This window comes from Chionomys nivalis, chromosome 11, assembly GCF_950005125.1.
Source record: "Chionomys nivalis chromosome 11, mChiNiv1.1, whole genome shotgun sequence".
Classification (NCBI taxonomy): Eukaryota; Metazoa; Chordata; class Mammalia; order Rodentia; family Cricetidae; genus Chionomys; species Chionomys nivalis.
In genome coordinates, this window is record NC_080096.1 from 70,876,011 (window position 1) to 70,948,099 (window position 72,089).

Here is a 72,089-nt window from a genome sequence, read left to right on the forward strand (position 1 = left end):
ACAATGCCATGTGATTGGGAACTGTTAGCTGGTGAATAACAATGTGTTTAAAAATGCCTGTTCAGCTGTAGTAGTGTAATGACTTAAAAGCCAGCTGGATAAGATGGAGGTATATATTAGTGGTTGTCACTGTGTCCTTGATTTGAGTTGCTGTCCAATAAAGGCCACTGAGTAAGATGTATCTCAATATCCATGACTTTCTGTGGTTCCATTTCACATTGACTTAGGCGTTTCTTACATGTTCTGGTTTATGGAACAGCACCAACTACGATATATGTTGAAATTTAAAAGGCACTTGTGCATAGGGAGGTAACTGTCTTGGAATACTGCCACCATGTGAAACAGCCAGTGTCATTACTCCAAAGGCATGGGACAATCACCACCCAACACCTCACTCCACCTTACAGAAGCTTGGTAAATAACTAGAGACAACAAACACTAAAACCACCTTGCTGAACCCTGCCCTAAAGGGTAACAAAGCATCAACGCACAAATAAATGGCTACTGTTTACAATGACTCTGTATTGGCTATGCTACTAGGAAATGGAAAAAAAAAATCATCTCACTAGTCTAGAGTAGTGGATAGAAGATATTTACATGACATTTGTAATAAATGAATTTCTTGATGACTTTTTAATGAAAAGACTGGGGGAGGAAAGAACAGGTCAAAGAAGACAGGAAATACTGGGAGCTAATCATGAATAAAATTGTCTGAACAGTCTTTAAGAAAACACTTAAAGTTAAGTAGTGCAAAATCAACTCCTTTGTCTTGAAAACATATCATCTACTGTCTAATTGCATGAGGCTGAGTTACAAAGGTTCAGTTAAATCAGCAGAGGTGTAGGCATTACCAAGTATGTCAGTTTTTATATTACATGAAAAAATCAATCATTAGAAAAAAATGGGAAGTTCATAAAATCGGTGATCATGATAAAGCCCATTGCAGTAATTATAAAGCCCAGTAATATATTAGACTTCTGATCATACTTGTCTAGAACCTACAACTAGATAGATCACGGGCTTAGGGGAAAACCCACTACTATTATTCCGCTAAAGGACATAGCAATACAGTGATTCCCAATGATATATTGCTGTACTGATAGAACAGTGCCTTGCTCAACCCTCGGAGCAGCTTCTTCTTACAGTAGATGTTGATAACACAGGGACCCACAGCTGAAAAATGGACAGAGTGATTCTCTCCAACAGTCAGTTCTAAAGGAGATGCCATTACCAAATCTCTTTTTTCAAGGTTTCTGAGGATCTATGTACATGAGGCAGCAAAAAAATTGTAACAGCCAGGGGTAGTGGATGACTTCAAGGCAATATGTGTTCGAGAAACAATAAGACTGATAGACAAATAGGCTAAAAAGCTGTGGCAACGTACACAATGCCTGTACATGTTCACACCAGACAAAATCGCAGCACTGTAAAGGGGAGGTGGATGAAATCTTCTACCCCTAATCAAGAAACCATATGCAATTGGGCGCAGATGGAAAATCAGTTTGCTCTAATGGAGTGTGACTGGGTGTATCAACCACACTCCAGGGCAGGTCACATGCCCATAATACTTAGCCAGCCTCAAACAAACTCCATGCCCCCTGGCCTGCTCCAGGCAGGCATTTTTAGTTTGTTGTATTTTAGTTTTTTGTTTGTCTTACTATTTTTTTGCTCATTTGTTTTGATGTTCTGTTTGGTTGTTTTGGTTGTTTTTTTTTTTTTTTTTTTTTTTTTTTTTTTTGAGAAGGCACGAGAGAGGAGAGAGAGAGAGAGAGCACATAAGGTTGGCTGCGGGAGATAAGACAGGGAGAATAGGGGAGATGTTAGGGCAGGGGAAAACATTATCAAAAATACATATTTTTTTTCAATAAAAAATTAAAAAGAAGGTGGGCGTGGTGGTACATGCCTTTAATCCCAGCACGCAGGAGACAGCGAAAGACAGATCTTTATGAGTTCGAGGCCACCTGTTTTACAAAACAAGTTTCAGAACACCCAGGACTGTTAACAGAGAAACCCTAGGGAAAAAAAAAAAAAAGCATGCTATCTCTAAGTGATTTTTGGTATTAGTTTTTTTGTTTGTTTGTTTGTTTTTGTTTTTTTTTTAAAGTCGAGGAGTCACTGAGTGACAATACTTGTTTCAATTTAGGCATATGGGAGATCAATGTTACAATGCCAACTTACAGAAAATTAGAGAAAAGTCTTCTGATATTTTTTCTTTGATTTTTAAAAAGTAAAGTTATATATAGGCAAGGTTATCACGTGTCTGGAATTAAGAGAATACAGTGCCATTAAGTTTAGCCAGTTTGAAATCTTATCCCTACCTGCCTTTTCCCTCTTTGTGAGTTAGCACTCCATATGCAATCAGGCACCATCCATATCTAGGGTGCAGAAAATGAGAGTTTTAGTAAGAGGCCTTATGAGCTGGACAGAGTGCCCTTAGTTCCTGCTGTCTCCCAAAGTCGAACAGAAGGACCGTCCAGCTGCTGCAGATGAAAGCCTGGGAGCCAAGCTGCGTTTTTGCTCTACCGTAGGGTGGAGCAGACCGGCTGGGAGGTGCCAAGTGGCACTCGGTGGCTCAGGGCACCAGTCGGGCGGTTGCAGCTGGAGGCAAGCGCCTTTCTCTGCCTGCGCCCCGCCTCATCCGGACATCCCCGCCCGCGGCAGGTGGGCAGGTGGCAGAACCGGCCGGACTTGCTCCACTGGCCGAGCCCTGGAGCTCAGAGCCTGGCGGTGGCCAGCGGCGCCATGGAGGGGTACGCGGACCCCGAGGAGCTGGCGCGGCTGCGCTCGGTCTTTGCCGCCTATGACACGAAGGGCTCCGGGCGCCTGGAGCGAGCGGAGTTCGGCGCGCTGTGTGCGGAGCTGCACGTGGCTGAGGCCGAAGCGGAGGCGGTGTTCCTGGGGCTCGACACCGACTGCGATGGTGCCATCACCTTCCCGGAGTTCGCGCGCGGCTTCCGCGGAGCGTTCGGGCGGGACAGTGCAGAGGCCCAGGCAGCCTGGGACGCGGCAGAGCCGGAGATCCCGGGCCCGGCGTGGCGGGACTTCCACGCGCGCCTCGGAGACGAGGCCCAACTCATTCCCAGGTGCGTGGTCCGACGAGCTCTGGAGTGGGCGCTGTTCAACCGGGATAGCCAATCTGTGAGCTGCTTTTTCGCTTCAACAACTGGCAGTGACTTTTCCGAAAAGGAAAAGAGATCTGCAGTTACTGGTAGGGAAGGACTATGCGGAGTAAGATTAGCACACTTCCTGTAAGGACTGTAGCGACTGACACCTGTAGCCTCTCTCCGGAGAAGCCAAGGCTAGCACACTCCTCGTGGCTCACCGTGGTCTGACGCGGTCACTCACTGCTGCTTCCTCTGAGCACCTAGCCTAGGCACTTTGCTAGCTTGCCATCCTATATAATAGTTGTGCATTTGTTGTTTGCTACTTGATAGACGTACTCATTTGTGTGCACTACGTCGCTGGCTTTATTTTAAAGCTATCGTGGGAAGTAAGTTTGTCCGTTTCTGATTGAACAAGAAAGAATCCTAGAAATTAAAAAAAATAAGGCCTCAAGAGCTTGGCACAGTTAATTAAAGACAGAAAACTGGTCCGAGGTCTTCTATGCTGAAAAAAATGTTTTTATTCAGTAAGTAAAATGGCACAGTCACACCATATATCCTCCGACTTTACAGATAGCTAAAGAATAACTTATTGTCAAGTTATTAATTTTATTATCAATGGAGGGAGGGGTACAGGGCCATTTTACGATTAGACCTCCATTCTCCTCTCGCTGCCTTTCTGCTTTTCACAGAAAGATTTTCTGCTTTGTTTTTATAGTTCAGTTGCAATTTCACTGATCACTGGTTGCTGTTATTAAGACCCGAAAGGCTTCATTTTAGGTGGCGGTTTCTCTATCTAAGACAGGTATCAGAGAAAGCAAACAGTCCTGGGAGGCGTCAGGCTGCTTTAAATTGCCACACATCACATGCTTTGTCATCCTAGATTCTCCCTCCAGTTTTGAGTGACTCACTGAGACATTATGTTGAGAAACTGGGTGTGAGGGCTAATCCCTCGGATCCACGTGGGGGAAAAATAAACCCCACAGTGTGTCAGCCAGGCAAGGAGAAAAATTTAATCCCTGTTGCTGTAGGCTACAGCTTTGCTTTGAGCCGTATTTCCAACTCATCTAGTGTTTTTTAAATTAACGACTTAAGAATGAAGTAAAGAGAGATACTGTATATGAGTATGATAATGCTCCCCTTTTCCTTAATAATTTCAGCAGCAGGTGTTTGACACTTAACCTCTCAATGATTATATTGACTTTTCTAGAATCAGTTGACAAGCTGGAACTTAACATAACTAGTGGATGATTGCCACTTATCTTTCCAAAGGCTGCCAAACGTTATTAAACGTATCAGTGTCACCTGATAGACGTCTGTGCTAAGCCCTTCTTCTGGAAGGTTAACAAGTACAATGTTTGCCTTTCTGTGTCGTTCAAGTGAAAAAGAACCAAGCTGTGTTGAGTCACCTGATTGTTGCCATGGCAGCAATAAACTGTTTTGGTAAGTTCTTGAAGTGCAGGCACTCTACTTCCTCATACAGTTATTCACTTTTTTTTTTTTAAAAAAATTTCTTCCATGTGTACTTGATTAAAAAACACAAGACAACCCCCACAACTTTTTGTTATTGATATTCTGCTGCACTAATACTGGCAAATTTATCTTACAAACGTTTTTGAAAACCTTACCAATGCCAAATACTATCTTAGGCACTGTTCCAAACCCCTGGGGAAAAAGGAAAGGAAGGTCAACAAGCTTATATAGGGTGCTAGTACCATTTCTTAGCGATTTCTTTCAATAATATTTAAAGACTGTGGGCTATTTGCAGGAAATCACAAATTGTTGACTGCTGTAAATGAGACCGTTCTTTGTTGTCTTTAGGATTTTTTTTTAAAGGATTCATTTTCTTTTTAATTATTTGTATCTGTGGGTATGTGCATATGCATGCAGATCCCCTCAGAGACTTCAGGTGTGTTAGATACAGTTGTGAGCTACCTGATGTGGTTGCTGGGAACCAAACTCCCTTCCTTTGGAAGAGCAGCCAGTGCTCTTAACTGTTGAGCCATCTCTCCAGCCCCGAGGTCTTAGATTTTCTAACCTTTAAGAAAAATGGTATTTGTTCATTTTACTATGTGATATATTGGGGTCAATTTGATAGAAAATAGTTTTCTTCTGCAGGAATAATTAACATTCCCAGAGGAAGGAAGATGTGGCTTTCAAGCTTGTTCCCAAATTGATTGGTCCTCTATCTTATTTGATGGTCTAGGGCCCCATGCCTGTCTTAAAAAGAAAATGTACTAGATACAAGAATGTCCTTCCTGTAGAGGTAAACATAGTAGTGCTGACTACTTTTACATTTTAGCAGATATTTAGTGATTTTACATTTTCAAATGTTTTACATTTAAGCAAAATATTAAGTTTTTATAGATTTAAACTTCATAATCCACAATAATTTTGAAATTAGAGAAGAAATTAAACAGTACCATAAAGAAATGTAAATGTCCATTGTGATAAATATTAATACATGCATGAAATTGTTTTCCCTTAGGAAATTGAGAGTCCGTTTCCCTTACATACTGGAAGTTTGTGACCTGAAGCCATGCATCTGGCGAATATAAAGATAGAATATGGTCTCATAGCAGTGAAACCAGAATAGGAAGCGAAGTGTAGCAAGCACTAATGAAATAGAATTTGGTAAGGAAAGTGGTGATGGGTCAAGGGAAATTCTAGAGATAGGTAGAGAAGTGGCTGGAATGTGATGTCTGGGTATAGAGCAGACTTACGATGTAGCCTAGAAAATTCCTAGAGTCTGGGTCACTATACAGGTGAAAGGAGTTTTGTTGGCTGAGTTTTTTAGCTCTTACGTTTGTAAAGACCAGTCATCCCAGACTGGTTTTCACCATTCTTTGAGTAGATTCCACCACTGCCTTTAAAAGTTTTGGTAATATTGGTCAACACTGAATGAAATAGACACCTCAGGAAGATTCTGGGTTCCTGTCTCCCAGAGAAAGGAATTGACCAGAGATAGGTAGATAGTAGCAGACACGGAAACAGTTCATTAGACAAACATACACTTCCAAAGGAGGAAGTAAGTCAGAGCAGAAAAAAAGTTTAAAAGCTCAGTGATCATTATGTAAAGAATTGAACCTTTTGTCTTAGATTTTTCGGGCTTTGGGGATCATTAGCACAGGTTAGACTTTCTTGTTCATGCTGTGTTACATGTCCTTTTTCTTTAAGTTGACTGATTCTTTGACAAATTCATACATTTATATAATACTCTCTAGTCCCACAGTTCTCTCTGATCTCTCTTGTCCTACCACCATCATCATCTTTCCATTCTAACGAGTCTCCATACCACTTTTAGGTATTTATTTTTGCTTTGTGATCCACTCAGTTTAACCAGGGTTGCTTGTGAGAATACATGTGAAGCTATGGCCTTTGTTAGAGTTTTGGTTGGCTATGATAAAAACTAAAATTAACTTGGGGAGGAAAGAGTTCATTTCGTCATATACTTCTTAGGTTACAGCCCATAACTGAGGCAAGTCAGGGAAGGAGCTGGAGGCAGGAACCTGGAGGCAGAAACTGAAGCAGAAGCCATGGAAGGGTGTTGCTTATTGGCTCATTCTACTGGCTTGTTCAGCCTTTTTTTTTTTGTATATATCTCAGACCCTAGGGTATCACCCTCCACAGTGGGCTGGATCTTCCCACATCAATCAGCAGTTAAGAAAATGCCCCGCACACCTGCCTATAAGTCAGACTATGGAAGCATTTTCTTCTATGATTCCTTCTCCTTGGTTAGCTCTAGATTGTGTCAAGTTGACAAATACAAAAATCAACTTACCAACCAACCAAATAAACAAATAACAACTACCCCAAACCAAACCAAAGCAAAAAAATCACCTACAAGGACAGCTCTCCACCTGCGCATGAATAACTCACCAGAGACGATATCACTGAGTACAATAACGTCTTGTCTCCCCTTGCTCATCTCCCTCCCCATAATGCTCAAATGCCATTGGCTACCGTGGTCAGAGTGAAAACCTATAAGCTCCGGTGAGTCCCTGTGCATGTATACTTACTGTCTCAGTATTGTGTTTGAACTATGCAGACAGTCACAGCTGCTGTGAATTTGAGTGCCACAACCATGTCATGTCCACAAAACACTACTTACTCTATGGCCCATTTTTCTATGGTTAAACTCTTATATTCTTTTGTCTTCTTTTAAGTGAACTGAACTTGGCAAGGGAAAATGTTGGTATCTTGTTTAATATTGAGTTCTCAATGCTCAATTTTCTCAGCATCTTGACCAAGCATGAATTTACAATAACAACTAGTTACCACACAGAACAGTTTCTTTAATCAAGGCTGAGGACAACACCATCCTATAAATAAAGATTTGAGAGGTAGTTTGACAATATGTCCATTTAGCAAAATGTATTTGTAACTTTGGTGGCTTTATTAAGATGTCCATGGTTATCTTGGCATCTGAGTACTTGTCCCTCACTTGGTGAAGATAGATAGTTCAGGGGTTAAGGAAGTATGGCTTGGTTGGAGAAGGTGTGTCATTGGAGGCAAGTTTTGAGAGTTTGAAGATCATCCCATGTTGAGTTTACTGTGGAGACTTCCTGCTTGGGTTTTAAGATGTGAGATTTTAGCAGGTTGTTACAGCTGACTTACCCACATCCTCTGCTCTGACATCATGAACTCTAACCCCATGAAACCACATGCACAAATAAACTCTTCCATCTATTAAATGCCTTGGTCATGGTGTTCTATTACAGCAATAGAAAAAGTAACAGGAATGAGTCAGGACTTTATTTAGGAAAGGAGGAGGGCAATTCTTAGGAAGAGAGGGAGGAAGATAATTGTATTTGTTACTTTTCCATTACAAAGATAAAGTAACATGACTAAGACAACTTACAGAAGAAAGTGTAACCTGGACCAGCAGGTTATTCTTCAGGGACAAGTTGCTAAGGCAGAGGGCTGGGAATGAGAGAATAAAGAAGATGGGGAAGTTGTGACCGAAGATCTTGCATAAGTTGATCACTTATACCAGTCTAGTTTATTAAGAAATAAAGAAAAGAAAACCAGCCAATAAATCACAATCCCAGAGTAACTAGAAAACAAGTAGGACCCTAAGAGAGATATATATGTATCTAATCTATATGGGAAGTAGTAAAAGACAAGCTTTCCTGAGTAAATTGGAAGCATGTGGACCATGGGAAAGAGTGAAAGAGGAGGGGGAAGGCAGGGAGGAAAGGAGAGAAAATTGTATAGCTCAATAAAATCAATAAAATATAAAGAAAAAAAGAAATACAGCATCTTCTATACAGTTTAAAGGGGAAAATGGAACAGACTCACATAAGCTAATCAAGCAACACTTCACAAACGGAACATAGAATCTCAAGTGCGTCACCAAATCAGAAGCACAATGTTTTTGTAACTGATAACTTTATCCTCATCCAGGGGAAAATTGAGGTTCCCAGGAACCAATACCTTTACTGCTTTGCGGCCCTGGCCCCAGCCCTGTTGTAGACCTTTCCAAGTCTGCACCTAGGCAAGGGAGAAGAACTAGTGTTCTTTTTGTCCTTATCAAGGCCTCTGAGAAAATCTTGGATCAGTCTGACTCCCAACAGAAGGGAATATTTTGATCTAGAGGGATAAGAGTCTATCATGGCTGCAAAACATGACAGCAAGCAACAGACACAGTAGCTAGAGAAAAAACTGAGATCTCATGTCTTGAACCAACCAGAAAAAGGACAACTTGGGATGGTGGGTAGACTTGAAACTGCAAAGCTGGTCCTCGGTGACATACTTTCTCCAACAAGATCACATCTCTTAAACCTTCTCAAACTGTACTTCCGATTGTGGATCAATCATTCAAATAGATGATCCTTATCATTCAAACCACTACACAGAACAACAGAAGTAGGTTCACCCCTAGTGTCTATAAGCTCTCCAGCCATAGGCCTTTGACCATGTACACAGCTGTTATATATGAACATGGACATGGGGCCTTTCCAAAGTGTGGCTAATATATTCAGTGAGAATACTAATTTTCTTCTGCCAATGTGTAATCAGTGGTTGATAGCTTCTTTGTTAGGAATTGGATCCTGTGCCCACTTACTACTTTCAGTATTGGGAACCCTGTCTAGATTGACCCTTGTGCAGGTCCTGTGCATGCTGCCACAGTCGCTGAGTTCATATGTGCATTTGTCCTGTTTTGTCCAGATGACACTGTTTGCTTGGCTCATACTTCTAACTCTTCCTATCTTTCTGCCTCCTATTCTTTATAGATCCTTATATTTCTTTATATCTCTCCTTGAAGGGAGAGATTTGATGAAACTGTTTCATTTAGGACTGCATGTTTCAAAGTTGCTCACTCTGTATATGGACTTGTGGTTCTGTGTGTTAATGCTCATTGACTATAAGAAGAAACTTCTCTGGTGTGGGTTGAGTAAGGCATTGGTTTAAGTGTCTAGCAGTGTGCCATTAGGAGTCATCTTATTGCTATGTTCTGTAATGGAGTAATTGAAGTAGTAGGCTTTCCACTAGGCTCCAGTTATTTATCAAAGTCTCAGATTCTTGGCCATTTTAGCTGTGTCAGATATGGGTTTCCTTTTATGGAGTGGATTTTAAGTCTAATTTAAAAAGTGGTTGTGCCACTATTGTACCAGTAAGTCTTACAGGCAGGTTACTGCTGTAGGTCACAGGACTTGTAGCTGGGTAATACTGACAATTAGCATCTTTTTCAGTATGATGTGGTAGGTTGTTGTACCATAAATGCTAGTCAGTAGAGTGATGCTTCTAGTTAGGCTCCAGTTTGAGTTCATGTCTCTGTACATATTTATAGTTATTGTCTTATAATAATTGTTCTGGAAGAAATAATTATCTAGAAATTGCTTTTCTCAGAGAATATTTCAGTGATGTTGCTAATTTCTGGAGGAGACATGTCTTGTTTATTCATGTTTGACTTTTTTGTGATGGGTGGGTCTTAACTTAGAATTTGGTTACTGATAGTGTTCTCTGGTCTGGATGTCTAGTCTTACTTTTGTTGAGGGCTTGTTTAGCTTCTTGTTTGCTGTTACTCCATATTATTAATTTGTGGTCCAACAAAACTGTGTTTGTTGTTCATCCTCCTGGCCACTGTGTATTGGTGTGGGAATGGGGTGTCCGAAGTAGTCTCAGAATGTTTAGGGACAGGTACAAAATCTTTGCAGCCTGTGGGTTTAGAACATTTCTCTAAATATCTTCAAAAATTTGTGTGAGGCTTATCAGATTTTGTGGGTGATTCTGAATTTCATGATCCAGCTCAATGAAATGCTGATTCAGGTCAGGTGGTTGCTAGGAGAACCTGCCTTAGACTTTCTGATTCTCAGGAAATGAGAGACTTCAACCAGATTCCAAGATGAAGAGCTCTCCTTTTCGTTCCCATGTCTCAATATTATCCCCTGTTTTTCTGTTCTACAGCAGCCTAAGGCTGTGTCTGTATACTTATGTAACCAGAATACTCAAACAGTGACTATTTAAAAGAAGAGTACACAATAAAAAATCATGTTAGTTATTTAAATTCAAAACGCTGTATTCTAAAAACCTGTAGGTGTTTGAATAATAATGAAAATATAAGATTTTGCTGCCTATTTTCTTTTTTTTCTTTCTTTAAGGTGAAGATAGATTGAAGGAAGGAGGTGTTGAGTTTGGGCTGCTTAGTCATGGCAAGCAGAAAACTATCGCTCAAGAGTTGTCATCCAGTATGGCCTTCACCCATATACTACTACATATGTGGCCCGCTTTCTGTGGATGCCACTCCAGGCATAAAACCTTTATGTCTGGACTCTCTCTCTCTCTCTCTCTCTCTCTCTCTCTCTCTCTCTCTCTCTCTCTGTGTGTGTGTGTGTGTGTGTGTGTGTTTGTGGTGCCCACTTCAGGAAAGAGTTGACTGATGTCACAGGAGCATGCATTCATGCACTACATCAGAGTGGTCTTGAAAATTTTTTACAGACTCATCTGAGGCTTGAAGTTAGGCTTACAGACAGAGCATTCGATTGATTCTTAGTGAAAATGTGAGGGTTTTATCTTAATGTAAAAGGACAATGCATCACCTTTCTCTTGCAAGGGTAAAGTGAGGTGACTTTAGGTTAAAGGTTGCAAACCTGTTACTCAGGTTGATATAGTGGCTAAAATTAAAATAGGAGCCTTAGAAGTGACAGTCTATTGAATCATGTTCAACAAAAACTGAGGTTTGACTTCTGTTCATGTACTTAATGTAACCATGCCCCGAGAAGCTAGTGAATTTGTTTCTGTATACTTGCCACAGATAACATGAAGTGATGTATACTACTTTAATATTGGTGTCTTTAGGGAGAAGCAGAACCTATGTATGAATAAACATACACTTGTCTACATATCCTGTTTTGGCTTAGTGAGGAGCCTGGCTGATTTTAAAGAATTTACTTCTTAGGGAGACAGGTCCAAACTGGTTGAGTCTAGGTAGAAATCTGAAGATCCAGAAGGAGACTCTGGGAACAATGAAGATCAACAGTGTTATTTTATCTGGAGGTCAGTGTTATGTGTTCAAAGCTTTGGCTGCCTGGTTGAGGTCCACCTCCCCGCCACTGGGAAAGAATCTGGCTTGCTAAAGCCTCCTTCTCATGTGGTGCAGAATTAATCTTTACTTGCAGTCACTGTGTCAAGATACTGAAAATGAGGATAGCTAATATATCTTAAATTATATGATTTTATTAGAATATTATTTTCTAATCTGACTAATTGCTTTTCTTATGATAGGTAGTTTTATAAAATGGTTCTATTCAAAAATGTTTCTTAGAAGAATGTTATTCCTGACATATATAAAGATATCCAAGGTACTGCAGCTGTATGTAGTCCCAGGTGCTCAAGACTGAGGCATTTTAGGCATGTGGACTCTGGACGTCCTTCCCCATGTTTGTGTCTCATTCTCTGTTGAGGAGGAGCGTCTTCTTCAGTGTGATCCTGTTCTGCTGTGCTGTTTTAATAGTATTTCTGGCTATATTGATAGCTACATATTTAAGTTTATTATTTTTACTATGGTTATTAAATTAAAATTTGAAGACATTAACAGTCGATGGCTTTCTCTAGATAGGATAGCTTTTGGCTAAGAGAGCATTCTTGTTGAAGTCTAATTAAAGAAGGATTGAGCATGCTTTTAGCTCTTTTTCTCTTTTGGGCTGAAAACCAATGGTGACATGTACATGCATGGGGATGTAATTGGAAGTTTTCCTCCCTCCTGCCACTTCCCATGTGACCACTCAGAGGCTAATAATACTTATAAATGCTTGGTTGACGGGTCAGTCTCATTAGCTAGCTTTATTTCTATAAATCTGTGTATCACCACATGGCTTGTGATTTATTGGTGGTGCTCCTTCATCTTGTTCCTTGGGTATCTCACTTGATTCCACCCTGCTTTAGGATTTCTTGCCTGGCTCTGTCCTGCCTTGCCATAGGTGAAAGCAGCTTTATTTATCAAACAGTGAGAGAAATACATATTCACAGTGTATAGAAACACATCCAAAATCATTTTCCCCTTTCTGTTTAATCAAAAAGGAAGGTCTTAACTTTAACTTCATAAAATTATATACAACAAAACTGTTATGAAGTAAGAATCAGTTACAATATTTAATTTGTATTTGACAAAATTAAACAAAATACTCTATCACTTATCCTATCTTTGTGAGTCTAAAGTTTCATATATAAGTTATCTTTTTTCATAACTAAGGAAAACTCTAATTATAACTGTCTCACTTTCAACTCCATCAAAAACTCCAGAAGGATATAATATTAGGTGAGTAAACAGGAAATGCATTGCAAGCAACTTCTAAAACTCTAGAAATGGCAGAGACATCTGGCTGCCTGAACAGTCACCCAAAGTTCTTCTGTAACATTGGGGCATCCATCTTCAGCCTACAGGCGCATAGTATCTGGCAGACTTTTTAGTGAAGCAGGAAATTCGAAGGATTGTCCAATCTATATTCACAAAGATTGTGAATCGCTTTCCTCTGTGTTCTGCAGAATGTCTGGGAATCTATTCTGTGAAATAGGAACCTGAAGGACCATTCTGCTTGTTTTGGCAAAGTTTAGAAGTCATTTTTCTGTAGGTCCTGCATGTCCAGTTTATACAGCATACTGTCAAGAAGTCCAGGCAAGATCAATTTCTTGCCCAAATGGGCTAACCCTTGCCACATTGAAGGCAAACTCTATATGGAGTTTTTTCAATGCCCATTATCTTCTTTGAAAAAAGTATAAGTTCTTAAAACATTTTAAATGCCATATTCTGAAGGTCTTTGAAGTGCTTGAATATTACCTACCTAACTAAAATATATCTTTATATGCTGAGAAAATGTAGCTAATATGATGTAAGTTTGATTATTATAGATGACTATTGATCTGTATTTTTCACTATGCAGCACATTTTAAATGAGCTATATAAACAAAAATACCTTAAACAAGAGTAGAAATATACATACAGTATAACAAAATTGACTTTAAATTTGTATCACTAAACTAAAATCCATACCAATGTAAAATATTTTGGATTAGCAGTTGTTTTTTTAATAAAAGTAGATTCAATAATCTGCTCCTTTTTATCATAATAGTCTACCCCACCATCATTTCTTTATCACGGGGACTCATGTTTGCCAGTGCAACAATCTTTGCTTTCCTTTAAAGTCCATTTTTGGTAAATATTTTTTATTCATTTTAACTTCTGTTAGACAAGACTGGTTTAAGAAAATGTCCTTATTTGTTGTTCTTACACTTATCATACTTAGATTCTTCTGAATTGTTGCCTCATTAGGTTCATTCCATTCTTTTATGGAATATCACTGAATATAAATTAAATCAAGAAAATCAAGGGGGATTTACTTGAATGCTACACTCAGTTCCACTTAGGTCATTAGCTGATGTTTTCTGAGGCTGGAATGCCACTAACTATTCAAACATCTCTTCTCTTAGGTAATGAAATAGATGATAACTCTAGACCATAGATTTCTTTGGACTGGAGGCTGAGTGTCAAACAAACAAACAAATATGCAAGTATTATTTGAGGGTTGGAACTTGGGGCCTCATTGCTGACTTGAGAATTAAAAAAAGGATGAAAGTTGAGTTTGGCCTATGGTTATAAGAGTGTTCTTATGGAGCTTCTGGATTTGTGAACACATCAAAGTGTAGGCAGCATGAGTGGCATAGACAAGACATGAAGATTCTGTGGCCCCTTTATACACTTCCTGTTTTGCTATTCTTTATAATAAGTTCTTAAAAGAAGGTAAATATTTTCCTGAGTCCCATGAGGCATTTTAACACACCATCAAGCCTGAGGGTGGGTCATGGGAACTGCTGATTTGTAGTTGATTAGTTAGAGATAGGCATCACTTGGTCTGGTGACTGGTGTCTGAAGTGGGGCAACATTGTAGATTAGAGCCCTTTGTCTGGGAGCTTGTGCAACTTTTAGTAGTTATTAATTGAATATAAAAAATGAACATTTAAATAGTGTTTGGAAAACAGAAAATTGTTTGGTATGAGAAAACTCCAAACTTTTAGTGTTTGAAGAACTAGGAGAAGAAAATTTGTTAATGTATTCATAAATGTGAGTTTGCCTGAAGTTTTGACAGACCACAAAATAATAAGTATTTCTACTCTTCTCAGTTGAAAGATGAACACACGTCTTGTTAGGGATTGGAGAAACACAGAATTTGGTAATTAATTTACTTTTATGTAAAGTTCTTTACTATTCAGGTTTTAGCTAGTAAAATGAAAAATCCTTCATTATAAGTCCCTTTCCTTGCTCTTGCACTGGCTTTCCCGATTGTCATCTTCTGACATGGAGAACACAACAGGCTCTTTGCCTTCTCTGTTATCTTTATTCCAGATCAATCCATAGATTTAAAAATCCTTCTTGTTTTACTTTTAAACTGATACCATTTAATTTTAATATTTTTGCAGAAAAGAACAAGTTAGTACCCTATACCAGAATATCAATCTTGTGGAGCCAAGACTAATTCAGCCATATGAACATGTGATAAGAAACTTTCTTCGTGAGATCAAACTCCAGAGCACAGAAATGGAAAATTTGGCTATTGCAGTCAAGAGGTATCAATCTGCTTCCTTTCTGAGGACACATAGGGTCCTTGTACTTGTTCTCTGACTGGGGATGAGGGCATAGCAACTGAATAGCACAAGCATGCTATGATACAAGTGGACTTCCTGAACTTTTGTAGTCCAGAACCTTCTAGAATATTCCACACAGGGTAAGTTATGTAAGGTAGTAATTGCAGGGTCAAAAAGCAATCTGTTGGTTGGTCCTTGCCATCCTATGTTGTCAACTGCTCAAAACTGATGATTCCATTCAGAAAAATCCAGAACATGTCTTCTCCTTAGCCGTTTTACCAAAGTAGGAAACTTTTAGAGAGGCAGGCCGACTCTGAAGCTAAGCCAGAGAAAGAACTTGATAGCAGACTTTCTATTCATTCCAAGTCTCAGTCCTGTGTCTTCAAAACATTGATGAAGATGCGCTCTTTGGAGTCATGAGTTCCAGTACATGACATCTTAGAACAAAATACCTTTTTTAACAGATACTTTTATCTCTAGAACTGTAGGAGACTGATTAGAAACAGTTGCTGAAATCAATCCTTCTGCCTTTAACTTTAGCCTATATGATCTGAAGTTTATGTAATAGAATTTAAAATTATGGCTAACGATCTGTTATCTGTTTTCTAGGTTTGTCAGTCAGTTGTGACAATAAGAAGTGCACACATTTGCTGAAGTCACATTTGCTGTCTTTAGCTATTGTTTGTCTCAGCCTAATATTTATTCTATTTCAGTTGTTTAATGTCATTTATACCCAAATAGTCATGATGACAACCTTAGTTTGTCATATAGGAGGATTGGGATATCATGCAGAGTATTAACCTCTTCTGTATAATGTGAAGCCTAAAGTTGATGAGCTTTGAGTTTCTCTTTGCATTTTTCAATCCAAGAATACAATGTTTTCTTTTGAATTTCAGAGCCCAAGACAAGGCAGCTATTCAGCTGAGTGAGTTGGAAGAGGAAATGGATCAGAGGATTCATGCAGTGGAAAATGAGACCCGGAAAGACGTGAGTTTTTGAATTGACCATTCATTCATTTGGCAGATCTTCAGGGAGCACCTTCATTGTGGAGCTCTGTTTGGTGTCAAAACTTGGGGACAGTAGACTTTACTACTTAGTATTCTATATCAAAATATCAAAATTTTAGAGTCGGGGCACATAAATGATTTTTGTAACCAGAAGTGTTTTATAATCAAAAGTTAAAGAGATAGAGAGATTGTAATCAAGTAAGCTGAGGACATAGCTCTCCAGTACTGGTATGTATAGCATAAGACTCATGTGAGTGGGAGAGTTGGCAGCATGCATAGGAGGTCAGAAGCCTCTTGGAAATGCATGATGTGGATTGGAGGACTGGAGTCAGGCTTGGTGAGAAGATGGCTGAATATCTACCTGTATATTATTCTCACTACCCAACTTTAAATCTCTATTGCAGTTAATTTAAAATCCTGTATCCTAGCTGTGGTGTTTTGTGACGAAATTTTATTATCATTGGCATTCTTAAGTTAAAATTGTATATCTTTAGTCGTTTCCTCAGGGGAGTCTTGTTTTTCAATATAAAATATATTTGAGCTGTTGATATTTGCTGAAAGCAGAAAATATATGCATTTTCTTTGAGTGGGTAATATTAGGATATAAAATTCTATTTTGGTGACGAGAGGCAATAAAAGTGCTGGCATCAAGCTCATATAAGTCTGTGTCCTGACTTGGCTCTTACCTCCTGTGACTCTTTGCCCTGCCACCTGCCAGCCTCAAGGAGGATTAATCATGATGACGTATGTAAAGTACTGAGAAGTGTTGCCTTTGGTAGGTACTCCCATGGCTGTTACTATCTTTTTCTGTGCCTTCTTTGTTTCCTTTCAGATAATTTATCTTACTTGTCTTTATCACACACATAGTTCCATTTGGGCATCTATGTTATCTTATCTCTTTAAAAATATTTTTATTAATTCTTAGAGAATTTCATACAATTGCTTTTGATTATATGTACTACTCCTCAGCTCCTCCCAGATCTACTGGCCACCCATCCAGCTACATGATATTACCCTGTTTTCTTTGAATCCTGTGTTTGTCCAGTTTATGCTACCCAAATTCTTGCTGGGCCAATTGTTATTGTAGCCCACAGGTTTCACATCTGGGTGAAGTGATGATTACTTTTTGGCTCTGGTAGTATTCATAGAACCTTCCATACTGTGAAAGAGAACTGATAGAGCTGAAGTTTCTGGGTCAGGACTTATTTGATTTGTCTGTGTTTCATAGCTCAAATATGCACTGTCTTTAGCAGCAAGGTCTTACCATCAAATTTTGGGGTGTAACCAAGAGCAGTGGTAATAGTATGTAATGTTCGTGGGGTCTATTGGACTCCACTGGCCAGAAACTCAAAAGAGGCAATCCACTCTTGACACTGGGGTTTTTATTTACTAGTTGTACTGGCTTATAGGAGTATTGTCATTTTGTTACCTTTTATAGGGTGACTCCATTTAAACTTTTAAAAGATGAAATATACGTATGGAAGATTCTACAGTAGCAGGCTTGTTTGCCCTGTCTCTTAATAACAAGCGTGATAACCCTATGGATGTCATATTTAACTGATAGCCGATTCAGGGTACATGGCCCAAGATTGGTCCAAATGATTTTTTCCTTTTTATGACACAATCCTCTTGTGTTTAGAAACAACAAATCCATTTTTAATTTTTCTTTGAAACCTTCTACCACTTTCTAATATGTTCTTCCATTCATTGATCAGGTAGTTCTTATATGCACATGCTACACTATAACCAACTCTCATTGCTTCCATTGCTGACCAGATCCATTGTGGGCTGACCACTTTGTATTAGATAAACAATTAAAGGTCTCAAAGTCTCATTCCTGAGGACTCTAATTCTCTTCTTCATCATTTCATTATTCCTTAGTAGTTTTTTTTCCCTCCCTTTCATCTTGACATACTGGTATTGTCCTTGTTGCAGTATTGTTTAGGTCATGATGATGTTAAGATGATAAGTGGATGTAGCTTGCCTGTCTTTCTAAGATATGCACTTTCTCAGCAGATTTACTAGTCTTCTGGTTTTACAATATTTTTTCTCCCTTTTTCGTGATGATCCCTGAGCTGTACATTCATGAGTTGTGTTTTTTTTTTACTAGTATCCATTGTGACTAGGCACCCACAATCAATTGTTCTCTGTATTTTGATCAGTTGTGGCTTTTGTTACTGTTCGTCAGCTTCCAAGAGATGCTTCTTTGATGTGTGTGTATAGGTTTGGGATGTGGGGGGAAGCAGTAGCTACACTTACTTTTTTCCATTTTCTCATCTGAGTCACTTGTAGACTGCTATTCCAATCTCTAGTGTCAACTCCTGCTCTCTTGGTACATTTTTACTTTCCTAGTTTTTGTGATTATTTCAGGTTAAATACTCACACCTGAAGATTTGGATCTCAGAACCACAGATGAGGGATCATTCACATTTCTCAGTTTGTGTCTGGGCTACCTCTCTCAAGTTAATCTTCTCTACTTCCATCCACTTACGTGCACATTTCATGATTTCACTTTTTATTATAGTTGACTAGTATTCCATCATGTATATGAAGCATGTATTCACTATCCATTCCTCAACTGAAGGACATTTAGGTTGTTTCCTTTTCCTACCTATTGTGAATAGAGCATCAGTGCACATGTATGTATCTGTAGGGTCAAGTCCTTTGGACATATGCCACGGAAGGGTATTGGTTTTGTGGTTGAACTATTTTAGCTTTTTGTTAATGTTCTATACTGATTTCCATAGAGGCTACTTCAGTTTGCAATCCCATCAACAATGAAGGAGGGCTCCCTTGTCCTTACAACCTCTCCAATATTTGCTGGTTGTTGTGTTTATCTTAGTCATTATATCTGGGGTCTAATAAAATCTTGAAAGTTGTTCTAAACCACATTTTCCTGAATTTTAAGGATATTGAACATTTTAAAAATACTTTCTTAGGTATTATCATATATAATGTTTTTTTATTTTTTGAAGGTGTCTTCTTTTGCCTCTTTGTTTTTTGAGTCTATACCCATATCCTGGTTGTCTGAAGTAACCAACGGGCCTTCATTGTTTACTGACCTGATTTTTAGTTGCATTCTAGACAAGTGAACCACTTGACGTTGACTTCTTTAGAACATGCATATTGGTTCAGTAGTCCTTTACTCTTAACTTTGGTATTCATTTCGCCTTTGCTTTGTGGAGCTAATTCCAGTGCAAAGATGTTTAAAATTTTTTATTTAGTTTTATTTTGTGTGTGTAAATGTCTTGCTTGCATGTATTTCTGTGCACTATGTGCATGCCTTGTACTCATGGTGGTCAGAGGAGAGCATGAAATCCCCTGGAACTGGAAGTACAAATGGTTGTAAGCTCTTGTGTGGATAGTAGGAACCAAACTCAGGTCCTCTGCACAAACAGCCAGTGCTCTTAACTGCTAAGCCATCTCTCCAGCCCCAATACCTGGATTATCTATGTTGACTATATAACAGTTAGCAGGAGAGTTCCAAATTAATGCTAGCAACCAAATATCTACTGAATTTGAATTGACTATATTCTAATGCTCAGCAGTAGACAAGAATGTGTATGGAAATGACTATTTGTTATAATTAACAAGGATTTATTGAGTATGCCAGGGCTTATTTTAAAGGAATATCTTCAGCTAAATGGTTTTAGAGAATAGACTCATACTTAGTGACATTAACAGAGAAGGAGATGGTTGTGTAATACTTTGTGGAAGAGGTTATGCCTTGATTAGCAACAGTACAGCTCCTGGTAAGACAATCACCAACACCCTTCAAGGATTAACCTCTCTTGCCAATGAATTAATAACACCAACAAAAATAATTAAAACAATATAAAAAGAGGACCAATAAAAGTAAAAGAGAAAAAAAGAGGAACTTGAAAGAAATAAATTGTTTAGTACATTTTATGTATGGGGTACACTTAGAGTTAAACAGAGTTTTGATTAGTGGGAAGACATGAGTCCTCTTACCCCTAACTGTCCAGTTGCATTTGTTCATAGCAAAACTCTAAGAGTTGTGAAGTTACACATAGTCTTATAACTGACTGAGTCTAAGATCATAAAAGGACAGTTTCAAGCTCCAAATTCTTCATCAGGAAAGGCTTTGTGCCTTAAACTAATTAAGATGGTGAATTTGGTAAGAAGGCAAGTCATGGCCTATGTGAGAAGAGGACATGAATTTCTCATCATCTGGGGACTTTAAAAAATCACTATACTGATTTGGTGAGCCAAATCAGCACAGCAGCTATTTTTGTCTTTTCTCTATGTTATTTCTCTCTCTTCAGAATTGTATATTATTGAAAACTGCTTTGTTGTCATTAGGGTCTTGAATTTGTTATTTTATTCCCAACAAGTTGTAATCTAGCCTGATCTGTTGGCCAAAGACCATAAACTTGTCTTGCAACTTCAAGGGGAAGGAGTGCAAGGTCAGCTTTGTCTTGCAAGAACACTCTGAGTGGGAAAATGTGAATGACAAGGTTACATTTCTTCTGTTCATGCAGGTGCTTACCTGTCAGTTCTTTGTCATAAGGGGCAGACAGCAAGGGGACTCAGAGTGCTTTTGAGAGCAGAGAAAGGCAGCTAATGGATCTGTAGTATAAAAGTCCTGTTCCAAAGGGGGCGGTTGTTGTTGCCTTTTATAGATCCCTTATATCTTACTCAACTTTTTCATAGTCTGTGTTTTCCAGCATGTAGCCGGAAGTTTAGAAAGTTTCCAGTCTTTTACAATCACCTTCTTTCATAATTTAATCTGAAACTCTTCGCCAAGCCCATTCCTTCTTCTACCTCAGAAGAGATATCTTTCAGCAGTTCCTGCGCCCTCTGGTGTGCCTTTTTGTCACTGTCTTCTACAGAGAATTTAATGGGAACACATCAGAGTGTGCAACATACAGTCATGTGCTGAGTAATGGTGTCTCCAGTTCATGTATTACAATGGTCCAATCATTACTACCTGGGAATATTGTAGCCACCTTACCTGGTGCAAGTGCATTTCATCATGTTGACTCAAGGACAAAATCACCTAATAACATTTCTCAGAGTGTACCTCCCAGCCTATCACAGTGGCTCTACACTCTGCATAGACATTTATAATGATGATTAGAATTCAGGTAAAATGAAAATGATAGGACAACTGTTTACTGGCTGTGTCTTCCTGAGTCCTGAGCCATCATAGGATGTATGTGCTCACTAAATCCCATAGTTGTGTTGTATCTTCTGACAGAAATGGTTGACTGATTCACTTCTGTGTTGTGGTATTATCGCAGTTTTATAGTCTTGGGGACTGCACTTCGGGATGATGTAAAACTCTTGACATTCCGCAGTTCTTCAATTTCTGTATGTTTCAAATCCAACACTCTTGCACCCCTAAAGTGCCCTGGTGTTCTTCTCCCATCTAGTCTCACCCTTACAATTTCAGAGCATTTTCGTCAGCTTAGCTCAATATGAAATGCTTCATATCTATTGATGATTTGAAGAGTGTTTAAGAGACAGAAATTACCTAAATGATATCTTTCATTTCTCCCATAGGAAAAACGCAAAGCAGAGGAAGCTCTCAGTGATCTCAGACGTCAGTATGAAACAGAAGTAGGAGACCTACAGGTGACCATTAAAAAGTTAAAAAAGGTATGATATGGCATAGAGACATCTAGAAACATCTTTCACTGTGTCTAAGAAATTGAAAATGAAAAACATTTAGAGTTGAAGCAGAAGAAATAGTGACTTTGCTGAGTCAGTTCAACTCCTTAAGAGACTCTTATTTTTAAAGGCCCCCTAGTTCTTCTAGTTATTGGGCCATTTGACTTATAACATGTAATAATAAAATGTCTTATCCTTGAACAGTTCATCAAACACATTTCTTTCATTTTCATTTACCAAGTGCTTTGAGTGAATTCCCTGTATCAAGAGGAGAGTGTTTTCCTAATTGAAACAGTATCTGTCTATGTCAGATGTCCCTGTGTTCTTGTTCTTAGCTTACTTCAAGGTGCATAGCAGATACTTAGTAAATATTAAGTGAAATAAAAATTGTTTTCTTAAGTAGAAAGTTCCTGGTCTAGCAATACCTGATCATTGTAAAGTAAGAAAAAACTATGGAAACATGAGCAAAAGTGTCTTTGAGTACTGGTATTCCCTTTCTTGGTTCTAATGAACAGGTTCTTTGTACTCTGAGATTTGCTTGTATATGTTAATAATAATGATTCTGGAGTGCAGCAGTGGAACAGGGTAGTTTTGTAACCTTCTGCGGTGCAGATACTTGTAGTATTATGGACATCATGCTATCAAATTCACATATTCATGTACAGAAATAAACACTGATCTGTCTTTATAAGATGGTTCTAAGTCAGAATTAAGCTCACATCTTACATGGTTGTTTGCATAGTAGTCGAAATAACTTAAGTAAACAGATGTGAAAATTAAATATTTTAGTAGTATTGGAGGGCCATTAAGGGAAAGTCATTTCCTCCTGGTCAAGCGCATACAATCTACTTAATTTGTGTAGAAACCTAACATTCGAGGCTACCCAAAACAGAAGAGTTAAACCAATTGGGCCAGGTAGTCTCCTGTTTTAAGGGATCACATTTAAGAAAAGTAGATTCATCCAAAGCCATGATAAAGAGATGGGAAGAATAATTAGCCATTTAGTAAGATTCTGGAGTTATCCTTCCCAGAAACTCTGCATTCTATGCAGTTACTTACTCAGTGATATCCATGGCACTTCCTTTTTTCTGTCAGCATTTTTTAATTACTCAGAAAAATGTAACTTTTTTTTTTCATTTCTGTTCTAGGCATGCTTTTCCCAATGTAGTCTCAATTCCTCCCCAGCACTTTTTCCCCATGTGACACTTTTCTGCATTGTGGCTGACCTCCATTGCTGAATATGCCAGTCTAAACTTAAAAGGCACACCTTCTTTTTCCAGCATCTTCCTCCCATGGACAGCTGCAACAATTAAATATTACCTGGCTAAGGTTTTCCTTTTAAATTTTAGTAAATTTGTCCTTTTGTTTTCTTTTGAGTCTCTCATTAAATTTATTTGTTACTGAGACTAAGACTCTCAAGAAGAGAGCTCAACTTCCCTAGTAACATGTGGCACCCCAGGTGAGACTGCCCATAACATAAACATCACTAGCAGTTCAGTAAAGTTATGTTACAGTTAAGCTTGTCATTGTCACCCACAATCATCTCAATCTCTGAAGTGACTGAGAATCATCTAGGAGTCTTCTATAATGCCAAAAATCATTATTATCTTATATGTATTTTAAAATAATAACTAGACTATCATCCTATGAATAGATTCCAGAAAGATGAGTCAGTTTATCCACTGAGTCTTTTAGTCATTGTTTTTATTTATTTCTGTAAGTTCCCAGGTCTTTACATTGCAAAGATGGATGCCAAAAATATGACCTGATATAACATATGATGAGGTTTTAACAGTGAGACATCGTAAGTGAGAATGATGAGGCCTTAGTCCTCATTGAAATTATATCAATTTTTCCTTATAGCATGTAGATGTATTTTCTTAATATTTTCAATCCTTGATTTCTCATTTAAAACATGGTTTTTGCCATGTTTAACCATAGTAATTGGTATTTTATTGGCTTTATTTTACTAAGATCTTTCATATAATTTGAAAATGCTAAATATGAACTCATTTTTAATGACCATATCAAATGAGGACTAACTTTCAGGGAGGGTGAATGACCTACTCAAAATTCTAGAGCTGGTAACCAATGGAGTCTTTCTTTCTTGCCTGTTCTAGACTTCTTGCCCATCTGATATGTTTGCTGTATAAAACAGTAAAAATATTTACAGGTGAGAATATTAAAGACTAAAAATTTTAAAATATACTTTAAAGATTATTGTGATGCCATTATTTTTGACAACAGATTCTGAAAGTCTTAGGTATTTTTCCTTCATAATTTTCTTCTGTGAAGTCATAATGCATCTCCTATTTTTAAGACTTATCATGATAACCAATTTTAAATTCAAGTTATATTACATAAGCATAATAACAAAAAAAAACAACACAAAAGTGGCATATTGAAGAACACACAGATCAGTGGACTAAAGTACCTAAACATAGATCCACAAAGCTTACAACCACCTGACTCTCATAAAAGGTGCTATTATTGGAGAATCAACAACCTTTCTTAGCAAGTGGTGCTAAGTAAACTGGATATCCACCTGTAGAAGGCTGGAAACATATCTGCCTTCTTCCCTGTAGGAGAATCACCTCAAAAGGGGATATGAAAAAAAAGCAATCGAGCAGAAGCCAGTGCCTGGAAGAGCAGACAATCTTCACCAGACAAGAAACATAGTTAATACACATCTGTCAGTCACAGTCACATGAACTCCTGTCTCATGGCTTCTGGCAAGATGGAGAATGCTCATAGTTAAAGCACATGGGCATGACGAAGTCTGGGAAACATTTTGGCTAGTGCAGAATCCCTCTGTTTAAGGAGAGCTGCAAACAAACCCTCACAGGCCTGGGATGGTACTTCTTTGTGGTCAAGCCATTTTGTTTTTATTTGCAGTACTAGAGTTTGAACATAAGGTCTTGCACATGCTAAGAAAATATTGTACTTTGATCTTTTTTTGACATTTCCTTTTGAGATATAGTCTTGATCTATTTCTCAGGTTGGCCTTTAATTTATTGTGTAACCCTAGACTTACAATTTTCCTGTCTCTTCCTTCTAGATTCAATTGTATACCACCACAACTGACTCATGGGAAAGTTATTTTGTTTTAGATATTTTTAACCTCTGATATAAGTTTATTAGCCAACAAGCAGACCTCATGGATGCACATGTATAGTTCATTCTCTTTCTGTGCATGTTTATCTTCACATCAGGTTTATGTGCTTAGATATTAGTGATTTCAATCATTTTTGTAAACATTTCTTCAGTTCACTATTAATAAAACACAAGAGTGTGACATTAACATTCCTCTTATTTTTATTTCTAGCTAATTATGGTAGTGAACATCTTTGTTTCTAGCAATCATCTGTATTTCTAGAAAATGAGAGTTAGGATTGTCAAGAATTCAAAGCTAGCCTCAGCAACTAATCAAAATTGAGGTCATCCTGTGTAATGTGAGACTATCTCAAAACACAATAATTCATACACTTTGAAGGTAAGACTATTACAAAGTGAAACAGAAAGCCTTAAGCAAACAGGATGAAAGAGAATGCCCACATTCTTTAGGTGAATAAGGAAAGCAAGGATTGGGTGTTTTCCTGTGGAGTTCTTTCAAAACTAAAATGTAAAATGATTTTTACATTTTAAAGTGTTTTAAAGAAAACATTTTACATTTAAAAGTGTTTTTAAAAAATGCATTTAATAATAAAAGTTCCTCTGCAATGGTATGCATTATTTAAAACAAATATTTAAATGTTATAGATGTTGTATCATTTATTGATCTGTAATCATAAGATGGTAAAGATTGAAGACTGCTATAATTCCCACATTCATATTCAGGAATATCTCTAATCTTCACCAAAATTCTTCTAAATGACTTTTCAAAAATACCTAAGTTTTGTTTTCTCTTTCAGCTTGAAGAACAATCGAGACACATTAGTCAAAAGCAAGATGTGACAGCATTAAAGAAACAAATTTATGATTTAACAATGGTAAGAATCGTTCTTTACTGAATTAAATTTATTTCCTGTTAGATACTGTCTTAGTTACTTTTCTGAAAGAAAGATAAAGAACCACGACCAAAAGCTACTTCAAGAGAAAAGTGTATTCTATCTTATAGGTGTCAAGTAGCAGTGGAGAAGCCAATGGAAGAAGAAAAGCAAAAGCCAAACAAGAACACTGCTTACTGGTTCATGCCCATGGCTTACTTTCTTACATAACTTAGGACCACCTGCCCAGGGATGTCACCATACACAGGTCCCATCCACATCAACCATTAATCAAGAAAGTGCCCAACAGGTTTCCCCATAGTCTGGTCTTATGGAGGCGTTCTCTCAGTTCAGATTTCCTCTTACCTAATGACTCTAACTTGTATCAAGTTGACAAAAAATGAACCAACACAGACAACATGCACATATTCATGGTATTTGAGAAACTGATACTATAATTACAGAAAATCTTTGAAATATATTTGAGTAACTATATTATGAAGAGGAGCAATCAAATACCTCTTATGACTAGTTTTGTTTTTTTTTTTTTGTTTTAAAAAAAGTTTGTGTATTTAATATAATGTACACATGGTGCTGAGTGCTATCTTACCGTGATTAGCCCCATACTTTTAGAAGCATCCCTGCTTTTGTATGTGTGATTTCTCCTGCCTTCAGTTTGTCTTTATGTCTTTTAGATATGTTCTCATTTCTATTTGCTTTTTCTGTTGCAAAAATCAGTAACATTTACCTCTGCTTTGCTTTTATTTTAGATTACTTTCAAATATTAAAAGCATTTTACTTGCTCTGTCTCTTGAGCTGGGATTTCATAACTTTCCATCTAGTCAGTTATCTTTATCCCACTTAGGAAAGAATTTTCCTATCCTCACAGTCTCAGCTTATCTTGATATTGCTGCATCATAGTTGCCTTTATGTTTGGATTGACTTTCATGAAGAGTTGCTTGCTTTCTTGGATTTTCTGATTCTCTTCTTAGTTTCTTGTTTTAAAAGATGTTAGTTAGGATTATTATTGCTGTAATGAAATACCATGACAAAAAGTGACATGGGAATGGTTTATTTCACAACTGTTCTATACAATGGCTTATCAAAAGCATTGAGGGTAGGAACTCAAGCAGGCCAGACACCTGGAGGCAGAATATGATGCAGAGGTCAAAGGGGAGTACTGCTTACTGGATTGCTTCCTCTGTGTTTCTCAGCTTGACTTTTTTCTTTTCTCTTTCTTTATTTTTCCATATATATCCATATATATTTCATATATATGAAGAGCCAAGAGTAAGTCCACCCACAATGGGCTCTGCCGTTTCATACCAATTAAGAAAATGTCTGACAGGCTTACCTAGAGCCAAATCCATTAACTCTGGCTTGTGTCAAGTTGTAAAACTAGGCAGTACAAAAATATTCAACCATCTTTGTGATGTCATGACTGCTGTAAAATTCTTTATTTTTCCTGAAAATATTAATTTTGGAGATCATTAAATGACACATTTTATTGGATTGTTTTAATCTTTTTGTACACACAGAAATATATATAGCTGATTTTTGCTTCATTATAACTAATATTTTTCTGAATGAATGAACCTTGAATGTCATTAGACTCAGTGCTTCTTATTTCTGGGGAAAATGAAGCAGTACATAACATAACTCTCACACTCTTATCTTTGCCTGTTCCTCAATCCTTCTTGTTCAAAGAATCAAATATTGATTCAACTATTGTCTATTATTTAAGTTTAAAAAATTTAAATTCTTAACATCATTCCTACCTTTATATGTGTCATTTGTTACCAAACTATGATAGACAAGAGTTTGTCATTATGCCTTTGTAATGTTATTGGAGACAGACAGACAGATGGACAGACAGACACAGACATGTATAAACACACTTCCTTGAAAGTTTGTCTATATGACACAGAGATTCAGCTGTTTCCACCTCCTCAGTGTTGGGATTAAAGACAATTGTTACCATCACCTGTGTGTTTTAATTTATTTCCCTACACTCCTTCTTTAAACTACATATTTATTTTCACTTTATGTATATGGGTGTTTTGTTTGGATGTACCAGGCTCTGTACCGTATATATGCCTGTTATCCAAACAGAGCAAAAGAGGGCATCGGATCCCCTGGAACTGGAGTTACTGATGGCTATAAGTCATTATGTGGGTTATGGGACTAGAACCCAGATTCCCTGGAAGAGCAACAAGTATCCTTTATTCCTGAACCACCCTTCCAGTCCCCTAGCTTCACTTATCATTCTGCCTGCTGGTGTGCTCAGATCCTCTGAAAAGAGCATCCTTTATTCCTGAACCACCTTTCCAGCCCTCTAGCTTCTCTTCTCATTCTGCTTTAAGGTGGGTGACTGAGCCACATGGTCTTTTTGCTTTCTACTGCAGGATCTCCAAGGCATTTGTTTTAGAATGTTGCCTTGGTGCATTTTATTAGCATAATTAAATATGAAGGCAGCCTAACTTTTATAAAGGCCTTTATTTATCTCACAGTTGTAGGGATTCAAGAGCATGGGGCAGTGTCAGCTTAGCTTTGCTGTGGACTTCTTGGTAGATTGCTGGAGTATGAGCCAGAAGGGTAAACAGGAAACAGCAACTGACTTTGAAAGATCACTTCCAAGGACAGCACTCTAAATGACCTAAGGAACACCTTCTTGGCTTCTTCTTAAAAGGTTTCATGCCACTTCTAAACCTGGAATCTGGGAGAAAAAGCTCTGTGGTGTATAGTAAACTCTTGAATTGTACCCCTCACATTACCAACTCTCTTTCCAGATGCTCTTCTTTGGGAGGGAGGCATCATCTAGTTTCCAAGTCCTAGAAATATGTTTAAGTCACTTGACTATACATGATCCCCCTCATCTATACCTTTAACTGTAAATGGTTTGTTTCCATTGTAATTTCATATTCATGATTTTTTCTGGGATGGAAAAGCTAGACTATCTATGTGCACAATCAGCTATTTGAACTGCAAGTGTCCAGTGATTTCTTTTTAAAAGGGAAATTTAAAGTTTTATAACTATGCATTTCTGTTATTAGTTACATTTTAACAAATTAGGTGAAAGTTTTTATTATTAAAAGCAACCAGTGTAACTAATTTTAGAAGTGTTCAGATATTTTGTCTTGGTTAATTTTCCAATAACATGATTATCAGTCCTTGTTTATTATAGTTTTGGGCAGATGTCAGGTACAAAATGAAAAACAACCTTAAACCTTGCTAATGTACAATATTTGAGTATATAATTGATTCTTTGAACAGGAAGATATGAAGAACATAGGAGAGGTAGGAGATTTATTTTTGTGGAGTTATGCTATGTACTGCTTCATGTTTCTAGGAGCAAGAAACCCTAAGACTAATGCCCCTTGTGGTTCATTTTCTTTAGGAAAATCAAAAACTCAAGAAAGATCTTTTGGAAGCACAGACAAATGTAGCCTTTCTTCAGAGTGAATTAGATACTTTGAAAAGCGATTATGCTGACCAGAGTCTGAATTCTGAACGGTATGAAACTATTCATAATAGTTTAATACTGGTAAAGATTATACATATATATTTCTATAGATGGTACCTTTACTGACAGATTTTCTCATGTGTGTATCTCTCTGTGTGTGTACATGTGTGTACTTAATCTTTTTAAAAGAGTTACCATTTGATTTATTTGCCTCTTAGGACAGTGTAGGGCTTTAAAGTGTTTGGTTTTATTGGTCGTGGGAAGAAAATACTATGTAATAACAATTTTCTGTTAAAACTACTATCAGGTAGGAATGATGGCCTAAAACATAAGAAAGAGTTATTAATTATTCAGTGTATTGGATTTGAGAAATTGGTATTAATAACTTAGAACCTCACATAATCAAAGTCAGGCATTCTTACATGAGAGATACAGTTGTATGCATATACAGAGAATAAATTTGGGCATTTGGGTGGAATACTTTATGTATTTTCAAACTTCACTCAGAATTATGTGTTGTAGTATTAAATGGTATAACTTTTACTGGATATATTCTGTCTAGATCCTTAGAGAAAATGAGTTGTGAGTTTAGCATACTTAAAATAAAGGAGACATATGCCGCCACCCTTTAAAATTTTCAAGTTTAGTTAGGAAAGCCAAGACCAAAAGTTCAGAAATGTGCACTGAGTACCAGCAATAATACCATTTGCAACATGAGGGCTGGGTAGTTACTGCCTTGTTTCCGCCTGTGTTAAGGAAAAGCAAGCAGTGAATATAGGAGGAATGATCAGCTTGTGTTGGGCCAATGAATAGAACCCAGTGACAGCAGTATCCACTGAAGCAAGTAGCATTGCCATCTACCAAGAGTATCATTGGCACATTATTAATGTTTATGCCTTCATCCACAGTCTGCCCTTTTAGGAATCTTTATTATCTTCAGTTCACTTATGGGGAAAAGAAGGTTTTATAAATGTTGTAGTTAAGGGGAAAATGAGAGAAACAATGTAAAAGAGAAGCAAGACTGGCGTGGGGGAAAATGATCAGACCGTTAGGAAAAAAATGCTTTAAATAGGAAACAACCTTTTAAAACACACTAAAAGTGAATAAGCTACTTTATAGAAATTCTAAAAGGGCCCAGAAATTTTGGCTAAAGAACTTCAATTCCTATATGCAATTGTATTGTAGCTTGGCAGTGAAGGTGAAGGTCAGTTTCTCCAGATGAGGCTTGGTAGCTCATAAGGATTGGAAGCTAGTGATGAGGTTGTGCCACATGCTCACACATGCTATCTCTTCTCTCCTCATGAAACATTACATACAATTTTGCAGGGATCTGGAAATAATCCGAGAGTACACAGAAGATCGGAGTAGTCTTGAGAGGCAAATTGAAATCCTCCAGTAAGTTCTCATATAAAATGCTCATTGCATTTTAGCTATTGTTTGTTAATAAAACATGTGCCATTTGTCAGATGACCTGACATGTCCAGTGTTCAGATCACTGTTTCTTCTCACTGCAGTACATTTGGCATGTGCACTTCAATTTTTGATTCATCTGCCTCTAATTAAATTACTCCAGTGCGGTCTAGTTCTCAAGGTCCCTCCAGGTCAGGAAAGTGTGTCATATATCTGAGTTATTCCTCTGTGAGGCATGCAGCCTTCACCCTCATTGTTCTCTACTTCATATCTCGAGAGCTCCCCAGGTCCTCACATTAATGGGGCCATAGGATAGTGTTTAGTCTTTCAGTTTGATATGCTTACTACATATATGTGTTTTGTTAGTTTTTTATTTATTAAAAAGCCATTTCCAAAGAAATTCTATCCTAATCTATCAACTTCACAACTAAGTTGTAGTAATTACATCTTCTGAGGATCTTTTTCAAGAAACCTTGATATTCCCCAATTTGTTTCACTTATACAGTGTATTCTTTGGTTTTCAATTAACTAAATGAAATAATGTGGGCCTGGGCAAATATTTTCAGTTTTTAATGTTCTTATCTCTCTGTTGTGGAAACTTTAGAAGTCACTTTTTATATAGTCTTATTAATTTATTCATTTGTTAACTAGTTCAGTAGATTTCTCAGTTAACAGCTTTGATGGGTGAGATACTCCTAGAACTGAGGAAAGATTAGTGAGTAGCAGAAAAAAAAAAAACTCTTTCCTTATGAGTCTAGCAGAGAAGAGGAAGAAAGAAACTGGTTACCCACAGAAATGAGTATGATGTATATCAACAAATGAGAGAAATATAACAAAGGAAAAGTGCAAGTTCCCCATGGAGAACTATTAAAGTTCAATAAAGAACTCTTGGTGGAAGTGATAACAGAGCTGAGATATGAAGGATAAAGTGGCTATGAACAGGAAAATTAGATACTCTTTGGGACAGGGACTCTGTGATCCTTATTTTTTAGCCAAGGGAAACAGATGTTAAATGACTTTCATGATATCCCATGAAGTAATAACTAAAGTTCGTATTTACTCCCCAACCCATCTGAGGTCAATAACCAAGTATATGATTGATACAGAAATCCCATCAGAGTATAAAGAGGATATGATGTAGGATATAGCATGCTGCATCAGTTCCTGTGGCTAAGCTGTGTGGACCAGAGAACACAGACCTACATTAATCCTGTAGACACAGAAATTATCTAAAGAAAGAGTGAGTGCCACAGCCCAGCAAATTATTCTTAAAATGTTCCCAGATCTTCAGGAAAAAGAACCAATCAATTCAATCATTGCAATTTGTGTCTATCTCTGACTCTGTTTTGGGGGTTCAAAGGGAAACAGAAACTTAGCAAAAGCCCACATTATCTGTACATTCTGAATGTCACTGCCTCAAACTGAGTGGGAACATTGATCCCCCAGTGCTTCCTGTTTCTGTTTGTCGACTTCTTTCCTATACAGAACAGCTAACCGGAAGCTGCATGACAGTAATGATGGCCTCAGGAGTGCACTGGAAAATACTTACAGCAAGCTCAACAGATCTTTGGTATGTGATATCATCTCACAAGATATTCAGTTCTTTCTCTTGATAAGTGTTTTGTAGAAGATATTTTAGAACAACTGCATGTTGATCTTATAGTGAGACTCTCTTGACATAAAGTAAAAAGATAAGTTTTCTAAATTAAAAAATATATTCTGCCCAAATGTAGAAATAAATGCAATGTTGTTTATCAAACTCTTACATAATCTAAGAAGCTAGAGAAAGATGCTGAATATGTAATTTTAGCCTTGGAGGGTTAAATAATATAAGGGCTAATTAGAAGGACAGCAATGTATAAGAAAAAGTGAGAAATCCTGTAGGTGTAAGAAAAAAAAAATGTTTCTAGTCAAAAAGAGGCAGCTAGGTTTCTGACTTGCTCATGTCTTTTTCCCATGGCAGACTCTAGAGAGAATGATGGCCTTGGGTTTTGAATTTTAAACCCTCCAGTCAGAAAGAAGTTTCTCCAGATTGCATTTGCAATGAAGCTTCTTATCCCACTTTTGTGACTCAGTTTTAGGCAGGAGGATCTAGTGTCGTAACAATTACTCAACAAGATTGTGCTTCCAAAAGAGACAAATCTGGGGAAGCTGATGTTATGGGATCCTCACGTATCTGAGTAGGCATCAGAGTCTTGTGGAATATGCAGTAGAGCTATATAAAAGCTAAAATTGATGAGAAAGAGAAACCATGTGAATCTTTCCAAATGACTTTTTCATGTTTATATTTGCTCATGTTTGGTCATAAATTTTATTTGTATTGGGAGTTAAATTGTTTGGATTTGCATAAACACATCTGTCTGTGATATAGGAAATGTCTACATACTAAAAATTTCTTGTTATTGCAGCGTATAAACAACATATCACCAGGAAATACAATTTCTAGAAGCAGTCCCAAATTTAATCACCATTCTTCTCAGCCACTGGCCTATGATAGGTATGTAGCACCTGCTTTTTTTATTATATCTTATTTGTAGATCATGGCTGAAACTAAGACAAATTATCTTAGAGCTGATTTAAAATAAAGAAATATATTTAAGTAATACTTTACTGAAAAAGCATTCGACAAAATTCAACACCCCTTTATGATAAAGGTCTTGGAGAGATTAGGGATACATGGGTCATACCTAAATATAATAAAAGCTATTTATAGCAAGCTGACAGCTAACATTAAATTAAACGGAGAAAAACTCAAAGCCATCCCACTAAAATAAGGAACACGACAAGGATGTCCACTCTCTCCATGCCTCTTCAATATAGTGCTTGAAGTTCTAGCAATAGCAATACGACAACATAAGGGGATCAAGGGGATTCATATTGGAAAGGAAGAAATTAAGCTTTCGTTATTTGCAGATGATATGATAGTATACATAAGTGACCCCAAAAACTCTACCAAAGAACTCCTACAGCTGATAAACACCTTTAGTAATGTGGCAGGATACAAGATCAACTCCAAAAAATCAGTTGCCTTCCTATACACTAAGGATAAGGAAGCAGAGAGGGAAATCAGAGAAGCATCACCTTTCACGATTGCCACAAATAGCATAAAATATCTTGGGGTAACTCTGACCAAGGAAGTGAAAGATCTATTTGACAAGAACTTTATGTCTTTAAAGAAAGAAATTGAAGAGGACACCAGAAAATGGAAGGATCTCCCTTGCTCTTGGATTGGGAGGATCAACATAGTAAAAATGGCAATTCTACCAAAAGCAATCTTAAGTTCAATGCAATCCCCATCAAAATCCCATCAAAATTCTTCACAGATCTGGAGAAGACAATAATCAACTTTATATGGAAAAACATAAAACCCAGGATAGCCAAAACAATCTTATACAATAAAGGATTGTCTGGAGGAATTACCATCCCTGCCTTCAAACTCTATTACAGAGCTTCAGTATTGAAAACAGCTTGGTATTAGCATAAAAACAGAGAAGTCGACCAATGGAATCGAATAGAAGACCCTGACTTTAACCCACAAACCTATGAACACCTGATTTTCGATAAAGGAGCTAAAAGTATACAATGGAAAAAAGAGAGCAACTTCAACAAATTGTGCTGGCAAAACTGGAGGTCAATCTGTAGAAGAATGAAAATAGATCCATATCTATCACCATGCACAAAACTCAAGTCCAAGTGGATTAAAGACCTCAATATCAGTCGGAACACACTGAAGCTGATAGAAGAGAAAGTGGGAAGTACTCTACAACACATGGGCACAGGAGACCACTTCCTACGTATAACCCCAGCAGCACAGACATTAAGGGCCTCATTGAATAAATGGGACCTCCTGAGACTGAGAAGCTTCTGTAAAGCAAAGGACACTGTCACTAAGACAAAAAGACAACCCACTGACTGGGAGAAGATCTTCACCAACCCCGCAACAGACAAAGGTCTGATCTCCAAAATATATAAAGAACTCAAGAAACTAGACCGTAAAAGGCTAATCAACCCAATTATAAAATGGGGCACTGAGCTGAACAGAGAATTCTCAACAGAAGAAGTTCAAACGGCCAAAAGACCCTTAAGTCATGCTCAACCTCCTTAGCGATCAGGGAAATGCAAATCAAGACAACTTTAAGATACCATCTTACACCGGTCAGAATGGCTAAAATCAAAAACACCAATGATAGCCTTTGCTGGAGAGGTTGTGGAGAAAGGGGTACGCTCATCCACTGCTGGTGGGAATGCAAACTTGTGCAACCATTTTGAAAAGCAGTGTGGCAGTTTCTCAGGAAATTCGGGATCAACCTACCCCTGGACCCAGCAATATCACTCTTGGGAATATACCCAAGAGATGCCCTATCATACAACAAAAGTATATGCTCAACTATGTTCATAGCAGCATTGTTTGTAATAGCCAGAACCTGGAAACAACCTAGATGCCCTTCAGTGGAAGAATGGATGAAGAAAGTATGGAATCTATACATAGTAGAGTACTACTCAGCAGTAAAAAACAATGACTTCTTGAATTTTGCATGCAAATGGATGGAAATAGAAAACACTATCCTGAGTGAGGTAAGCCAGACCCAAAAAGAGGAACAGGGGATGTACTCACTCATATTTGGTTTCTCGCCATAAATAAAGGACATTGAGCCTATAATTCATGATCCTAGAGAAGCTAAATAAGAAGGCGAACCCAAAGAAAAACATATAGGCATCCTCCTGAATATTAACCTCCATCAGGTGATGAAAGGAGACAGAGGCAGAGACCCACATTGGAGCACCCGACAGAAATCTCAAGGTCCAAATCAGAAGCAGAAGGAGAGAGAGCACGAGCAAGGAACTCAGGACCGTTAGGGGTGCATGCACACACTGAGACAATGGGGATATTCTATTGGGAACTCACCAAGGCCAGCTGGCCTGGGTCTGAAAAAGCATGGGATAAAACCGGACTGGCTGAACATAGTGGACAATAAGGACTACTGAGAACTCAAGAACAATGGCACTGGGTTTTGGATCCTACTGCACGTTCTGGCTTGGTGGGAGCCTAGGCAGTTTGGATGCTCACCTTACTAGACCGGAATTGAGGTGGGGGGTCCTTGGACTTCCCACAGGACAGGGAACCCTGATTGCTCTTTGGGCTGATGAGGCAGGGGCACTTGATTGGGGGAGGGGGAGGGAAATGGGAGGCGGTGGCGGGGAGGAGGCAGAAATCTTTAATAAATAAATAAATTTAAAAAAGTAATACTTTGTATCTATTATGATCTTACATTAGCGTTCACAAATGTGAAAAAGGTGAAATTGTAAGTAAACATATTTCATAGAAAGATGTTATTTTTTCAAGATGCTTTGAATTATTGTATAACCATTTTGTACCCACCATTGACTAACTCATTTGCATTATAGATGGTGTTTGTTGTGAGCCTTTTGTCATGATTTGTCAGTGTTTAGTATTGAAAACAATTAAAAAGTAGAAAATGCATCTAGATTTATGAGTTACTAAATATTAACAGATCTGCTGGAATATTACAAAAGTTAGAATTTAACTTGACTCTTAAGAGATCAAATAGTAAGCAGTGATTATTTATATGTGTGTGCTTGTGTGCACATCAGTGTACATGTCCAACATTGTTAGCTAAAAGAAAGTTAAGTTTGTGGTATATCAAGGTGTTCAAAAAAAATAAAAGAGTAAATTACATTTTCCTATGTGTTTGAAGATTTCTAACTCAGGTTTATCCCCTTTTGTGTGTGTGTGGGAGTACTTCCAGTATAAATAAGTATGTTCTTACTATTATGATGTTGCCTGACTTTTTCTTGGGGATATGTGGATAGTAAAGAAAAGCTAATGATAGAGTTCTATTCTAGTCCAGTTTGATAAACCAGTGAGTTTATGGGGCTTACTTACAGGAGTAGGTGGGATCTCAAACAACTGTGTCACTTGAGAATCCAATCCAAGCACAGATGATGATGTACTCCCCCTCATAATGATGCTCTCCATTCTCTCCTCCTGTGTGGATTTTCATCAGACCCAGTATTGTGATAGCCATGCAGTAGCTGCTCAGATTTCATGTTGGTGACGATCAGTAGTGCTTCACCACACCTGGTGGTAGCTGATGCTCTTGCTGCCACTGGGAAAGTCTCTCACTACAGACTGCTATATGAGTGAATACATGGTCCTGATTTTTTTTTCTTCAGACAAGTTTTCTCTGTTGCTTTGGAGCCTGTCCTAGAACTCCCTCTGTAGACCTTGCTGACCTCAAACTCACAGAGATCCACCTGTCTCTGCCTTCCAAACGCTGGGATTAAAGGCATATGCCACCACCATCCAGCTTTGGTCTAATATTTATTGTTGATTCGTTAAATTTATAAAATGTTGCTTATTTAATTATAAGTAGCTGAAATTTGCTCTTACTAATAATATATATTTTTAAAATGTGCAGATTTGATGCCACTTTTTCTTGACTAATAGTTAAGAGCAGTTTATAGTTCTCAGTAAGATTTAGAGGAAAGCATAAAAGACGAATTCTTCATAACTCTCATAATTCATTCTTGAAAGAACAATGCCACAAATGAGGCTCTGATAATGGAGTAAGAGTTTCTTTTCAGTTTGTCCTAAGAGACAGTTTCTTCGTCATATCATCAGGACCTAAGAGAGGCAAGAAAAGCTTCATCTACTTCTCATTCTGAACACAACTAGAAACCACTGTGGCCTGTACAGATCTTCCTTCCTTGGGTTTAGTGATATACGAAGTTAACAGGGTGCTTTTCTTTTTTATGCCAATATAAACCTCTGCATGTGAAAAAATCTTTAGGCTTGGGATTTTGACTGTTGACTTTTCATCATAGAAGGGGCAGGGATAGAGAGGGTCACAGCACCTTCACCTGAGTATTCTGTCATTGTCCCCCAATCAGTTGTATGTGTTTTTGCCCTAATTGCACAGAGCCTTGAAGTCTTGGGGAAGGGTTAGAGGACACATAGAATGGGAATGTCTAAGGAGAGGGGGCTTTATTTGTGCAACTGCGGAGAAGTCATCATCCACATTGAGTAAGACTTTTCAGGACTCACTGACACTCCTGCCAGTAACCCTCACCCATGCTCATTAACTAAACACAATAAACTCACTGGTTTTCCAGAGTGAACTTAGGTGAGATTGAACTTTGTTTTGTCATTGGAATTTTGAATGACGATAGGCCTTGCCTAATTACCTCAAAGGAAAAATTACCTAACACTCCATCTTGAAAACAAACAAAGGGACTAACAAATAGAAAAGAGTTATAATAAATGTCTAGAAGTAGATAAACCATTCCAATTATGATTTAACTGAATTATAGTAAAAAAAAAAAGCTCTTGTATTCTAGGGATATTTTACTAAAATAGTATAAGATTGTATTTGTATTTAGGGTACTCATTCTTTGTATCAGGAAATAAATCAGCCAATTTAAAAGAATTTTTGTGTATTTTAAATATTTATGAAGGCTTTTGTCCTTATAGATTATTGCACAGAATGAAACTGCACTTTATACTTCCTCTTCTATACTAAGGGAACACCATGTATCTCCTGGCAAGGGACAATGTTGTCAGCCTGTCCCTTTGTGCTCTTGTACATCTTGAACTCCTTGGTAAAGCTGTCTCCTCTTTTGTCACAAGGTCATTCCATTCTTCATATGCAGATGAGGATTGTGACTCTTTGGCTCTCTGTGATCCTCTGCAGAAGATGAATTATGAAGTTGACAGCCTGTCTGAGAGTTGTTTTGACAGTGGTTTGTCCACTCTGAGAGACTCCAATGAGTGTGACTCTGAAGCAGACTACAAGCACCAGAGAGGATTCCAGAGTTTGCATGAGACACAGGAGAGCCTCAGGGGAGATGCATCAGACACAGATGTAAGCCAGAAACCATAGAACTCTGATGACCGCCTTTGAAGAAAATCTTCTACCATGTTCTAGGGGACTCTGTTTTAACAGCACATAGCCTGTGTTGTTAAGGTCATGAAGAGGAAGTTTAGTCATTAGAATGGATCTTTTCCCCTAGGAAACTAAGGAAGATTTCTCAAAGATTTGCCCTGGAGAGGAGGTCCATTTAATAATAGTTTTATGTTTCTTTGGTCTGTGATGTATATGTGAGAGACTTGGCTTTTAATTATTGATTTTTTGATAGGTTCCTGATATAAGAGATGAAGAAGCTTTTGATTCTGAAAGCGTGGCCTCTGTGTTACACTGGAAGCCACAGGGATCTGTTGGTGAAGGCAGCACTGTCAGCTCCTCCAGAAAACCCATCTCAGCTCTTTCACCTCAAGTACGTAGCTACTGAGACAATTCTTTTCGTGGCATGTTACATAGATGAAAACTGGCTCCCGTCATCACCTATCTGGCTATTTCCCTTTAGGCAGACATGGTGGATAATAACTGCAAACTGACATCTCAGAAGGCATACAAGATTGTGCTTGCTGGAGATGCTGCAGTGGGGAAGTCCAGCTTCCTCATGAGATTGTGCAAGAATGAATTTCAAGGAAATACAAGTGCAACCCTAGGTAGGACTCTTATTTTTATTGATAACAGAAGAATTATCATTTATCGCTTGATTTCTTCTCTTTCACGATTATATACACAGATTAAGAAATCTATGCATTCATCCATGTATTCAGACACTCTGTTTTTGTATATATTCCCCTGTGGCAGAATTATCCTTTATTTTTACTAAAATATAATTTTAAAAAGAAAGCAACAGGTGATGAGAAACTTTGTAAATAGTGGAATCAAACAAACCCAGCTTAGGCATAGTAGATTCTTTTATTATGCACATATTTTTTAAGCCTTTTTTTGAGCACCTGGTACTGTTGTAGTGCTGAGGGTACACAGTGAAGAGAGTTGATTGAATCCCAATCGTCAAGAAAGTTTCACCACTGTGGAAATAAGTGGACCAAAATGAGTTTTAAAAATGAGATGTGGAGCCAGGCAATGGAGGTGTGTGCCTTTAATCCCAACACTCAGGAGGTGGAGGCAGGCAAATCTTTGTGAGTTCAAGGTTAGCCTGGTCTTCAGAACAAGTTCCAGGACAGGCTCCAAAGCTACAGAGAAATTCTGTCTCGAAAAACCAAAAACCAAACAAACAAATAAAAATGAGATGTGGAAAGAAGTACATATTCCACTGGTGGATAGGGAGAGCCTTCATTTTATGTTAAGAACTTCTCAATAAGCCGGGCGGTGGTGGCGCACGCCTTTAATCCCAGCACTTGGGAGGCAGAGGCAGGTGAATCTCTGTGAGTTCGAGACCAGCCTGGTCTACAAGAGCTAGTTCTAGGACAGGAACCAAAAACCACAGAGAAACCCTGTCTCGAAAAACAAAAAAACAAACGAACAAAAAAAACCAAAAAACAAAAAAAAAAAAAAAAAGAACTTTTCAATGACTATGGAATATTTGAGATTAAAGTCAAATCCAAATCTGTATTTGTGTCCCTTTCCATATGTTCATTAGAAAATTAGTTTATATGGCAATAATTTTCTCATTTTTTTTCTTTTTTTCTTTCTTTTGGCCTTTCTTAGTCTTTTTTAATATTATTGTCTTAGTTAAGGTTTTTACTGCTGGGAAGAGACACCATGACCACAGCATCTCTTCTCAGGAAAATATTTAGTTGAGAGGCCTAAAGGCTCAATCCATTATCATCATGGTTTAGAGGATGGCAGTATGCAGGCAGATGTCATGCTGGTTACATGTTGGCTTGCAGGGAACAAGAAGTCAATTGACTGTCACACTGAGGGAAGCTTGAGCAAAAGAGACCTTAAAGCCTGCTCCAACAGTGACACACTTCCTCTAACAAGGCCAAACCCCCTAATAATGCTACTCCCTTTGCGGGCAATTTTCTTTCAAACCATAGCTATTTTTTGAAATAGCAGCGGTAATTACAATCTCCCAACCATAAAAAGTACAGGGTCAGATGGATTCAGTGAAGAATTCTACCAAATCTTCAAAAATACTAACATCAATATTCCTCAAATTATTCCACAAAATAGAAACTGAAGGGGAGTTTCCTGATTCTTCCTACCATTGTTACCGTAATAACAAAACTACACAAAGAACAAACAAAAATAGATAAAATTTAGTGTCATGTTTTTCAAATTTGCAAAATAATCAGTAGAAGGATACTGAAATATAGTAATTATCATTTACGTTTCTTCTTCATCAAAAGAGTTATTTAGACAATCAGAAATAATAAACCAAATTGGTTGCCTTCACCACATTGGGCAAATCTGTGAATTTATAGTTCTCTTATAAACACTTCTAGAAACAAAACTGAAAGTAAACTTCAGTTTAATTCAAGAAACAACTGAAGTAGTGTTCTGGTTGCTAGAGACCATGGCATATGTGTGTTTGTGTATCTGTGTGTGTAATAAGCATGTGTATGTGGGTGCAAAAGTCATGTGAGCATCCATTTACACATACACACATATGTGCAATGTTATATGCATATAAATGGTATGCACATAACATATATGCATGCACATACACATACATTCTTACAGTTTTGCTAGCACACATATAGGTCTATGTTGGAATTATAAAAAAAAAAAAGAACTGAGCTTTCTGTAATCCATAGATTCAGTTGTGCCTTAAGTGAGACAGGCTACAGATAGTGAATCTTATATACATATGTGAATTGACTTATTTGAAGCTTTCTCTTTGAAAGTCAAGTGCATTTCTTTCTACTTTAGCTTTGGATTTAGCCAAAGCTTACAGAATTTCCTGTGGCATTTCTGTTTCAGGAGTTGATTTCCAGATGAAAACTTTGATTGTAGATGGTGAACGAACAGTTCTTCAGCTCTGGGATACAGCTGGGCAAGAGAGGCAAGTGCTTTCTTTTTGAATTAAAGAATACAAATAAAGACTCATAGTTATATTCATATTCTATTACTGTGCTTTAAGATACTGAATTTGTAATTGTAACATGTATGTAATACCAATAAAGATCATTTTTCTACAATCTCCTCCCATCTGTTTGTATCATTTATATGAGATAAGTCTTTGAGCCCATTTTGAGCTGATGTTTGGTTGTGACAGCTTGCTATGCAGTGGAGAAAGGACAACATTGCCCAATGCAGTGTCACTGTGAGGGGGGTCTTAGTTTTGAAGCAGTACATGATGGGCAAAGAGACCCTATCAAATATTCTTGTTTGAAGGGCAACAGCAAAAGATAAGTGACAGATATACTTCTGGTGATTCCATATCTTAGATTTCTTGATAATGACCAGAAGTGTGAAGCATAAATTTTAATTTTATTTAACTCTCTGTGGGTCAATTTTACTCAGTTGTGCAATGAGTATGTTTGAGGGCCTGTGTCTGTACTATTCTTTGTGCTAAGATTCAGTGATGACCATGGAGACACAACATGCCCTTGGTCACTGCAAATCTTACCTCACTGCTTTCCCCCTTTTTGGCCTTTTGGAGATTAGGCCACAGGCAAGAAACATCATACATCCAGGTTCCTCTGTATTTGCTCTTTATTATATTATATTCTTTCACGTAAAGAACAAAACAGACACAAAAATCTACTCAGGCCTTTTCAGAACATAGTTCCTCAGCAGATTTGCAGTCGCGCCATTTTTGTCTTTGCGTATATGTACACATGTGAAGGACATATGTCAATGTTGGATAGCTTTTCTGTCACTTATTGCCTTGTTTATAAGACAGGTATTTGGTTTCCTTTCTCTCCATTTGCTAGTTCCTGGGGTTGAACTGTTTTCTTTTTTTTTTTTTTTTTTCATTATGCTTTTACCATTGTTGGGGCTAACGTTTATGGTTAGGTAACATTATGGTTAGGTAACATGGAATTATCTGCTGGAGGAAAAAATGGGCTTTCTCAGAGATCACCAGGCCTCTGCTAAAGAAGTTTATCACTAATATTTGTTGTTAAGGCTTTTATTTGTTGGAATTGGTTATAGAAAGTAAGAACTAAAGGGCATAATAGAGATGAAGTGCAAGGAAGATCCAGATGACAGGTTGATGATGAGCTTTTGCTTTGTCTTTACCAGATTCAGAAGTATTGCCAAGTCTTACTTCAGAAAAGCAGATGGCGTCTTACTGCTGTATGATGTTACTTGTGAAAAAAGCTTTCTTAATGTACGAGAATGGGTGGATATGGTTGAGGTAAGAATTATAAGGAAGAAATAGAAATTATGCAGGGGAGTCATGGATTGCCTTAAGAAATACCATTGGTTTTTGTTTGTTTTTACTGGAGTAAACATGATTAGGAGTGACTGGTCTGTGCTGTAAGGAAGACTGACATTTTCCAGTGGCAATTGGCAACCTTGTCTCTTCCCAGGATCTTTTCTCAAGTTGAAGAAATTTCTGCAAGTAGATTTGGGAAATATATTTATTCTTTGCTAGATATAATATAGGAACTCTGTAATGGAGTGGAAACACGGGTAGCCAGAAAAGCAACTTTTACAAGCACGAAAGTAGTTGGACTGGATGCACAGTGTGGCAGAAATTTTAGAAACAGCTGAGACACCACTGGGAAAATAGTAGCGCTAAGATCCAAAGTTAAGCTTATTCTAGTTGTGATATGGGAGCATTTATATATACTAAGATGCCATGGAAATATGAATTGGCATTTTAACATGTAGCATGGATGAAGTCTATTTCAAAGTGGCTATGTCTCCCCTTAAGGACCTTTCATATCATTTGGTTTTACAGCCAAAGTCTGTAAAAGTACTAGGTTTACTGCCAGGTTTTACTAACAAGCATAAAAACAACAGTGTACTCTCTAGAAATTGTGAAATACAGGTAAATACAATTTCCCAAGTAAATAATATCATTTGTATTTTAAACATATTAAGTTACAGACATGACTGATGCCTAGTGTTTTCTGATTTCAAGGGTGCCTGTGGATTAATGCTTGCTTCCTGACTACAGAAATTATGGAAAAGATGCTGTGCAGTTGGAATAATTCTTTGATGAAGAAACATAAATATGCCTTGTTTAACCAAAACACCATATCTTAAATTTGCTATAAATGCAATTAAAATTATTTAAAATTATTTATATTTCTGTAAAATTTTACTTGATAAAATTATTCATATATTACACATATTTCTCTAACATCTGAAAAATAAGAAAGAACCAAGCAATTTTTACATATTGTGAGAATACTGAGGCATAGAAAATATATGGCATTTGCTTGAGTTCACAATACTAGTATGTAGAAATAGAACAGAGTCATAACCTTTTGATCAATATTGGTCATTACTTTGGTAAAGTAGAATAGTTAGCTACAAATAAATAGTAGTTGCCTTGAAACTAAAGGAACCCAAAAGAGCTTGTCTCTGCGAGAGAGCCTTCTACTGTGTAATAGATTTCAGTGGGCTATACATTGAGTCCTGTGCCAAACATCTTATCATTAATATTTGGGGCTTAGTCCTCCATTTTCATGCTTGTGTATATTGAAGAAAGTGCTCAGAAAATGGCAATTCAAAAGACAAGGGCTAAATGCTCAGAAAATGGCAATTCAAAAGACAAGGTCAGTCCATGAGGAAAATGTCCTTACATTAAGTGAGGCACTGCAGATTCATATTACAAGTGAGCTCTTCAGCCACCCTTGCCACTTTCTCATGAGATCAGAAAAGGAAGAAAATTGTATTCAAGATGAATTCTTGGAGATCTTATAGGAGAGAAAGTAGGTGTCACATTGCATTTGAATTTCACTATAGAAAAAGAATGGCCAGAAAGAGACTTTCCCATGGATTTTTCTAACATGAGGCACTAAATTACACAGTCCCTACTAACTGACTTAAAAAGAGTGACACCATTGCTAATTGCAGAGATGGATACGACAGCAGGCTAAAGGAAATGGTATTACAGAAAGTCCAGATATTGCAGAAGAGAAAAGAAGGTGAAGCCCAGGCCAGATAAGGCAGTAGGACCAAAAGGCCGTCACAGAGAAAGTAATGTTTAAGTCTGTGCTGGAAGAGATGCTACACTCTATTTATAAGACTTTAGGAAATCGTTTAGACACTCAGTTCGTTGGCTAGTGTGACTAATTACTCTTTTGTATTCACCATGTATCCATGAGCATCTGAATGTGTGGAACAGCAAGCATAGAGGAGGGACATGTGCTCCGTGCTTCTCTTTAAATGCACAATATGCTCCACATTAAATGCACTTTTATGCCTCAAGTCAAAGACAAATGTCAAATCTATTCTTTGTCCTTATGTCTTGAACCTGTATGAGGAGCATACCAAAGTGAATGAGCATGCTGTTTAAGCACTTCAAAGTTTAACTTCCAAGTGTTTGGTGTTGTCTAGAGACAAGAAACCTATGTTTCTGTTCTGTCACAATTATCACATCTTTTATTTACATCACAGTCTTACAAGGTGAAATATACCCTTACCACCAGACATAGACTGTTTGCCATACTAGGGGTTCTGAGATTCTGTAGAAGTCTGTATAAACTGTTTGGGTGGTTTTGGAATCTATGACATAAGATTGATATTTAGAACTTGACATTTTCTTTTGTTGTAAACTAGAGTGGTGAATGTAAGCTTTTCACCCAACTTTTGTACTAGGATAGATGATGAATGATCTATACTTTGCACCTGGGATAAAGCAGTTGATGTAGAATGAACAATGTTTTAAGGAGAAGCTGTAACCTAGCATCCTGTGGATATTCCAACTGAATGGAATTCTGTGGTAATAGTCACTGGATTCTGTCATGATTGTAGTGCACTGTGCACTCTGTGTATAACTAGTCTCTTATCCTTTACTTTTTTATTATCAAAGAGTAGAACATTACCTAAGTGGGGCAATGCAGTCACTTTGGGTTCCAACTTTCAGCTTTGCGTGTTCTTGTTTCATTTCTCTGAATTTTAGTACTCTCACTGGCAAAAGAGAAAGAAGGGTGACTGTGCTTCAAGGCATATTGAGTTTCAAAAATTTATCTTAAACGTAAGCAATTTAATTATTGCAATTAGTTGACATAGACAATGACAACAGCTGTGTATTCTGCCCTACAACTATAAACAATTATGAATACTAAATGGGCACCTTTAGAAAACTGGACAATGGCAGCTATTGGTACCATGGTCACAGCTCTATAGTTGGTTCAGTGTTTGATATATGTTCACTTCTTTTCCTTCTTCAAAGGATGGAGCCCAGAGAAGTGTTCCTATTATGTTAGTAGGAAACAAGGCTGATCTTCGTGATTCTGCTAGTGAAGAGAAACAAAAGTGTATCTCAGCGTACCTTGGAGAAAAACTGGCCATGGTAAGAGTGTGCGGGGGGAGTCCAAAATGAGACAATATCATGATAGGTCATTGTTTTCAGAATTGGTGGCAGTCGTGACCCTGTGTGGTTTACTGTGCTGAAATGGTCCTTATCTTGTGTTGTACATTATCCTCATCCTATATTGTACACTGTGCTGGAGACAGTCCTCATGCCTGTGCAGTTTATTGTTTTGGACACAACCCTTACTCCTGTATTCTTTACTTTGCTGGACACAATCTTCACCTCTTTGTCTTATACTTTTTTTTAGATAATTATCACCTCTAATAGTTCACTGTGTTACACACAGTCCTCATGTTGTTGACTGTTTTAGGGACAGTTCATATCTGTTGACTTCATTGAATTGAGGGAGTCATTCTTTCCTCTACTTCCGTGTATTTGAGAAAGTAATTTCCTGCTGTGGAATTTATCATGTTGGGGATGTTTTTAATCCTGTGTTCTTACCAATTTTTGACACAGATCTTATCACTACGTAGTTCACTATACTGGAGACATTTCTCACCCTGTATATTGCACCTGTTGGAAACAGTCCTCACGCATGCTGTGTAGTTCACCAGGGTAGACACAATTCACAGTTCTGTGTAGGTGACTGTGATGTAGACCTTCTTCAACTTGTGTTGTTCTGCGTTGAAGACAGTCTTCACACCTATTTATTTTAGTGTGTTGAATGTAGTCCTCATCCTATATAGAGGACTGTTATAAACTATTCTCACCCTGCGTTGAACTAGTCCTTACTTTTTATAACTGGCTGTGTTAGATATAGCCCTCATCCTATGTACTAATATACAGTAGTGGAAGACTGTCCAACACATTGTGTTGGACCCAATGTCTTACCCTTTTTCTTACACTTTGTTAGAGATAGTTTTCACCTTGAGTAGTTTCCTGTGTTTCACATAGTCTTTACATTGTGTGGTTGGTTGTTTTAGGGACAATTAATACCTGTCTGTTTCTTACCTTACCCCTTGTAGTTTGCTATGTTGTATTCCTCACCACTGTGTAATACACTGTGTAAAAGACAGTCTTAGCATGTGGTTGATAGTGTTGGACACTGTCTTCATCCTGTGTAGTTGATTGTTTCTGGGACAGTCTTCTTTGTATTGGAGACAGTTCTCATGCCTGCATAGTTTACTGTATTGGATTAAGACATAACTCCTGTGTCTGGCTGTTTTGGGAAGAGTCTTCACCATGTGTGGGTTTTGCCTCTGTTGGAAACAATCTTCACTCTTATGCAGTTTATTCTTCAGGAGGCAGGGTCATTCTTTCCCCTTTATATCATTCACTTTGTTAGTACAGTAGTTACCCCTTTTTTCTAACTTGGGAAGAGTGCACTTCTTGTTGGAGACAACCCTTTGCCTGTATACTTTGCTCTCAGGAGCATAGCCTTTCATCTACATAGCCTGTTTTCACCTCCAATATGATACTTAACTTTTTCATTCATATGCCAGAAGTTTTCCACTTAGCCTCTTTCAGACCTAGAATCTAGACCTGGCATCTCTTAGCATCAATCTGAGTTCTCAAGTTGCTCCCTCAAACATCTTTTGACTTACTCTTGAAATGCTCAAAATTTACTTTATTTCTTCCTATCATTTCTGTCATATATAACCATCAAGTGTACTGTTTCCCTTGTACATGTATATTTGTGAATTGTGTAGATTTCTTTTTGTCAGTTTGCTTATGTAAATGTAGTGGAATATTTTATCTCTTGGTGCTACCTAGTAGCCATCGAATCCTTCCCTTAAACCAAATAGTCATAATTAATCCTCACCCAAGGTTTATGCATCAGTAATTGTCCTTTATTAAAAGAATCTGTCTCCACCTTATTTTACAATAACATACAAGCATAACTGTTAGATTTTTGGCAAGTACAAACAAGCAAACAACAAAAAATGAAAACAAACAAACAAAAAACTCTGAGGTATTATTACGGCAAGACCTGATGGATACATTTCAGAATTAGAAACAACTTAATGATTACCAAAGCATCCAAAACAAAAATAGAAGTTGGAGTGAGACGGGCAATCTAGTTGTTAGTAAGAACAAGTATAGACATCCTGAGATTAGTTGGAATTTAGATAACTGGAGAAATACAGAGAAGAGCCAGGTACCTGGGGATTTATGTGGTAAAGATGTGATTAACATAAAAATGGAAGATTACCTCAACTTGACATTAAGCAGGTTATGGTTGGCTATGGAAAAGCATTTAAAGATTACCTCAGAAAGGATGAGAGTCATTTAAAGGTTAGAAGCAGAGGAGCAATACAAGGAACTATGCAAGGGCAACCAGTGGAGTCTATGGACTAGAACATTTCACTTCTGTACTCTGATGGGAGAAGCTGAGAGTAAAATGGAGGAAGCATTAGCCATTGGACCAGGCAAACATACTCTATTCCTTTTTCAGAGACAGAGTCTTGCTATGTAGTCAAGGCTATCCTAGTACTTACAATGAGCTGATACTGCAAACATCCTTTTGATAGAAGTATAATTCCTAACTGGCTACCTTAAGCTGTCATTTTATCTGCCTCAAATTCTTTGAAGAGAATATGCAGAATTATGTCCTTGATTATTGAAATGCAATTTTGCATTTTTTAAAAATATTATATAAAAGACCTCTGATTAGGAATTATTTCTAGTATTACTATTTAGACTGATTTGTTTTGTTTGCTTGTTTGAGGCAAGGTGTCATGTATCAGGCTGGATTTGAAAGTCTGCTTACATCTTTTTAGTGCTGATATTCTAGGAACACTCCACTATACCTGGACAATCAAATCTATTTTGTTGTTGTTGTTGTTGTTTATAAGTCCTGAGACTCTAATTTTACTTTTTGTAGTTATTACTCAGCATTCTCTCTCTCTCTCTCTCTCTCTCTCTCTATATATATATATATATATATATATATATATATATATATATACTTGTTTTACTAGGCAGTGTTTCTCTTTGTAGTACTGACTGCCCTAGAATTCATTCAGTATACCAAGCTGGCCTCAAACTTTGAGATCAGTCTGCTTCTGTCTCCAAAGTGATAGGATTAAAAAGGTGTGTGCTACCATACTTGGCTAGGAAGAAATGTTTTTAATTCAGTAATTTAAATTTCAGGGAATCTAATCAAAGCCTTCACTGAACTGTGTATACTTCCTTTCTACAGACATATGGGGCATTATTCTGTGAAACAAGTGCCAAAGACGGATCCAATGTCGTTGAAGCTGTTCTCCATCTTGCTCGGTAAAGTTCACCTTTAAAGTTTTAAAAAATCAGATTTTTCACTTACCTAATAAATATGATGAATTTCTTCATTATAGCTTTCAGTTAAAATATCTGCTGTAGAACATAGTTCTGTCTTTCATGGTAAGGAAAACACTACATGTATCTATTATAAAATCTAGTAATTCTTGTTTATTGTTGACATTGACTACATATTTTTACTAAGGAACAAAAGAGATGTAGCTGTAGTATTTTTGAACATTTTGTAAAATATCACAAGGAATGATAATAATTGACTTATAGAATCATCTCCTGAAACCAAATTTAAACATAACTAGCTATTATTAGCATATCTATTATAAAATTTTGCTAATAAAATGGGATATACAGAACAAAAAAGGAAATTGTATATCATAACAATTGGAATCACTGTCCGAATTGCTCAGTGTATAATTATTAAAGGAAAGCAGTGGTGTGGAGAATAATTAACATTTTGCATCTGGATTATAACAAAACTTATCATTAGAAGACTTGCATAAAAACGTGCATGGCAGTTCTTCAAGTATTGCAAGACATAACAGTACTCTCTCCCTGATTTATATTTTCTGCTTGGTGTGTTTTTTAGTTAGGCTTTTGTCAACTTGATATAAGCTGTTGCCATTTGTAAAGGGGGAGTCTCAACTTAGACAGTACTCCTACCATATTGTACATGGGAAAACTTCTAGGGCATTTTCTTTATTAACGATTGATTTGGTACCACTCTGCATGCTACCACCCCTAGACATTTGATTATCTGGCTGTGTGGTACTGGATTATATAAGAAAACAAGCTGAGCAAGGCATGAGGGGAAAACCATTAAGCAACATTTCTTCATGGTATCTGCTTCAGTTTCTGCCTCCAGGTCACTGTCCTGTCCTCCGTGATGGTCTGTGGTGTGGAACTGTAAGCTCAAGTAAAATCATTCCTCCCCAGGTTCCTTCTGACCAGGCTGACTTGTCACAGTGATAGTAATCCTAACTAAGATAGAAATTTGTACCAAAAAGTTAACTATTGACACCACCTTTACATGGGTTCTGGGCATCAAACTTAAGTTTTCAGGCTGGTTTGTAAGGTGCTGTGCTCCTGAGTTATCTCACTAGTTCTCAAGTCCATTCTTAAATGGAAGCTTATTTAACTCTAGAGTCATCCATATATCTCTGCTTGTAGATATCTTTAATCTGCACAATGAGAAAGAGGACTGAATATTTAATATTTTTAGAGAATTTTATACTTGAATACTGTTTTTATCTTATTTCTATGATTCCCTCTCTCTGCTCCCACTCCTCCATTGTCTTCCTGACTCCCTCTCAAATTCATGTCTTTAGTTTTTCTACACACACACCACTACTGAGCCCTTTTAATGTTGATTATATGCAGATATATTTGCGATCAACCACTTGGGGTTGGATAACCTATCATGGAGTTCATCCCACCTCTAATGAAGTGCTATAGGCAATCATGGCTTCTGAAAGAGGGATCTCTCAGTTCTTTTAGGAGACTGTCTTAGTTAAGTTTCTATTGTTGTGAAAAGCCACCATGATAAAGGCAACTTGTTGAAGGAAGATTTTTAGGGTGCTTATGGTTCTTGAGGCTTCAGAGTTCATTACCATCATCACAGCAGGGATGTTTGGCAGTAGAAAGGCACAGTGGCTGGAGATAGAAACAGAGTTGAGTGTTATCATGTCAAATCTTAAACAGAAATCAGAGAGCAAACATGAATGGCACCCAGGTTTTGAAACCCAAAGTCTGCTAACAGTGACATCCTCCAGTAAGGTCACACCTCTTAAACCTACCTAAGCAGCACTACTATCTGAAGATCAAGTATTCACATGCTTGAGAATGTGGGCGACATTTAATTTAAACAACCACAATTCAATCAATTCCAATGCCAGCATCTTCTAGAAGCACCTTGGTTCCTATAAGACACTAGCCAGATGGTTTAAGTAGAAAACCCATGACCCTGAAATTATTTATCTAGATAGCTATCGCTCCCTCTGAGTTTTGTAGTTAACTGCCTATAATTTGGCATAGATGAGACATTTGTTTAATGGTGGAGTTATCGAGGCTTTGTATTGTGAACTGTGTTAATCTCCTTTTCCTGTAATTAATCTCCACAGGTAAGTAAGCACATATCTCACTTTTGTTGTAATTCCTTTCTCCCTTCTCACAGGGAAGTAAAGAAAAGGACAGAGGATGATGACAGCAAATCCATTACGAGTCTAGTTGGATCCACTTCCAGAAAGTCACTGCAGATGAAGAACTGTTGCAATGGCTAAATCGCAGCTATCTTCAGTTCATAAAGTCCTTGTTTCCTAAATACTGATCATGGGACCCTAGTTCTCAATGGAGTGGTACATTATACAACACCGGCCAATGAAGAATTTCAACCTGGCAAATTGAGCCATGCTTGTCTGTCCTCAGGAACCTCAGGCTTTCTTTGTTCTATCTCAGTGAGCTACTTGGGTTGTCTGACCCCTATAGATCACTAAGAGGAAATGTTTTAATGATTTTAATATAATATGGTAAAATAAAATTACATTTTCAGATCAAAACTATTGAGAACCAACTGATAAAATTACTTTATAAGAAAATTGACTTTGTAGTTAACCTGTGACAGTGTTTGCTTAAAAGTTTGGATGCAAGAGCTTAATACTTTGTTTTATGGAATTCAGTATTTAATACAAAGTACAAGGAAACTGGCAGGCTGTTATATATTATTGCTTTAAACCATGGATGCTATCAGATAGCACGAATATTTTTCATTTGGCCAATCAGCTTTGCTGTTACCTAGTCTTATAATACTGGGTATGCCCAGGCCATATTAGACCTCTTTCTCTCTTTAAAATAAGAAAGTTAATCACCAGTGTATCTTGGATTCTCAGGTATTTTAAGAAGCAGGAAGGGCACAGTGGTTCACAGTTACTAAGGACCCTGTGAAGTATGCCTTTTGATATAGAGGTATTGGGTTTTCAAATTTATGAAAAAAGAATTTATTTGAGAAATTGGAAATACTTTAGACGTCAATGTAAATAAAAATACTTTTTTTGTGAAAAAAGAATGATTAAAAATGTATGTAATGAATATACAATATCAAGAGTACTTGTGAAGTCTGAGGCTTAAATTGTATGTAAAAATTTTAGTGAAGATATTTATAACACATACTACCTAAAGAAAAATGCTACAAAAATGTGCTTCACCTACTGACTACCAGGGGCTGAGAGTAGTTGGCACTAATGGCCAAAGGGCATGTGCCTTCTTAGGAGGATGAACACAGTCTTCTAAAATTAGATTAATAGTAGTGGCATAAATTGGAATATGCTAGAAAATAACCAAACATTGTATTTGGAAAGGATAAGTTTTATGAATCTGAATATATTTCATAGACAAATACAGTGGTACCTAAAGTAACAACATTTTACCAAATGACTATATTGTTGCTAATTTACACTGACCTGTAATTTAGAACTTTATCTGTAGCATAATGGCAGTTCCTAAGCCCCTATCTTCAAACATTTCCTTTCTCTTTAATGAATATTGGGAGATTGTTATTAGGCATGATTTTGGAAAGTTCCATATTGAAAAGAGAATTACATCTAAATGTTAGTCAGTCCTTTGAATAATGTGACTTCTGACTGCTTATCACCCAGGACATGGTTAGTCTTGCTTTTCATCTGGAACTTTGAATACCTCCCACTCCTTCTGACCAAAATATCTTTAAGAGGCAAAGGCCTTTCTATCTGACCCAGGATGGGCAAGCAAAAATAGCATTACTGGTAGTCAGAACCAGTTAGATAATTCTTAATGAGCGATATTTTGGTTCATACAGGTCTAGGCTTTAAATAGCTTACCCAGAACATAAATATTACTGGTTACTTATATGAATTGTATTATGTATGTTAAAACATTCCTTTTTGATGAACTAAAAAAATTCACTGGGCTAGCAATGTGTCTCAGGAAGTAAAAGTACTTGTTGCCCAAGCTTGCCAACCCAAAATTCGTGCCTGAACTCACAGTGGAAGGGGAGAATGAATTCCTGAAATTGGTTTCTGACATTTACAAATGTTTGCCATAGTGGCCAAATGATACATGCACACACATAGAGCAATAAATAATTATTTTTAAATAACATTCCATTTTGGCAAACACTTTTGTGCTTTTGACTTTTGTTATCAAACTTTAAATATTTTCAGCTTTATTTCTTTTTCCTAATAAGGAATTGATTAGGTACCATTGTACACAAAAGCCACATGGTTTGAATCTTCAGTAACTACATACAAATGGCTATTTTATGTTTGGAACCCCAGTTAACAGGTTACATTTCTGACAAAAAAAAAATAATACTTGGTGAGAAATTGATACAGACGTCAGGTGAGAGTAGTGATTATTTATGTAACATTATTTTTGTTATTTTGTAACATAGATGTTTGCTTTAGAGAGTGGAGTTCTAGACAAGGGTGAATCTTATGTTCTAATAGATGGTACATGTCTGCCACTGGCTGAACCCATTCTGGTAGCATGCATGTTATCATGTTCTCTTCATTCTCATGTTATTTACCTCATATGTGGTTTTTTCTTCCATACTTTGCAAAAAGAGACACAGAGAGAGATTGTTAATGCAGAAGTTCTGACTGGGGTTTTGCCTCTAGTTGTGGATCCAGACCATCTGTGTTGACTAGAAAGTTGTCTAGGTAACTTGAACAAGTCAACATCTTCAGTGATCCGAATTTAAAATATTCAAAGTAGAGGATTCTATCTCTTCTTAACAAACTTGTTTAAGGAAAAGAAATGCAAAACTCTTTTTAGGTGACTTTCTGGGAGACTGTATTTTGATCTCAAAAGTGTTCCCGAGTTTAAAGTATATTTAAGGGCAAAATAATGCTTTCAATTTAAGCTTACTTTAATATATTCACACATTTTTTCAAGTATCTTATTTTGCATCCATTTTTCCTTAGATAACTTTTAAAATCACAATGATGCTATATCCATGTTTAAATGCACTTTATCATACTAGATAATATTTTAATCTCATTATGGAAAATAATGTTGGAAAAGTAGGTATTTTTTCACTGTTATTTTCTAGGCCTATTCATTTTCATAATTTATTTTTCTACTTGCTGTTTTATACAATATTGTATAACATTTGATTATTTAATACTAAGTGTAATTTGAATAAATGCAGACTGTCCTCCTTCTTCTAAAGATAAAGTTGAGGTTAAGGGTAAGGATTTATTTTCATATTTGTATAGAGATTAGCCTCAGAATATTGGTCTTTTAGGTTTTTGCTGTATATACATGTAAGAAGTAATGTATGTATATGGCAGGTAAGCAACTGCGAAATGAGTCACTGTTATATGATTTTAATATATGTGGTTTACATTTTTCATAGTTTGAGTTGTATTTTATTTAAACTGTTTATATCTTTTCAAACCATCAATAATGATACCCCAAAGTATAATTGCATACCTATGCAAATATCTAAGGAGTTATAAAAGTCATGTCTTGTAAATGCAATAAAGTTTGCTTATTTTGGTCCTTGAACAGTTTCCTGGGCTTTTTGTGGGTATTCTGAAGTGGCTGATTCCACAGTGTCTGTAGGAGACAGGACTTCTTTTTTGGACATACCATTCCTATAATGGAAGAAATAAAATGAATAAATGTGTGGCAGTTGGTAGCTAGTAGAGGGCAACAAGGAGGTCACCGAGGACACTAGAAGACCAATTAGACTTTTGTAATAGCATTACTGGATGAGATATATCTATTCTCTTATTCTTTAAAAAAATAAATAAATTTGAAAATTTCATAGCTTTACACTGTATTTTCAGTTCTAGTCCACCTCTCTTCCCTCTGATTCCCTCCCGCCCATGTCCTCTGCACTTTGTGTTCACTTTCATGGACTCTTTTACTTTATTTTTACACACATACACTTCTGCTGACTGTGCAGTGTTTCTTGTCTGTATACACATTTTTAGGGATGAACAATGCTTAATATGACTGAACTTCCAGGAGTTACTGTCTATAAATTTTAAACTGTGGTTGGGGCCTTGTCATCCTACTATCAATACACAGGAACAATTGTGTCTGGGAAATGAAGAATACACTGATAATGTTGTGGGACAACTCCCAAAGCTGAAGTTGAGAGGCAGCATGTTATCACACAAGAGAATTGCAGTTAGAGACAGTCAGCTATTCAAAAGGCAATATTCCTCATCGGTTGTGCCACATGAGTTTCCTCCAACAGATATATGTATTTCTGGATGGTTGGCCTTCTAAATATCAGCTATAATGTACTGCATCATTGTGTGGACTCCAACAATGTTTACGTCTTGTGTCCTGGTTTTCATCTATGTAACTAAGCCTGGAGGTGGGATATAGTGCACATGGGCCACAATCTGATTGACTGTGCAAACTAGGCTGGTGAACCACATATGTGACTAAAGCCAAACCTGGGATTTGGAAAAAATACAGGCAGGGTAGCTCCACAGTAGTCAATGGGCTAGGTCAGTGAACATTTTTATAACCTTGGCTAAACTTCGAGTTTACAAATGTCACATGGAAGCTAGAATTGGGAGGACTTAACAGTCAATACTAGGATAGAGAACAAGGGAAAAACCATGGAAGTTAAGAATGAGGCAAGAGAAGTTCATAAAACCAGGATAGTATATAGTGTGTATGACCCAAGCTATGTCAAAGGACTGGTGAGGGTTCAGGAGGGCTAACATTCAAGAGTACCAGGATTTTTCTTTTGGGCCACATGACACAGAGATTTTGTGCTATTTATAAATGCTCAGCCTACCTTAGGCTTCTATCTGGCTAGCTCTTTTAACTTAAATTAGGCTGTTTATCTACCTTTTGCCTCAGGGATTTTTATCTTTTCTTTCTTTCTGTCTATTTTACTTTCACTGTTTCTCATGTCTGGCAGCTGGTTGGCCAAGGGCATCTCTCTCTCTCTCTCTCTCTCTCTCTCTCTCTCTCTCTCTCTCTCTCCTCATTCTCTTCTCTTCTTCCATTCTCTCATTCTTCTTCAGTTTAGATATGTCCTTCTATTTACTCTTTCTGTCTTCCAGCCCCACCTATCCTACTCCTGTCTAGTTACTGGCTATTCAACTTTTTATAAGACCAACCAGAGGCTAGGCAGCCAAGGTGAAACAAATGTAACACATCCTTACATCATTAAACAAATGCAGCAGAAACAAATGTAACATACCTTTAAATACTTAAAATAATATTCCACAGCATGAGCTATATAGCACATCTTTACATAGTTAAATACTCCACAACATCCAGGGAATTCAAACGACTGGACTGAAGCCCAGAATGTGTTATTTAGACTAGATTTTTAAGTTATTTTTTGTGTTAAATGAGCTAGGTTTAGATAGACTCACCAGAATGATATTATGTGCAGGATCACTCTGGCCACTTTTATGGAATCTGAGGGTCAGATCTTTTTTTTTTAATTTTTATTTTTATACTTTTTTAATTAAAATTTCCACCTGCTCCCCGTTTCCCATTTCCCTCCCCTCCTCCCAAATATTGCCCCCTCCCCCCACTCCCCTCCCCCATCCCCACTCCTCTTCTCCTCCCCCCCACACCATTCCCCCTCCCTCTCGATATTGAAGAGCAGTCCAAATTCCCTGCCCTGCGGGAAGACTAAGGTCTTTTATCTACGTCAAGGAAGGTGAGCGTCCTAACAGGCTAAGCTCCCACAAAGCCAGTTCATGTATTAGGATAGAAACCTAGTGCCATTGTCCTTGGCTTCTCATCAGCCTTCATTGTCCGCCATGCTCAGAGAGTCCAGTTTCAACCCATGCTTATTCAGTCTCAGACCAGCTGGCCTTGGTGGGCTCCCAATAAATCAGTTCCACTGTCACAGTGGGTGGGTGCACCCTTCGTGGTCCTGACTTCCTTGCTCATGTTCTCGCTCCTTCTGCTCCTCATTTGGACGTTAAGAGCTCAGTCCGTTGCTCCAAATTGAGTCTTTGTCTCTACCTTGATCCATCGCCAGATGAAGGTTCTAAGGTGATATGCAAGATATTCATCAGTATAGGATAGGGTCATTTCAGGTTCCCTCTCCTCAGTTGCCCAAGGTACCAGCTGGGGTCATCTCCCTGGACACCTGCGAACACCTCTAGAGTCAAGTCTCTTGCCAACCCTAAGATGGCTCCCTTAGTTAGGATATATACTTCGCTGCTCCCGTATCCACCCTTCCTATATCCCAACCATCCCAATCCCCCAAGCTCCTCCCATCCTCCCCTTCTCACGTTTCTCATCCCATTTCCCCTTTGCCCCATGCCACCTCACCCGCAAGTTCCCAGGTTTTGCCCTGCAATCTTGTCTACTTCCCCTCTCCAGACAGCTGACTATACGATTTTCTTTGGGTTCACTTTCTTATTTAGCTTCTCTAGGATCACAAATTATATGCTCAATGTCCTTTATTTATGGCTAGAAACCAAATATGAGTGAGTACATCCCATGTTCCTCTTTTTAGGTCTGGGATACCTCACTCATTATAGTGTTTTCTATTTCCATCCATTTGCACACAAAATTCGAGAAGTCATTGTTTTTTACCGCTGAGTAGTACTCTAATATGTATATATTCCATACTTTCTTCATCCATTCCTCCATTGAAGGGCATCTAGGTTGTTTCCAGGTTCTGGCTATTACAAACAATGCTGCTATGAACATAGTTGAACAGATACTTTTGTCATATGATAGGCCATCTCTTGGGTATATTCCCAAGAGTGGTATTACTGGATCTTGGGGTAGGTTGATCCCAAATTTCCTGAGAAATTACCACACTGATTTCCAAAGTGGTTGCACAAGTTTGCAGTCCCACCAGCAATGAATGAGTGTGCCCCTTTCTCCACAACCTCTCCAACAAAGGCTATCAGTGGTGTTTTTGATTTTAGCCATTCTGACAGGTGTAAGATGGTATCTCAAAGTTGTTTTAATTTGCATTTCCCTTATCGCTAAGGAGGTTGAGCATGGCCTTAAGTGTCTTTTGGCCATTTGAATTTCTTCTGTTGAGAATTCTCTGTTCAGTTCAGTGCCCCATTTTTTATTGGGTTAATTAGAATTTTAAAGTCTAGTTCCTTGAGTTCTTTATATATTTTGGAGATCAGACCTTTGTCTGTTGCAGGGTTGGTGAAGATCTTCTCCCAGTCAGTGGGTTGCCTTTTTGTCTTAGTGACAGTGTCCTTTGCTTTACAGAAGCTACTCAGTTTCAGGAGGTCCCATTTATTCAATGTTGTCCTTAATGTCTGTGCTGCTGGGGATAAACGTAGGAAGTGATCTCCTGTACCCATATGTTGTAGAGTACTTCCCACTTTTTCTTCTATCAGGTTCAGTGTGTTCAGACTAATATTGAGGTCTTTAATCCATTTGGACTTGAGTTTTGTGCATGGCGATAGATATGGATCTATTTTCATTCTTCTACAAGTTGCCAACCAGTTCTGCCAGCACCATTTGTTGAAGATGCTCTCTTTTTTCCATTGAATACTTTTAGCTCCTTTATCAAAAATCAGGTGTTCATATGTTTGTGGGGTAAAATCAGGGTCTTCTACTCGGTTCCATTGATCGACTTCTCTGTTTTTATGCCAATACCAAGCTGTTTTCAATACTGAAGCTCTGTAATAAAGTTTGAAGTCAGGGATGGTAATGCCTCCAGACGATCCTTTATTATATAAGATTGTTTTGGCTATCCTGGGTTTTTTGTTTCTCCATATAAAGTTGATTATTGTCCTCTCAAGATCTGTGAAGAATTTTGATGGGATTTTAATGGGAATTGCATTGAATCTATAAATTGCCCTTGGTAGAATTGCCATTTTTACTATGTTGATCCTCCCAATCCAAGAGCAAGGGAGATCCTTCCATTTTCTGGTATCCTCCTCAATTTCTTTCTTCATAGACTTAAAGTTCTTGTCAAATAGATCCTTCACTTCCTTGGTTAGGGTTACCCAGAGATATTTTATGTTATTTGTGGCTATTGTGAAGGGTGATGCTTCCCTGATTTCCTTCTCTGCTTCCTTATCCTTTGTGTATAGAAGGGCAACTGATTTTTTGGAATTGATCTTGTATCCTGCAACGCTACTAAAGGTGTTTATCAGCTGAAGGAGTTCTTTGCTGGAGTTTTTGGGGTCGCTTATGTACAGTATCATATCGTCTGCAAATAACGAAAATTTAACTTCTTCCTTTCCAATTTGAATCCCTTTGATCCCTTTATGTTGTCTTATTGCTATTGCTAGAATTTCAAGCACTATATTAAAGAGGTACGGAGAGAGAGGACAACCTTGTCGTGTTCCAGATTTTAGTGGAATAGCTTTGAGTTTCTCTCCATTTAATTTGATGTTAGCTGACGGCTTGCTATAAATAGCTTTTATTATACTTAGGCACGACCCTTGTATCCCTAATCTCTCTAAGACCTTTATCATAAAGGGATGTTGAATTTTGTCAAATGCTTTTTCAGCATCTAATGAAATGATCATATGGTTTTTATCTTTCAGTTTATTTATATGATGGATTACATTGATAGATTTTCGTATGTTGGACCAGCCCTGCATCTCTGGGATGAAGCCTACTTGATCATAATGGATAATTTTTCTAATGTGTTCTTGGATTCGGTTTGCCAGTATTTTATTGAGTATTTTTGCGTCGATGTTCATGAGTGAGATTGGCCTGTAGTTCTCTTTCTTGATTATGTCTTTGTGTGGTTTTGGTATCAGAGTAACTGCAGCTTTATAAAAGGAATTTGGCAATGACTCTTCTGTTTCTATATTGTGAAATACATTAAGGAATATAGGTATTAGGTCTTCTTGGAAGTTCTGGTAGAATTCTGCATTGAAGCCATCTGGACCTGGGCTTTTTTTTTTTTGGTGGGAGGTTTTTTATAACAACTTCTAATTCTTCACGACTAACAGGTATATTTAGATTGTTCACCTGGTCCTGGTTTAACTTTGATATGTGGTACTTATCTAAAAAAGTGTCCATTTCTTTTACATTTTCCAATTTTGTGGCATACAGGTTTTTGTAGTAAGATCTAATGATTCTCTGAATTTCCTCTGTGTCTGTGGTTATGTCTCCGTTTTCGTTTCTGATCTTGTTAATTTGCGTATTCTCTCTCCGCCGTTTGATTAGTTTGGATAGGGGTTTATCAATCTTATTGATATTCTCCAGGGACCAGCTTTTTGTTTCATTGATTCTTTGGATTGTTTTCTGTGTTTCTAGTTTGTTGATTTCAGCCCTCAATTTGATTATTTCCAGTCTTCTACTTCTCCTAGGTGAGTCTGCTTCTCTTTTTTCTAAAGCTTTCAGGTGGGCTATTAAGTCTCCAATGTGTGCTTTCTCCGTTTTCTTTAAGTGGGCACTTAATGCTATGAACTTTCCTCTTAGCATAGGTTTGAGTATGTTGTGTCTTCGTTTTCATTGAATTCAAGAAAGACTTCAATTTCTTTTTTTATTTCTTCCTTGATCCAGGTGTGGTTCAGTAGTTGACTGTCCAGTTTCCATGAGTTCGTAGGCTTTCTGGGGATAGAATTGTTGTTGAATTCTAACTTTAATCCATGGTGATCTGATAAGACACAGGTGGTTACCAATATTTTTTTGTAACTGTGTAAGTTTGCTTTGTTACCGATTATGTGGTCTATTTTCAAGAAGGTTCCATGAGCTGCAGAGAAGAAGATATATTCTTTCCTATTTGAGTAGAATGTTCTATAGATGTCTGTTAAGTCCATTTGATTCACTACCTCCCTTAATCCTCTTATTTCTCTGTTAGGTTTCTGTCTGATTGACCTGTCCATTGGTGAGAGAGGAGTGTTGAAATCTCCTACTATTAGTGTGTGTGGATTGATGACTGCCTTGAGTTTTAGTAAAGTTTCTTTTACATAAGTGGGTGCTTTTATATTAGGGGCATACATATTCAGGATTGAGACTTCATCCTGATGAATTGTTCCTGTTATGAGTAAAAAATGTTTCTCTCCATCTCTTTTGATTGATTTTAGTTTGAAGTCAACTTTGTTAGAAATTAGTATGGCCACACCTGCTTGTTTCTTAGGTCCGTTTGCTTGTTAAACCTTTTCCCAGCCCTTTACTCTGAGTAGATGTCTATCTTTGTGGTTGAGGTGTGTTTCTTATAAGCAGCAGAATGTTGGATCCTGTTTTCATATCCAATCTCTTAGCCTGTGCCTCTTTATAGGTGAGTTGAGTCCATTGATATTAAGTGATATTAATGACCAGTGGTTGTTAACTCCGGTCATTTTTCCTTTCTTTCTTTCTTTCTTTCTTTCTTTCTTTCTTTCTTTCTTTCTTTCTTTCCTTTGGTAGTAGAGTTTGTGTGTTTCCCTTCTTCAAGTTGTGCTGGTGAAGGGTCATTAGATGTCTGAGTTATTGTGGGCATTGTTGGACTCCTTGGTTTGTGATTTTCCTTCTATTACTTTCTGTAAGGCTGGATTTGTGGCTACGTATTGTTTAAATTTGTTTTCATCCTGGAAAATTTTGTTTTCTCCATTTATAGTGAACGAAAGCTTGGCTGGGTATAGTAGTCTGGGCTTGCATCCATGGTCTCTTAGTTTCTGCAGTACATCTATCCAGGACCTTCTGGCTTTCATGGTTTTCATAGAGAAATCAGGTGTAAGTCTGATAGGTTTACCTTTATAGGTAACTTGACCTTTTTCCTTTGCAGCTCTTAATATTCTTTCTTTATTCTGTGTGTTTTGTGTTTTGATTATTATATGATGAGGAGATTTTTTTTTTTGATCCAGTCGATTCGGTGTTCTGTATGCTTCTTGGACCTTCAAAGGAATATCTTTCTTAAGGTTGGGAAAAATTTCATCTATAATTTTATTAAATATATTTTCTGGACCATTGAGCTGTACTTCTTCTCCTTATTCTATCCCTATTATTCTTAGGTTTGGTCTTTTTATTGTGTCCCAGATTTCCTGAATGTTTTGTGATGAGAATTTGTTGGTTTTGCTGTTTTCTTTTATCAGAGTGTTTATTTTCTCTATGGTATCTTCAGTGTCTGAGATTCTTTCTTCTATCTCTTGTAATCTGTTGGTAGTACTTGTCTCTGTAGTTCCTGTTCATTTATCCAAATTTTCCATCTCCATCCTTCCCTCGGTTTGTGTTTTCTTTATTACTTCCACTTCATTCTTCAAGTCTTGAACCGTTTCCCTTACCTATTTGATTACTTTTTCTTGTTTCTCTTGGTTTTCTTGGGTATCTTTGAGAGATTTATTCATTTCCTCTACCTTTTTGTTTGTAATCTCTATTGATTATGACAGTTTTTCACCTCCTGTTTATGGTCCTCTATTATTTTCATATAATTCACTTTTGAGTCGAATTCTTCTAATTCTTCTGGATTAGGTTGTACCCTTCTTATTTCGGGATTCCTGGATTCTGGTGATGTCACATTGCCTTTCAAATTGTTGGGGGAATTCTTGCATTGGCACCTGCCCATCTCTTCCTTCAAATGGAGCCAGGAGAGGCCTGGTGTCTTGGACCAGTCTTTGCTGTGACTAACTCTCTGGGTGTATCTCCTCAGTGTAGGGGCAGGAACCATTCCCTTCCAGATGAACTCCTCAACACCAAAACAGGGACGCCTGGTATTCCAAAGTTTTTTTTAAAATATTTATTTATTTATTTATTTATTTATTTATTTATTATATATACACTATTCTGTCTGTGTATATGCCTGAAGGCCAGAAGAGGGCACCAGACCCCATTACAGATGGTCGTGAGCCACCATGTGGTTGCTGGGAATTGAACTCAGGACCTTTGGAGGAGCAGGCAATGCTCTTTACCTCTGAGCCATCCCTGCAGCCCCAGGGTCAGATCTTTTGATACTCTATCATGTTCCATAATTTTCAGCTAACTTGTCAAAGAAACCTCCCCCTCTTCATTTCTTATTTTCCTTATTGACTTGCACTTGCTTAATTAGACATATGCTTTCTACCCTTAACCACTTTGCCTGCTGAAACCTCTGTTCTGTACTTACAATGCCTACCTATAAGTTTTGAAAACATACTTCTTAGTTAATTTTTGTTACTATAACAAAATACCAAAGATTAACAATTTAAAAAGAGGGTGGTTTTATTTTGATTCACATGGATTGCAGTCTACAATGGTAGGCTCTGTTGCTTTGGGGTATGGTGATGTCTCACATCATGACATAGAGTACCTAGCAGAGTATGCTGCTCACTTTCTGGCAGTGTAGTGCTACAGGACAAAGATGTAAGATCCAGAGGTATATTATCCCCTTCAATAGCATACCATTGTAAAACAGGAAGGCTTTTAATGAGGCCCACCTCTTAAGGTGTCCACCACTGCCCAGTTGACTAAGCTTTTAACAGATAAAACATTTAAGAGACATTCAACCAGAGTAGGTAATCAGTGAATTGATCAAATATATGTCAGGCTTTGTATAATGTACCTAGACAAGCAAATGATTGCTATAGGTGTATCACTAAGAGAGAGAATGCCTTAATGACCACTGGTGTGAGCTCTGCAATCACCTTCTTTGACCTCATATTGGATAATAGAGTAACTGAGCAATGAACATATACTTTAAATGCTAGGTTCTTTATTAGTGAAGTAAGCATAATAGCAAACAATTCTCATGGAATTACCATAAGAACTAAATGAGTTCATGTCTATAATTTTTGGGATAGTGCTTGGCACACTAACTTCCCCCAGATAGAAACTAAGCATTATTTCTTGCTTTAGATTAGGACCAGAGATTCTGCAGCAATCAATAATTGAACTTATAAGTTTTCTAAGTAATGTGGAAGATGACACATATGGAAAATTATCTATTCCATTAACTGACTGTTTCCTGCATGCATTACTGATGTTTCAAAAGGCACAAATTTGAGGTGCTATATTCTATATTATATGGTATAGGGAAGAATCCAAGAGGAGGGAAATGATTAGGGAGAAATGAAACTGAAAATCAGAATGAAAAGACATGAACAGAATCACTACTAGGGTCAGATTGCCACTGAGAAGTAACAGATAAATGAAGCAGTGAAGGGATTAAGAAATGGTAACACTTTGACTGCAAACGCAAGTTAGTAATGCAGTAAAAGTCCTGGCACATAATGGGATTTATTAATTGGAAAGTAATCTTGCTGGGGTCATTGTCATTATAAACAGTAGGTACCTACTAATATTCTAGCAGTCAACCCAACTTCTGGTGGAAAAAAATCTGATTTTAGCAGTGCTGTGAGAATACAGACTCCAGAATTTCTTTTGCTTCTCTCTGTAATTTTACATGTGCTAATTGCATTATTATATCCCCAGCAGTTACTGAGAATTCACTGTATCTAGTGTGTGTGTATCTCATGAATACATCCCAATTAACTGGGCATTTCTATCAGTGTATTGTCCAGAAGGTGGCTCCTCCTTAGCTGTATTGTTCAATTGGTTTTGATAATGTTAGTCTAAACAGAGTTTTGATGAATAAAATAAATACAAAGAGATGCTACTCAAGTCAAGGGATATATGTTCTCATTATGAACTGTCTTGGAATACAGTGTTAAAAAGCAGCTGTTTTTCCCCAGCTACCAAGATGACTATGTACTATCAACTTATAGTATACAATATAAAACTTCAAAGTAGCTTTAGATTAGACCAGTTGACTTGTTAATGGGTTTTAAGTTAAACTATTCTCAGAAAAATAAAATCTTATTTACAGGCACATATAGCCAGCTATCTGGTTTGTTGAGCCAAGATAAAAAGTGTGAAGCATCTTAATTTCTGTGACAGATCTGGCTGATTACTGAGGACAATGATTAACTCTCTGCACAGATTGTTAACCTCAGTTTTTTGATCTTTATTCAGACAAACCATAAGAAAAGATCTTCTTACTGGCCAAGTGTACAAAAAATAAGATACCGCTTTTTTTTGGGCACATAACACCATCCAGCTCAGTCTGTCTGGCGATGGGGGCAAATCCTCAGGGCAAGTAGGCAGGCGAGACTTCCTTTGTTTCACTGGCCTGCCTGCAACAAGCAAGGTAAGGGCTTTGTTTACAAACTACCCAACCTGCACGGAGATCTGATCTAGGCACCAGGAGAGACAGCAGTGGGGTGAGTTTGTGACCGGCGGCGGTGGAAGCAGCCCTGGACAGGGAACTCTGAAGTTCCTCATCCCCCACCCTATACTCCCTGGGCTCCCTGCAGGGGCTCTACACCCTGCATACTGCCTCTCTCTTCTTGTCCCACCCAGCTTGCATCCAGAACCCTTCTTCCTTCTGCCCCCTTTCCTCTTTGGGCACATAACACCATCCAGCTCAGTCTGTCTGGTGCTGGGGGCAAATCCTCAGGGCAAGTAGGCAGGCGAGACTTCCTTTGTTTCACTGGCCTGCCTGCAACAAGCAAGGTAAGGGCTTTGTTTAGGAACTACCCAACCTGCACGGAGATCTGATCTAGGCACCAGGAGAGACAGCAGTGGGGTGAGTTTGTGACCGGCAGCGGCGGAAGCAGCCCTGGACAGGGAACTCTGAAGTTCCTCATCCCGCACCCTATACTCCCTGGGCTCCCTGCAGGGGCTCTACACCCTGCATACTGCCTCTCTCTTCTTGTCCCACCCAGCTTGCATCCAGAACCCTTCTTCCTTCTGCCCCCTTTCCTCTTTGGGCACATAACACCATCCAGCTCAGTCTGTCTGGTGCTGGGGGCAAATCCTCAGGGCAAGTAGGCAGGCAAGACTTCCTTTTGTTCACTGGCCTGCCTGCACCAAGCAAGGTAGGAGCTTTGTTTAGGAACTACCCAACCTGCACGGAGATCTGATCTTGGCACCAGGAGAGCCATCAGTGGAAGAGCTAATCTGGGTACCAGGAGAGCCGTCTTTGGGCACGGAGATCTGATATTGGTACCAGGAGAGACATCACTGGAGCACCAGGAGAGCTATCACTGCAGAGTGCCATCACTGGGAAGATACATCAGTAGGCAAGGAGACCTGATCCGGTAAAAGAAGATAAATAGGGGAGCATTCGGAGAAAGAGATAGGCAGGCGCCAATGCAAGAATTCACCCAACAATCTGAAAAACTATATGAAACCACCAGAACCCAGCGACCTCACAACAGGAGGACATGAACACCTTAATCATGAAGAAGTAGATAAAATTGACTTTATGAAAGTGATTGACGCCCTTAAACAGCATGTAAAAAATGCCCTTATAGAAATGGATGAGAAGTATAACAGAAAGTTTGAAGAATTGAGTAAATCAGTGAATGATACCCTAGGAAACCAAGGAAAAACAATCAAACAGATAATGGAAACAGTTCAAGACTTAAAAACTGAAATGGAGGCAAAGAAGAAAACACAAACAGAAGGCCAGCTGGACAGGGAAAATCTAGGTAAACAAATAGAGACTACAGAAGCAAGCATAACCAACAGAATACAAGAGATAGAAGAAAGAATCTCAGATTCTGAAGATACCATAGAGAAAATAAACACGCTGATCAAAGAAAACAGCAAGGCCAACAAATTCTCATCACAAAACATTCAGGAAATATGGGAAACAATAAAAAGACCAAACCTAAGAATAATAGGAATAGAAGAAGGAGAAGAAGCGCAGCTCAACGGTCCAGAAAATATATATAATAAAATTATAGAAGAAAACTTTCGCAACCTAAAGAAAGATATACCTATGAAGGTTCAAGAAGCATACAGAACACCGAATAGGCTGGGTCAAAAAAAAACATCCTCTTGCCATATAATAATCAAAACACAAAGCATGCAGAATAAAGAAAGAATACTAAGAGCAGCAAAGGAAAATGGCCAAGTTACTTATAAAGGTAAACCTATCAGACTTACACCTGACTTCTCTATGGAAACCATGAAAGCCAGAAGGTCCTGGATAGATGTACTGCAGAAACTAAGAGACCATGGATGCGAGCCCAGACTACTATACCCAGCCAAGCTTTCATTCACTATAAATGGAGAAAACAAAATTTTCCAGGATAAAAACAAATTTAAACAATACATAGCCACAAATCCAGCCTTACAGAAAGTAATAGAAGGAAAATCACTAATCAAGGAGTCCAACAATGACCACAGTAACTCAGACATCTAGAGACCCTTTACCAGCACATCTCAAAGAAGGGAAACACACAAAATCTACTACTAAAAAAAATGACCGGAGTTAACAACCACTGGTCATTAATATCACTTAATGTCAATGGACTCAACTCACCTATAAAAAGGCACAGACTAAGAGATTGGATACGAAAACAGGATCCAACATTCTGCTGTTTACAAGAAACACACCTCAACCACAAAGACAGGCACCTACTCAGAGTAAAGGGCTGGGATAAGGCTTATCAAGTAAATGGACCTAGGAAACAAGCAGGTGTGGCCATACTAATTTCTAACAAAGTTGACTTCAAACTTAAATCAATCAGAAGAGATGGAGAGGGACATTTTCTACTCATAACAGGAACAATTCATCAGGATGAAATCTCAATCCTGAATATCTATGCCCCTAATATAAAAGCACCCACGTACGTAAAAGAAACATTGTTAAAACTCAAGGCAGCCATCAAACTGCACACATTAATAGTAGGAGACTTTAATACTCCTCTCTCACCAATGGACATGTCAATTAGACAGAAACCTAACAGAGAAATAAGAGAATTAATGGAGGTAATGAATCAAATGGACTTAACAGACATCTATAGAATATTCCACCCAAATAGGAAAGAATATACCTTCTTCTCTGCAGCTCATGGAACCTTCTCAAAAATCGACCACATACTCGGTAACAAAGCAAACATCCACAGTTACAAATAGATATTAATAACCACCTGTATCTTATCAGATCACCATGGATTAAAGCTAGAATTCAGCAACAATGCTACCCCCAGAAAGCCTACAAACTCATGGAAACTGAATAGTCAACTACTGAACCATACCTGGATTAAGGAAGAAATAAAGAAAGAAATTAAAGTCTTCCTTGAAGACAATGAAAATAAAGAAACAACATACTCAAACCTATGGGACACTATGAAAGCAGTACTGAGAGGAAAGTTCATAGCACTAACTGCCCACTTAAAGAAAACAGAGAAAGCACACATTGGAGACTTAACAACCCACCTGAAAGCTCTAGAAATAAAAGAAGCAGACTCACCTAGAAGGGGTAGAAGACTGGAAATAATCAAACTGAGGGCTGAATTCAACAAAATAGAAACACAGAAAACAATTGAAAGAATCAATAAATCAAAAAGCTGGTTCCTGGAGAAAATCAACAAGATTGATAAACCCCTATCCACACTAATCAAACGGCAGGGAGAGAATTTGCAAATTAATAAGATCAGAAATGAAAAGGGAGACATAACCACAGACACAGAGGAAATTCAGAGAATCATTAGATCTTACTACAAAAGCCTGTATGCCACAAAACTGGAAAATGTAAAAGAAATGGACGCTTTTTTAGATAAATACCATATACCAAAGTTAAACCAGGACCAGGTGATCAACCTAAATAGACCTGTTAGTTGTGAAGAATTAGAAGCGGTTATCAAAAACCTCCCTTCCAAAAAAAGTCCAGGACCAGATGGTTTCAATGCGGAATTCTACCAGAACTTCCAAGAAGACCTAATACCTATACTCCTTAATGTATTTCACTATATAGAAACAGAAGAGTCATTGCCAAATTCCTTTTATGAAGCTACAGTAACTCTGATACCAAAATCACACAAAGACCCAACCAAGAAAGAAAATTACAGGCCAATCTCACTCATGAACATCGACGCAAAAATCCTCGACAAAATTCTGGCAAACCGAATCCAAGAACACATTAGAAAAATTATCCATTATGATCAAGTAGGCTTCATACCAGAGATGCAGGGCTGGTTTAACATACGCAAATCTATCAATGTAATCCATCATATAAATAAACTGAAAGAAAAAAACCATATGATCGTTTCATTAGACGCTGAAAAAGCATTTGACAAAATTCAACATCCCTTTATGATAAAAGTCTTGGAGAGATTAGGGATATAAGGGTCATACCTAAATTTAATTAAAGCTATATACAGCAAGCCGACAGCTAATATCAAATTAAATGGAGAGAAACTTAAAGCCATCCCACTAAAATCAGGAACACGCCAAGGCTGTCCACTCTCTCCATACCTCTTCAATATAGTTCTCGAAGTTTTAGCAATAGCAATAAGACAACATAAGGGGATAAAGGGGATTCAAATTGGAAAGGAAGAAGTTAAACTGGCATTATTTGCAGATGATATGATAGTGTACATGAGCGACCCCAAAAACTCCACCAAAGAACTCCTACAGCTGATAAACGCCTTTAGTAATGTGGCAGGATACGAGATCAACTCCAAAAAATCAGTCGCCCTCTTATACACAAAGGATATGGAAGCAGAGAGGGAAATAAGAGAATCATCACCAGTTAGTTCATTGGGGCACCTGAGGATAGGGAACCTGAAATGAACCTATCCTATAATCATACTGATGAATATCTTGCATATCGCCATAGAACCTTCATCTAGCGATGGATGGAGATAGAGACAGAGACCCATACTGGAGCACCGGACTGAGCTCCCAAGGTTATAATGAGGAGCAGAAGGAGAGAGAACATGAACAAGGAAGTCAGGACCATGAGGGGTGCACCCAACCACTGAGACAGGGGGGCCGATCTATTGGGAGCTCACCAAGGCCAGCTGGACTGCTACTGAAAAAAAACATGGGATAAAACCGGACTCTCTGAATGTGGCAGACAATGAGAGCTGACGAGAGGCCAAGGAGAATGGCACAGGAACTTTCATCTGGCGATGGATCGAGAGAGAGACAGAGACCCAATTTGGAGCAACGGTCTGAGGTCTTAAGGTCCAAATGAGGAGCAGAAGGAGGGAGAACATGAGCAAGGAAATTAGGACCACGAGGCGTGCACCCACCCACTGTGACAGTGGAACTGATCTATTGGGAGCTCTCCAAGGCCAGCTGGACTGGGACTGAATAAGCATGGGTTGAAACTGGACTCTCTGAACAAGGCGGACAATGAAGGCTGATGAGAAGCCAAGGACAATGGCACTAGGTTTCGATCCTAATACATGAACTGGCTTTGTGGGAGCGTAGCCTGTTTGGATGCTCACCTTCCTGGACCTAGATAGAAGTGGGAGGACCTTGGGCTTCCTGTAGAGCACGGAATTTGGACTGCTCTTCAGTATCGAGAGGGAGGGGGAGTGGACTGGGGGGAGGAGAAGTGGAGTGGGGATAGAGGGAGGGGAGCGGGGGGAGGGGGCAATATGTGGGAGGAGGGGGAGGGAAATGGGAAACGGGGAGCAGTTGGAAATTTTAATTAAAAAAGAATAAAAAAAAATAAGATACCTTCACAGCATCAAGAAAAAGTTACAGGTTTCCCTTTTTATGGCCAAAAGTTACATGCAGGAGAGAAAAATATATTGTGGTGAAAATTTGTTTGTGATATAACAAATAAAGCTTACCTGAAGATCAGAGTACAGTAGTAGCTAGCTATTAGTTAACCACAGAACTTAGGCAGTGGTGGCACAAACTTTTAATCCCAGAACTTGGGATGCAGAGCAAACTGATCTCTGTGAGTTCAAGGCCACCCTGGGCTATGTGAGATTGATGCATTCTAAAAGAGAAAAAGAGCCATGGAATGATATCGTACACCTTTAATACCAGTTCTTGGGCATCACATGCCTTTAATCTCAGCACTAGGGAGGTGGAGACAGGAAGTGATATGGCTAGGTGGAGAGAGGAATCTAGGGCAGAAGGAAACATGATCCTTAGGCATTCAGTCTGGTGACTTGTAGAGATAGGATACCCCATTCAGTCTGAGGATTTTATAGAGGTAAGAACTAGTGGCTGGCTGTTCTGTTTCTCTAAGGTTTGAGTTTTCACCCCCTAATATCTGACGAGGTGTTTTTATTATTAACACATATCAGAATTCACACTGAAGTATATTTTAAGATTTAAAATGCTTTTAATATCAGTGTGCCCTGGAGAGTGCTGTATAAGTTCATCTTTACATATGTCCCCACCATCTTGCTCTACAACTTGCTGCTAGGGGCCTCTAAACCTTGCCATTGGCTCAGCACTGCACTCTCCCTGAGGACACATTCCTTTTTGTAAACAGGCAGTCACCAGTCTGAGAAAGTCAGGTTTTTACAACCACTAACCATAAAAATGTTTAAAATGTTTATATATGTAGAAAGTATCAAATATAGCATGAAATTTCCTTATTTCTCTTAGAATCCTTAGTAGTTTAGCCCTATAAGGCTACCTCTATAAATAAGGCAGCAAAAAGACTTCTTTTGCAGCATCACGTTGCAGTGCACCTATTAGGGAATTGACTGAGTGAAAGTGCTCTTTCCTTGCTCTGTAACTAGTCATCTATATTAGTGCTGAAGTGCTGTGGAGAAGACTCTGCTCCTTATCTACACTTCAAAATGTCATGTGACTTATTTTGAAAATCTGTACTCCACAAAATTGGAAAACTTAAAGGAAATGGACAACTTTCTGGATAAATATCACATACCAAAATTAAATCAAGACCAGATAGGCAAATTAAACAGACCTATAACTACTGAAGAAATAGAAACAGTCATCAAAAGTCTCCCAACCAAAACAAACAAACAAACAAACGTACAAGCAGACAAAAAAAAAAAAAGAACAACTCAGGACCAGATGGTTTCAGCTCAGAATTCTACGAGACTTTCAAAGAAGAACCAATACCAATACTCCTCAAATTATTCCATACAATAGAAACAGAAAGAACATTGCCAAACTCATTTAATAAGCCTACATTTACCCTGATACCCAGACCAAAGAAAGACATTACTAAGAAAGAGATTTACAGACCAATCTCCCTCATGAATATTAATGCAAAAATATTAAATAAAATACTGGCAAATCA

At 37.8% G+C, this 72,089-nt stretch overlaps 1 protein-coding gene across 1 annotated transcript; it reads left to right on the forward strand.

The window, feature by feature from the left end:
- Positions 1-2,664: 2,664 nt before the first annotated feature.
- On the forward strand, positions 2,665-54,710 carry Rasef (RAS and EF-hand domain containing). Its single transcript, XM_057784427.1, has 17 exons — positions 2,665-3,083; positions 15,018-15,164; positions 16,079-16,169; positions 21,716-21,811; positions 25,735-25,812; positions 29,207-29,322; positions 30,599-30,667; positions 32,168-32,252; positions 33,091-33,179; positions 38,331-38,565; positions 38,840-38,977; positions 39,068-39,212; positions 41,443-41,524; positions 42,709-42,823; positions 45,818-45,937; positions 49,101-49,177; positions 51,366-54,710. Exons 1-17 carry the CDS (start codon positions 2,743-2,745, stop codon positions 51,469-51,471), a joined length of 2,130 nt encoding a protein of 709 aa, XP_057640410.1. The 5' UTR covers positions 2,665-2,742; the 3' UTR covers positions 51,472-54,710.
- The last annotated feature ends 17,379 nt before the right edge of the window (positions 54,711-72,089 follow it).

Bases quoted from the DNA above. Each gene is read 5' to 3' on its own strand.
- Rasef (XM_057784427.1), top strand. From the start codon at position 2,743: ATGGAGGGGTACGCGGACCCCGAGGAGCTGGCGCGGCTGCGCTCGGTC. The intron at 16,170-21,715 runs GTGAGTTTTTGA...TTTCTCCCATAG, and splicing joins AAAATGAGACCCGGAAAGAC to GAAAAACGCAAAGCAGAGGA. The intron at 21,812-25,734 runs GTATGATATGGC...TTTCTCTTTCAG, and splicing joins CCATTAAAAAGTTAAAAAAG to CTTGAAGAACAATCGAGACA.